Below are 72,089 nucleotides of genomic sequence, written 5' to 3' on the forward strand. Positions count from 1 at the left end.
CGAGAGAGGTTAGGATCCAAATTCAAATCACATATAGCCCACCAAGACTTACGCTCCAACTCAACAGGTAAATGATATGTCTTACCATAAATCAATCGGTATGGTGACATCCCGATTGGCGTTTTAAACGCAGTTCTATAAGCCCATAAGACATCATCTAACTTAAGACTCCAATCTTTCCGTGATTTAGAAACAACTTTAGCTAAGACTTCTTTCAATTCTCTGTTAGAAATCTCAACCTGACCACTAGTTTCGGGATGATACCCCAAACCTCTACGATGTAGGACACCGAATTTAGTCAATAAAGCACTAAGTTGTTTCTCTTTAAAACGCATTCCCCCATCGCTAATGACAACCCTAGGGACACCAAAACGAGGGAAAATAATCTTTTTAAACAGTTTAATCACGGCCTTTGTCGTCATGAATGGGGAGTAGCGATAGCTTCTACCCATTTGGACACATAATCTACAGCTACGAGGATATATTTATTACCTTGACTGCTCGGAAAAGGTCCTTGATAATCAATGCCCCAGACATCAAAAATCTCAACCTCAAGAATGCCTACCTGTGGCATCTCATGTCTCTTGGAAATATTCCCCGATCTTTGATAAGCATCGCACTCAGCAACAAAATTGCGACTATCTGCATGCAAAGTTGGCCAATAGAAACCAGATTGGAGTACCTTAGCCACGATCAGGACGGACCATGGTGACCACCATAGGCAGAAGAGTGGCAAGCTTCTAGGATATCCTTCACCTCCCATTGAGGCACACATCTCCGGATAAGACCGTCTGCGCATTCCTTGAAAATGTAAGGATCATCCCAAAAGTATTGTCTAGCATCATAAGCGAACCGCTTCTTCTGCTGCCATGAAAGCTCAGGTGGTATCCTACCTGTCACAGCAAAGTTAGCAAAATCAGCAAACCACGGAGGTGGATAAGACCCTGAAGTAGTAATAGCTAACAGACTCTCATCAGGAAAAGAATCATTAATAGGTAACGAATCCTCCCTTTCTGTCAGCTGCAGACGAGATAAATGGTCAACCACCACATTCTCTGCTCCTTTCTTATCTCTGATCTCCAAATCAAACTCCTGCAAAAGGAGTATCCACCTCAAAAGCCTCGGCTTTGCATCCTTCTTAAGAAAGAGAGTCTTCAACGCTGCATGGTCAGTGTAAACAACAACCTTAGAACCTAACAAATAAGATCGAAATTTATCTAAGGCAAAAACTACAGCTAAAAACTCCTTCTCAGTGGTATAATAATTTACTTGAGCCTCATCCAGAGTTCGGCTCGCATAGTATATGTCATTCAAAACTTTGTTCTTCCGCTGTCCCAAAACTGCACCGATCGCATAATCGCTGGCATCACACATAATCTCAAATGGGAGATCCCAATCAAGCGGCTGAATGATTGGTGCAGAAACTAGAGCCTCCTTTAACTTGTTAAAAGCTAAAAGGCACTCATCAGTAAACTCAAAGACAGCATCCTTAAGGAGCAATTGTGTAAGTGGTTTAGCAATTTTTGAAAAATCCTTAATGAAACGCCGATAGAAACCAGCGTGACCAAGGAAACTCCTCACTCCTTTAACATTCACGGGAGGAGGCAATTGCTCAATCACCTGCACTTTTGCTTTGTCAACATGTATACCCTTATCAGAAATCAGATGTCCTAACACAACTCCCTCATTGACCATAAACTGACACTTTTCCCAGTTTAAAACAAGATTAACATCAATACAACGCTGCATGACTTTATCAAGATTAGCTAAACAACGATCAAAGTCATTACCATAAACTGAGAAATCATCCATAAATACCTCCATAATGTTCTCTATATAATCGAAAAAATCCCCATCATGCACCTCGAAAGGTAGGCAGGGCGTTACACAATCCGAAGGGCATCTGCGATGCGCAAAAACACCCCGGGACAGGTAAAAGTGGTCTTACTCTGATCATCCGGATGGATAAGGATCTGAAAGAACCCTGAATATCCGTCTAGAAAACAGAAAAATTTGTTAGAGGCAAGTCTTTCAGTCATTTGGTCAACAAAAGGGAGGGGGAAGTGGTCTTTCTTGGTGGCGGCATTCAACTGTCTATAATCAATGCACATCCGCCACCCTGTCACAACTCGTGTCGGTATTAATTCATTTTTCTCATTTTTAACCACGGTAGTCCCTCCTTTTTTTGGAACTACCTGAACTGGGCTAACCCACTTGGAGTTGCCAACTGTATAAATAATACCTGCATCGAGTAGTTTCATCACCTCAGCCATAACAACTTCCTGCATCTTCGGGTTCAACTTGCGTTGACCCTGTCTGTAAGGCTTGTGGCCTTCCTCCAGCTCTATCCTGTGCATACAAACATCAGGGCTGATGCCCTTAATGTCATCCAAAGAGTAACCTAAAGCCTTCCTGTTTTTCTTAAGCACACACATCAAAGCAGACAGCTGGTCATCATTAAGCTTAGCACTAACAATAGCTGGGTACTGCTCCGTATCATCTAGAAAAACATACTTAAGATTAGGAGGAAGTGGCTTACGCTCTGACACCTTTACCTCTACAGCACAGTCAGAATCAGCTTCAATGGTATAGCAAGTGTTTACCAAATTCTCGTTGGCCAGGCTTAAAAGCATCTCATCTTCTTCCTCTGTGAGCTCGTAGCTCTCTATTGAGACTACCAAAGCATCTGGCTCCTCAGCATTCACCGCTCTACTACCCGCACACTCATCTAAACGAGTTAGATCAGCTAAGGGATCCTTGGCTAAGGATTCCCTCCAATTATAATCAACAGCCCTGTCAACAATATCAATGGAATAACACGTATCATCATCAGCAGGTTCAGTGGCCTTACGAGCAAGACTGAACTCAATGGTGTTACCCCCTACTTCTAAGGTTATGATTCCGTGTTTGACATCTATTACAGCCCCAGCTGTATGTAAAAATGGTCTACCTAAAATAATAGGTATCTGACTGTCCTCTGCAATGTCCAAAACAACGAAATCGACAGGAATAAAAAACTTACCCACTCGAACGGGTACATCCTCTAAGACTCCTATAGGTCTCTGAGTCGATCTATTTGCCATCTGAACGGTAATATCGGTCACCTTAAGTCTACCAATATTTAACCTTTCGCAAACAGAATATGGCATGACACTGACACTGGCCCCTAAATCACAAAGGGCCTTTCTAATTTCGTGGTTACCTATAGTACAAGGAATTGAAAAACTACCCGGGTCCTTTAATTTGGGTGGTATATTAATTTGCGAAAGAGCATTGCATTCTTCCACAAAAGCAACATTACCATCATCACGAAAGTTTCTCTTACGATTCAAAATGTCTTTCATAAATTTAGCGTAAGAGGGTACCTGGGTAATTAGATCAGTGAAATGAATTGTTACCTCGAGATTCTTGACCATTTCCAAAAACATACCAAACTTGCGCTCCAGCTTAGTATTCTTTAAACGCTCCGGGTACGGGACTGCAACACTGGCCGTAGGATCAGTAACCTTCGGCTTCCGTAAGTTTAAAACCTCCGTCAAATCATCGATAAGTGTAGAATCATGCAAATGGATTGACGGATTTGCGTCCTGTACTGAAGACCCAGTCGATCGACCATTGGTCTCGGTCGATCGACCACATGTGCTGGGCATGAACAGTTTCTGGTCAGAAATTCCTTCGTCAAGAACCTCAGTCGATCGACTGGTAGGGCTGGTCGATCGACTGGTCACGCTGGGCATGAACAGTTTCTGGTCAGAATTAATTTCGTCAGAAATTCCGGTCGATCGACTGATAGGGCTGGTCGATCGACCGCTGGTACTGGTAATATAGCTCGTTTTCGCACCAGAAATTATTTTTGTCTTTTCATCATTTCCCGAGTCTTCTCTTGGCTTATCGGGACCATCATAAGAAGGGCCACTTCGGAGATTAATGGCATTAATGGTTTCAATTGGCCCCTCGCATTTGCTTGAAGAATTGGTGACTTACTTAGCCTCTAAATTCTCCAGCTGCTTGACAAAATTCTTTGTAGACTCAATCCCAGCTGCTTCTATTTTCGCGACTTGAACCAAAAGAGTTCGGACTTGCTCTCTCAATTCCGCGGTCTCGTCTGAGTTATGGACAGGAATTTCAACTCTTTCCTTGGAAGCTTCAGAGGCCTCAAGCCTCTCGAGACGGGCAGTGATAGAAGTTATTAGTGTCACAACGGCACTCATTTCATCACTTTGCTTTCGCGACTTTCCACGCGAACTTCCAAACTCGGCTCTATGGACTGCCATCTCCTCAATAGTGTTCCAACCTTTATTCTGACCGGTATTATTTAGGAACCTACCATTCGCAGCTGCATCCAGGATGACCTTGTAATCATCATATAAAGCATTATAGAATAAGTTGCAAAGGTACCACTGCTGGAAACCGTGGTGAGGGACAGACCGAACCAAATTCTTGAAACGTCCCCATGCTTCACAAAATTCCACATCATTTCCTTGCTGGAAATTTGTAATTTTACTTCTCAAGGCATCAGTCTTTGCAAGGGGGAAGTATTTTTTGTAGAAGGCTAATGCTAGAGATGTCCAATCTGTGACTCCAGCTGCTACCCTATCAAGGTAGCGGTACCAATCTCGCGCAGAATCCTTCAAGGAGTATAAGAACATCACCCCCTTTACTTCATCCTGAGTCACCCCAGGTGCAGGGTATGGAACAATGATGAGTCCGTGAAAATTTCCATGTGCTTCAAAGGATCCTCGTCCTGTAGACCAGCAAACTGATTTCGCTCCACTAAATCAATATAAGAGGAACGAAACTCGAAGTGACCGGTAGTAGGGGTAGGTAACACGTGCCCCTTTGGAAGGTGCTGCTCCTTTGGCCGAAGATTGTCATATATCGTAGTCATGTTCGCAAAACTGAGAGTACTCAAGTCTTCCTCTCAAAAACCTGTCTTCTAACTGTGCAAAAGCAAAACTAGAAGCAAGAGTAAGCAACGGCCTCAAGGAACCAAGGTTCCTTGAGACAAGAAAAATAAACTAAAAATAAAGCAAACAGAATTACACCGTCTCCCCGGCAACGGCGCCAAAATTTGATACCGTCGTTTTGTATCAAAATTAAATTTATAATCCAAACTAAAACTATAGCTAGTGATAGTAAGGGTCGAACCACAGAGAGACAAGATCAATTATATTTGCTATTTTCAGTCTATAAAAAGTAGCAATTAAGTGGGGGTTTTGAAATTGGTTGACTAATTTGACTAATTGCTAAAATAAGAATTTCTCAACAAGATAAAAAGAAGATCGGGAACTTCGGTTCACCATGGCTAAGGTCAGATCAATAAGGTAGCAGAGGTCCTATAAAACGGTCTCAGGAAATATGAGCAAGCCTTTCGATCAATGCTCAAATTAACCTTACGGTCTTCTAATTCCCAAGAATTTCTCAAAGCTTCCGCTCAAAGGAAATTCCAATCTAATGATAACTTAAATTACTAATCTTTCAATCTAGTAAAAAGGTTTATCAAATAGAAAATAAGATCGATATGGAAGAAAATCATACTAATAAAATAACCCTAATTTATGCCATGGCTCACCTCGTTCCCAATCAATAAAATTAGCTATGCATAATTAAAACTATAACAATTGCAAAATTGAAGGCAAAGAATAAGTTTGACATGATTGAATTGAATTAAAGACAAAAGACAAGAACTGAATTGCTGAAATTAAATTGGTAACAAAAAGAATTGAATTAACAAGAAATTAAAGAAGAAGGAATTTGCATAAAAGCTTACTAATTAAATGATGAACAAAGTAATTGAATTCGGGATTCGTCGTCCCTCTTTCTTGCCTCCCAAAACTAGATATAAGAATAGTTCTTCAATAGTAAAAAGCATAACCTAAAATTGTTGCTGCGTTCTACTGATAAACGATGCCCAAAAGTTAATTACAAATTGGGCTTTTTAAAAGTCTAGCACGAAAAAACAATCTCAGCTCGCAGCCTGGTCGATCGACTGAAGAGCATGGTCGATCGACCAGCCAGTGTAATGCAGTAGCCTCTGCTGAAATCTCACGGTCGATCGACTGAAGAGGTTGGTCGATCGACCAACTACACTGTGCAGAAACACCTTCTTCTCTTCAAAACAACCTCTTCACTCCAATGCACGCATCCCAAGGTGAGTGAGTCCGAACTCCCTTCTTCCAAGCTTCCCTGAAGTTGCCTCCGGGGGACGATTTAGGCTTGATTTAGCTCACTTCCACTCATTCCTAAAATAAATCATAGAAATCGCAAAGTAAACCGTTTCGGGAGAAATAGTAGCTTAAAGCTAACAAATACGCATGGAAATACGTGCCAAAACTGCAAATAAAGTGTATAGAATATGCACGTATCACCAGGTAGAAGGAGTTGTTGGCCATGGTGCATATAGACTGATGACTATGGACGGTCAAATCATACAACACCCCAGCATGCATGCACATACATGGAACGTAGGGATCTCTGCGCTACCAGAATCCTGCAGCGTCCCATTGGTCCTAGAATGACGATAAACTTGCCTAAATTACGCCCATGTTGGCTTTAAACGTGATGAACACACCTTGCGTCATGAACAAGGTTAAGTAGTCCAAAACTGCGGCATACGCCTAAATCAGCCATCAGGCTGACACGACAGCTAGCTTAGTTTGGATCAGCCTCTTGAGGCTGACCAGACTGGTCTAAATCAGCCTCTTAGGTTGACATGGCCACTCCTCCCTACATTGTGGCATATGCCTAAATCAGCCATCAGGCTGAAACGGCAGCTAGCTGAGTCAGAAAGTCAACCTTTTCAGGATGACGAGACTCGCCTAAATCAGCCAGCAGGCTGACACGGCAACCTCCTAAACTAAGGAAACCTAAAAACGAGCACACAAAATATAAGCTGAACTTGCCAGAAATTAAGGCAAGGGACATTCCAAAACATGGCCAAAATATGGCCCCTGAATTCAACCAACACCCTGGCGGAGCAACCAAGACAAAGTTTAAAAACTTACAAGTCTTCCACCTCTGGGCCAGACTGCTAAAAAAGTTCATTAAAAATAAAAATACTTAATTATCGGTCACATTAATGACCTCCACCTCTGACACCTCCTCTCGCTCGACCCCTGTTTCAGTACCGCACACTTTTGCTTGCACAACCGCCATAGCTTCCCGAGCTCCGTCAAGAAGATCATCTGGGACATTCCAAAGATCTCCCCCAACAGTTTGCTCAGCCAATGCAGGAGAATTCACCTCCCCAACTTCAGGCATCAGCGCACTCAGATCAGGTTGGGTGGGGTAGAGCATCTCCAGCTATTTCTCCTTCTCCTCTACAGCCTGCTGGGTGGGAGCCTCCTCAAGAGCAGCACGCATCTCGCTGATTTTTCCCCGCCAGGTAGCATAGGCGACAACATTGGTGGCCAGGGAGATCAACTCACTGATCTTCTCATCAGAACGCTTGAGGGAGTCAGAGAAGGTGCTGCACACCTCCTGAGTGCGGGCCAGCTGATCAGCTCCTTCCTTCAGCTTCTTCTTGGTGACAACAAGCTCAGCCTTCAATTCTACCACGCGTTCCTTCAGATCAGACCACTGCTGCGCCAAGTCGGCAATTGTCCCCTTCAGCTCTTGATTTTTGGCGTTGGTGGCGCGACTGGTGGTCTGCACTATGTTAATCATCTTCCTATTATAGAGTGCAGACTGGAGGGTCTGGGGCAAGAACAGTCAGAAGTCAGCAAGAGAAATCAAAGGGTAAAATAAAAAAACTGGTAGAAGACGAAGATCATTCACCATGAAGGCGTTGTGCACGTCATTCTCAGCCATCTCCTCTGGAGAAAACTGTGAGAACGTCTCCTTTAGAGGAGGGAAGAGCAGCTGGCCGATCTCTGGCCAGTATGGTACCTTGTCCACATTCCCAAAACCTTCTGGGAAGTGAGCAATAGTGCCTCCGCTAGCTGAAGCACGAGGACTGACAGGAGGAGTAGGCGGATGGCGAGATAACAGATCAACCTCTAAGGGCTCATGTACAGCAGAACTGGAATGCGTAGGAGGAGTCTGGAAGGAGGCAACAGGAGCACTCCTATTGGAGGCGGATGCCACGTCAGGTGTAACACTCCGATTTATAAAGGAGCCTCTAGCAAGACATTCCCGAATAGACCGGACTGTTACCATCTCGGTTTCCCGAGGTAGTGAATAACAAATTAAACTCCAAGGCAAATTACATAATTTCTTTAACTTAACCTTTTTACAAAACCTCATTTACATCAAATTACAAAGAACTGACATAAATAAAAGTTAAAGTCTTCTAAATGATGATCTAGCTACTAAGTCTTCTGATCCAGTGTCTCACGCCCATCAAGCTCCCATCCTATCTCATAAACCTGTCAAGTCTGCTCCCCAATATTTGGATCGTCACAGGTGTTTACGAATACACAAGGTCAACCACGAGGTTGAGTAGGGAATACAATAAAACAACAAAATATGATATGCATGCTCCTCCGTCACCTCCACCTCCATCTCAACTCATATCTCATAACCCGGAACGCCCAGCCATACCGATCCCCGGCAGACTATCAATCGACCGTCGTCGATATACCAAATCAGCAATGAGGTTATCCAGCGAGTCTGCAGAACCCGCCTGGGCCTTATCATAACATCACAACGTATCACAACCTCGTCACCACCACACTATCCTCCAACTCCAATGCACATGAAATGCTTAACAGTAAACAATGCAATGCAATATGTATACCATTGAACTGATCAATTGTAAAATCATGCCAGCTACAAAATGTTGTGATAGCATACTCAATACGATCAACTCGATCAATCACAATCCAGTATATGAGTCATAGCATAAAGCAACAACCACGAAATAAGTCAACGTTCACAACTTGGTCATACGAAACACAACAAATCAACACCATTCAACAACAACGATCATAAGTCAAGGGTATTTCCCTACCTTTTCGCAATCCAAGCACGCACAAGCAATCAATTATGATCCTTCACATATCCATCACCTACATAACATAATTATGTATAATTACCACCTACTCAGTCAATTAATCATTCACATAACCTAGACTCATCGTAATTTAATAGAAATATCAACTTAAGGAACAAACACGACTTTCCCTGATTTTCCTGCACATGGCAGACTCGGTATAAAATGAATAACTAATTCAAGAAAATTCGAATTGATGCAAGGCCAATTGAATTGGAACCCCATGAGTCTTAAATACAAATTATATCTAACGTGTTTTTCTCAAATTCCAAACTTATCAAGGGTTTTCAGACTGATTTCCAAAAACTGACAGAAACCATCGCATAAAAAGTATTGATTCATAAAACGAGTTTGACAAATGATTTTTAAGTAAAACCAACGCCTAACTCATCTAAACTCTTTAAATTAAATATATGAAAAAGACCCAGCACCAATTCAATATCTAAATTATGTTTTAGAAGTAATCTTTCAGCCTCTACTGATTCGCGGACTTTTTAGATAGACGTTCACAAATAATTTCTTCAGGAAAAACTACACGGTGAAATGCTACCAATTTGCACAGGCATAAACTAGGCTTGGAATAAACATGAGTCTATTCTTTAACTTTTTTCATCCCACGACTTTAAGACAGGTAAAACACTCAAACAACACAGACCAACGAATCTGTAAATTGCTGTAACTATTCTATTCATTTATCTCATACAATTTATAATCAAAACCCCCAAACCAATTTCTAGGGTTACAAAAATTATTCCACTACTACTATAATTATGCTAATAATTGAATAAAGAGGTAATAGGATAGTCTACTTACGAAATAGGATGAGAATAGGCTGAAAAATCGCCTCGCAATGCCTCACGCGGCTCCCTTCACACACGGCTCCTTCTTCTCTCTTTTCTCATGGTTAAAGTGAATATGGTGATAGGGAGATTAGGGTTTGGTTAGATGAGTTATACATATAGGATAGGTGCTATTAAGACGATACGGGCCTAGCTTAGTTAGATTAATTAAAACCCGAGTCACATAATTACCCGAGTCACAAATACACCACACGACCCAGCTGGTAACTCGGCCTAATATAATATCATATTAAAATACCGGGTATTACATCAGGACTAGCAGAAGGTCTCTTTCTTTTTGCGCTTTGGAGGATGATTTCTAAAGGATCCACTTTTAAGCCTGCAAGCAGATGTAGTCTCAGGCGTCAAGGCAATTAAAACGTTAACAAAAGCTGCAAACTGAAACGATTATGGGAAGCTTACCAGAAGACATGCTGTGAGCTGATTGAAGAGGGTTGGAAGAGGAAGCAGGTGAAAAACCAGGAAGCAGGTCAGGGAACTTTCTCTCAGATTCAGAGATGCTGAACAATTTGCTGCAGGCAGGAATCTTGGCACCAATGCGGGTCAAGTCATAGGGGCCTACACGAGGACGATGAAGTAAGCTAGTAAGCGACGAGATAAATAAATCAGGTGACATGAAGGCTACTTACTCGAAGTTATAACCCATTTCTCGAAGATGTAATCAGCAGGCGGCTGGATGGAGTCCTTCCTCACGAAGAAGAAGTCTTCAAACCATTTCTCATCTCGGGATTTGGACACATGCCTGAAGGGAGCCTCTCCACGGCCCCGGAATGAGAATTGACCCCTACCCAGGGACCTGATGTTGTACATATGGGCTAGATCGCCCAGGGTGATGGAATTACCAGTGTTCTGACCAGCGGCCAGAGAGTAAAGAAGAACCCTCCAGACGGCAGCAGAAATTTGTGCCATGGCGAAATTATTCGTAAAAATGAAATCTTGGATGAGTTTGGGAAAAGGAAAACGGAGGCCATATTTAAACGGGTACAGATAAAAACAAACCCATCCGGGACGAAGGGCATCAACTTTCTTACCCGGTTCAGGGATGGCAATATCCACCCCGTCACCAAGACCAAGCAAGCCCTTGATCGTGGGAATGTCAGCAGAAGTCAAAGCGGAGTCGCAGTCGTGGGGATAAGTGAAGAGTCCCCGGGAAGGAAAGATTGGGTCAGGATTACGGTCAGCGGGTGCAGGGGTTGATGAAGATTGTCGGGTTTTACCCATGATGAAGAAAGAGAAAATGGAAATTAGAGGAGAAAAAGGGAAGAATACCTGGTAAAAGTAACAATGGAGAGCGGAACAGTGAAGCCGGCGAGGTGAGAGAAGAGGAGGGTTGAGGGTTTAGAGAGATTGAGAGTTTTTAGAAATGATTTGGAGTTAATGGAAGTGAAAGGTGGGAGTTGGGGTTATAAAGAAGAGAGAGGGAGTAGGGTGCGAGAAAAGAGGAGGTGGGCGGCTGACGTGATGGAGTTGCATGAAAAGGAGTGTAAACGACGGCTTAGGGTTTTAGCATTCGATTACGTAAATTCCTTGCTCGACACCTCGAAGCGTACTTCGCAAGAAATTTGCGGCAAACTGTTTGGGCTAAAAATAGCACAATAAAGAGAAGGCCCACTTGATAAAATAATGGATTGTGGAAGGAGTGATAAGGAGGAAGATAGCCCGTGATTGAATAAAGCATGGAGAAAGGGAATGGGCCGGCACGCATACGAGAGAAGACTGAAGCCCATCAGAGGAGGCGTCTGGGATTAGGAAAGGGGGAGTCAGGGAGATGTAAGAGAGAATTGAGGGAGACGACCAAACATGGAAAGAGTAATTATGGAAGTTATATTCCCTTTCCATAATCGAGGTAGGACATGTCTAGGGCTCTTACCCTATAAATAGCCAAGGAAGCAATCAAGGAAGGGGATTCATACAGACATTCATACACACATCTGCATTCTCATCAAGATATCAACTCAAACACATCAACACGATACCTTGTGTTAGCAAGACTTGCAGTACGACAATTGTAATCATCCTACCATTCGAGAATAGTGCAATATTTGGCAGGGTACCGTCCCTCCCGCGGTTGTTCCCACATTGGGTTTTCCGCGTCACCAAATCTTACGTGTCAATTTACATTACGTACTTTATTTCCTTATTTATACATCAACATACGAACAATCATTCAATCGTTCAACGAGTAAGACCGCATTGACCCGAATCAACTAATTCGGTAAAAAATACCTAAACATCCATGTCCGGCCCATTTACTTAATTGGACCTGGCTTTTCCAGCCCACGGCCTATTTTTTAGAAAATTTTGTATCCAAACCCGCTGAAAAAAGGGCCGGATGGATCGGGTTATTGGGCAGTATGACCCATGAACAGCTCTGGTTTAAGGGAGTGTTTAACAAAAAAATGGAATCAAAGGTAGTAGTTTGCAAAGGAGTGTATTTATAAGGTAGTGTTCAACAATTGATCCTTTTTATATATAGAGAGTTGTGTTCATTTAAAAAGATATGTCCGGCCTATTATCTATTGGTGAATATTTAACATTCAACTATTTTTCGCTTTAAGGTTTATTTTGTACTTTATAGTGTATATATCTCGCCATGTCAAGTTTGCTTATTTTTATTTGTATTGTTTAGTTACTAGTTGTGATATGAGTAATATATAATTAGAAATTGACTTTCCTCCCCCCGCCCCCCCCTTAATTTACCAAATAAATACTAATTTGTTTTATTATTAATAATATTCGCATTTTATATATGTTTTCAAAATTCCTTGGTTTCTTATCTCAGAATCTTTCTTGAAGACTCACATCATCATTTTTGTCATGTTTTTTTTTTGGGATATTCTACCGTGTACCCCCGTGGTTTTCAGTTTTCTATGTTGTACCCCTCCTTTTTTTATATTATATGCTATACCCCTAAACTCTATACATTAGTCTATACCATGACCTTATTTATTGTCATTGCTAACTTAGTTTCTTAAATGACCTATTAAATCGTCTACTTATCATTTCAATTACTCGATAACCTACTCATTTACTTACTAGTTCACCGAATGACTAATTAGCCCAAGAAATAGTATACGAAACTAATTAAAAGTTCAAAAAATCTCCATTATCGTGTCATGAATCATAACAGATGTCTTTAATAGTAGTTGATACTTATTAAAAGTGATCTCTGATATTTCTTATATAGAATGGTGATACAACATTAATAAGTTAGAATAAATGTCAAAGTACGGTCGTTTGATAATGATAAAGTTAATGGAGAGTTAAACGAGGTTATGATGGAGAAATAAGTAAGAAGTTTAGGGGTATAATGTAGAATTAAAAAAAAAAGAGGGGTACAACATAGAAAACCGAAAAACTTAGGGGTACACCATAGAATTTCTCTTTTTTTTTTCTTGGCAGCGGTAAAGAAAGGTGACTACACTAGGCCCTCATGACACTTTTAGCAAGGTCACGGGCCACCTTATTTAAGCGTCTAGGAATAAAACGAAAACATTAACAATGAAAATGAGGAAAATAAAAGCTGTATGTCGTCCAGGAGTCCTTTAATGAGATGTTGTTCGATTTCAACCCCTGCAAGTTGAAGGATCAATTGAAGACAATCTGACGAGACCTCCAAATGAAGCATTCCATGCTGACGAGCCCAGACCATAATCTCCCGTATGCCCAAGGCCTCGGGTTGCAGATCTGACTCCGCTCTAATCTTCATAACGCAGGAATAAATAATAGTACCTTTATGATCATACGCAACCCACTCAATAGCCGCTTCCTTCAAAGATCGCCATCCCGCATCCACCATAATCGTAGACATGTTGCATGAATCCGCCTTACCGATTACAAATAACGGTTGTCCATAACGAATCTCCCGTGTGACCTCAAAATCTTGATTGTCGCCTATCTCCTCTCGTTCCCCATTTCCCATAGATATGGCTTTTAAGGTAGTGCCCACTGTGTTGTTCCATAGAGGGAAAAACATCTCTGGATGAAATTGTTCCCCTCGAAAAAGAACTCTGTTTCGAACAGCCCACAGGAACCACAAGGTAGCCATAAATTTAACTATCTTAGCTTCCGCATCATCCATTTTTCCAAGGTAACACAGGCAATTGATGACCCATTCCCCAACATCAACATAAGAACAATAAGTCGTGCGAATTCCTAAATCCGAGCAAGCCCAGACCCGCATTGTGATGATACAATCCCGGAATAGATGCTCTCTTGTTTCCATGAACGGTTCCTCAGGCTGACAGAATTTACAGTAAGGGTCCACAAGAATATTCCTCTTGGCGAAGCCACATCCCATGGACAAGGTGTCAGTTAAGATACGCCATATAAGGACCTTCTAAGATTGGGGACATGGTAATTTCCATAATCTTACCCTGCAGAAATTAGCCCCTTTATCACTAATCTGCGTCCGATCCTTTTCACTCCCATTCCTCTCCATGAATCTGTTGGAAGCAATCCCATAGCCACTTTTAACTGAATACTTGCCACTTGTAGTATGCTTCCAATATATAGTATCACTCCTTAGCGATTGGCAAATGGGAATGGCAAGATTTTTATCAACAACATCCTCAGAGAAAAGGAATCTAATCAGGCCGGCCTTCCAATGCCATTGTTCTATGCGTATATCCTTAATGGTCATATCTTTGATAGTGGCATGTTCAAGCAAAAGAACCACCTCAGCACTTGGTTCGGGGAAGTCCCCATTAACCCAACAGGTATTCCAGATATTTAGGGTCGAATCGAAGCCCGGTTTCCAACCTACATTTTGAGAGATCAGCACCAGACCATAAAGTAACTTCCTAACCCCCCAAGACAAGTTACCCTTTCTATTACACAATAGTCCATTCTGCAACACTCTCCTGCCGAAAAGTTTAGTTCGAAAAACTCTGTAGAAAAAGGACGCATCATCTGACACAATCCGCCATGCGTGCTTGGCGAGCAGGGTCTGGTTTAAACATTCCACATTACGCATTCCAAGCCCGCCAGCACTCTTAGGCAAACTAAGGAAATTTCTACTACGCCAGTGAGTAGGTTTCCACGATTTACATCTCGCCCACCAAAAAAGTGACAATAGTGAATTAATCTTAGTTGTCACATTTACCGGCATTTTAAATACCGATAGAAAGTAATTAGAGATATTTGATAAGACGGATGAAATCAAGGTCAGCCTACCAACCGGCGAAAGAAAAATCCTATTCTAGGACGAGATGCGCTTCATGACATTGTCGATAAGACCCTTAAACAAATCACGCTTAGAGCCTTGAAACTCAGTTGGTAGACCAAGGTACTTGCCAATACCTTTGTTATTTCGTATCTTTAAAACTTGCAAACACAACTTAGCTTGACGTAAAGTTGTATTAGGGCTAAGTAAGACTCCCGACTTATTATCATTAATCCTTTGCCCAGAAGCCGCACCGAAGGAATCCAGAATGGCCTTTAAACATTGAACAGAATCCCCGCTATCGTGTAGGAAGAAGACCGCATTATCCGAAAAAAAAAAAACAAATGCGTCAAAGGAGTATTATCTATCTACTTCCTTTTTCTTATAAAATTAAAAAAGAAATATTTAAGCACGAAGGTTTGGTCTTGCAGGCGAGAATGCGAGATAATGCACATAGGAAGGCCAGCTCAAGTTGAAGCCGGGAGATACGTCATGCCATTAAATTTTTGACATCAAGCACTTTTAGACAAATGAAGGAAACGGATCATGAGTAAAATCATAAACTCAAATCTAGCTAATCACCTTTTTTACGAATCTAAATCTATGTCTATGAGCTACACCGTATTTCTTGTGTATATTAAGTATTAACCAATAATTGAGTTATTGAACCAAGTTATTTGTCTTTTATGCTCACAAATTACACGGTAAGACGGTCTCACACTGTTAAACAGACGACACAAGGAGATGGAAGAATTGATTATTATTGAATGATAATGTCAGGTATAGGGATTACATCATATATATACAATACACAAAGATTAGTTACCTTAACAAAGCCTAAATAAGAGGAAACTAATTATATGATATACTAAAATAGGTTAGATAATATACACCTAATATACACGATATTAGGGGAATATCGTTTAACACTCCCCCTCAAGTTGGAGCACTTGGCAAGCTAATGCCCAACTTGGATCGAAGAAAACGGAAAGCTTCTCCTCCCAATGCCTTTGTAAAGATGTCTGCAATCTGATCTTTGCTTCGTATATAAGAGGTAGAAATTGTCTTGTTCACAATGTGATGACGTATGAAATGGCAATCGACCTCGATATGCTTGGTGCAATCATGAAAAACCGGGTTTTTGGCAATGCTCAAAGCCGAGGTATTATCACAAAACAATTCTATTGGCGACTGATGATCAATTCCAAGTGACTTAAGAAAAGATTTGAGCCAAATAACCTCACTAGTTAACGCACCCAATGCTCTGTACTCTGCCTCCGCACTTGACTTGGCAACAGTCGTCTGTTTTCGCGCCTTCCAAAAAATTGGTGAATTCCGCAACTTCACAAAGTATCCGGTCAGTGATCTCCTGGTTAATCGACACCTAGTATGATCGGAATCCGAGTATCCATGCAACATTAAGTCACCGTTTCGTTCTATCACTATTCCTTCCCCCGGACTTCCCTTAATGTATCTTATAACTCTTAAGACGGCATCTAAATGCTCCTTTCTTGGGGCGTGTAAAAATTGCGACAGAATATGTACTACATATACCAAGTCAGGTCTCGTAATGGTCAAGTAAATGAGACGTCCCACTAACCCCCGATATTTCATGGGATCATGCAATAAAGCTCCGTCTGCCAATGCCAATTGGTGATTCGGTTGAATTGGTATATCAACTGGTTTAGCTCCTTCCAATCCCGCCTCTTTAATAATTTCTAAAGCATATTTCCGTTGGCTAAGAAAAAGGACCTTGGAACCGGATGCTACTTCAATGCCCAAAAAATATTTAAGCCTTCCAAGATCCTTAATTCCAAAGCTTCGATCAAGGAAACGTTTGAGACGATTGGTGGCTTCTTCGCTATCACTCACAATTATCATTTCATCCACGTATACCAAAATGCCAATAAAAATTCCGTCTTTATTATAAGTGAAAAGAGAGTAATCAGCCATCGATTGAATGAAACCATACCTCGTTAATGAATCGGTTAATTTGGTAAACCAATTACGCGAGGCTTGTTTGAGCCCATATAATGATTTCAATAGTTTGCAAATCTTGGTCGATCCTCCTTTTTCGAATCCCGGTGGCATTCTTATATACACTTCTTCGTCTAGACTTCCATGAAGGAAAGCATTATTAATATCCAGCTGGGTAATAGACCACCCTTTCGAGACTGCCACTGCTAACAAACAACGGACACTTGTCATTTTGGCTACCGGCGCAAAAGTTTCATGATAGTCCACCCCTTCGATCTGCGTGTACCCTTGTGCTACAAGACGTGCTTTGTACCGCTCTAGTGTCCCATCTGCCTTATACTTCACCTTATAAACCCATCTACACCCAATGGGTCTCTTTCCCTTTGGAAGATCAACAACGGTCCATGTCCCGTTGGCTTCTAGAGCATCGAATTCCTTTGCCATTGCATCCTGCCACTCCTTCACTTTCGAAGCTTCTCCATAATTGCGTGGTTCACGAATCTCGTCCACTTTTGCTAAGAAGTTCCTGTAATTATCAGAAAAATGACTGGTAGTGACATAATTACTCAAAGGATAACGAGTACCTTTCTCTTTGGATGAAGACTTGACGAGTGAGCGTTGGTGGTGGGGTCTATAAGGCGAGTGGATTTGAATATGTAGTCTTTTTGCCAATACGGCTCGAACTTTTGTCGAGCACCACGTCCTTCTGCATTGTCAACCACGGGCTGATCAGTTTCAGGCTGTTCAGTTTCTGAGTGCTCCTCATTACTTTCTGCTCGTGTTTCCCTTTCCTGTACAACATTATCCTCTACATTGTCTCGGACCAAATCGTCCTCTTCGTCTACTGTTTGGATAGTGTCAGGTGTATTTTCATAATTCTCATGCACTTCTTCCACAAAAGGAGTAGCCTCTGCCTCTTTAGTGGTATTAGTCTCATTTATTTTCGTGGTTTCCTCACTTGCATAGGGAAAAACATTTTCATAAAAAAGAACATCTCTCGACTCAAAAATAATCTTTTTCTTTAAGTCGTAAACCTTCCAACCCTTCTTGCTTGCCGGATATCCCACAAAAATACATCTTTTACCACGTTCATTGAATTTGTCTTTCGGCCTATCTTTGTTATGAGCATAACAAATACTACCAAAGACCCTCACATTATCATAGCTAGGCTGTTTTTTATATAGAACTTCAAAAGGAGTCAAACCATCAAGTGATCTAGTAGGTGTTCTATTTATCAAATACGCAGCGGTTAGAACACATTCCCCCAAAAATCAACAGATAAGTTAGCTTGGAATCGTAGGGCACGTGCTTTTTCTAGAATATGTCTATGTTTCCGTTCCACCCTACCATTTTGTTGCGGAGTATCTACTTGACTAGTTCGAAAAATCATACCATGCTCATTGTAATAGTCTTTCATAGTATTGCTTAAAAATTCCATTCCATTGTCACTTTGTACTACCTTAACCTCCTTCCCAAATTGAGTCTTTGTCATTTTGCAAAAATTAATCAATAATTGGCTAACTTCACCTTTATCACGCATTAATCGAACCCAAACAAATCTACTTCGGTCGTCAACAATAGTGAGGAAATAATGTGAACCAGACAAACTTTTCGCATGATAGGGTCCCCAAATATCGCAATGTATTAAAGCGAAAATATCCGTACTTCTCTTGTCACTAGACTTAAAAACCGAACGTGTTTGTTTGGCCCGACAACATGGGTCACAAATATTATTAGAATTCCAAGATAAATTAAAGCCAACTAATTTCGAGAAAAGAGGTAAAATACTGCTAGACGGATGCCCAAGTCTTTTGTGCCACAGCCTAGAATCATTCGTCGTGTTTGCTTGTGCCACCACATGTGCTCGCTCACCCTTGAAATAATAGACCCCATCAATGTGCTCACCTCGTCCAATCTTCATCCTCGTAGATTGGTCCTGTATAACACAATGATAATTGTAGAAGGTCACAACACAGTTATTTTCCGTAATTAATTTGTATCGAGATTAAATCACAAGTCAGGGACGGAACATAAAGAACATCTTTAAGTGTAAAATTATTAGCCAACACCACTTTTCCATGCTCATGTGCTACAATTTGAGAACCGTCTGGTAGGCTGATGGTAGAGGGTCTGCCTCGCCAAATATCAATAAGCAAATCGTGCCGTCCTGTTATGTGATGTGAGCACCCACTATCGAGTAACCAATGGCCATATTGAGTATCATTCATACCTGCATTTTTCTGACCAACACCTGTATTACTAGCCAGAAGGGTGCGCAACTGAAGGATCTCGTCTGGAGTGAAGATTTGTGTCTCATCGCCAGTAATAGTGGCCGCGTTAGCCTGCTGCCTCGAGCCACCCTCGAGAGTTTCTGTCTCTCCTTCCTTAATCACCGGCTTCTTTACGGTACCCTCGATGAAACTTAATTTGTTCTCAGCATCGAGACCGTTCCGTACCGCATCCACCCATAATTGGTAATTATCCCCATCAAAGATTATTTGGGACAGAGATAAGTTTGGGTTTTCACTCGGATGAAGGTACAATGGCGAGGAAGGGGGTATGAACTCGTTTTTGTGATCGGTTTTAGAATGGATTCCGCCTCCATGTGTCATCTTGATGGTTTTCGTGGTGATTTGTATGTGTTTGAAAAAAAAAGAACCAGGATCAAGTTTGCTCAGATACCATGTTAAACAGACGACACAAGGAGATGGAAGAATCCCCCCCTACTACTAAGAGAATAAAAATTCTCTTAGTTTTCCCTCCAAAAAGCATCCAGCTAAATAAGGTAATAAATAAAATTTACTTTCATTACATTATTATCTTTTCAATGAATATATTCTTATAAATAAACTCTAATTTTTAAAATAAATTCATAATTATGATTTTTTCATTAAAATAATATAAAATTGATAGTAAATTATAAAGTATAAGTTGCTAAATTTTTCAGTAATGCAGTAATTATTACTGTAGAGAATATCTTGACACATGCTTATTATTAGCTTCGTGACAAAAAAACATTCATAAAAAAAAATTCAAAACTTAAAGAAATTTTTTTTATTAGTTTTCCATTTCAATTTTTTTGTTTCATATCAAAATACAATGGAGTGAACTGATAAATATTAATGCGGTGCAAATTTTAAAAGTATAAATCTTCCTATATACTAAGAGAATACAACTTCTCTAAAGTTTTCCCTCCAAAAGTGCTCAAACTTATATATGGAAACAAATTAGATTTTCATTTATTAAACTAATTTTCCATTTAAAATAATCTGTACATAAAAACTGTATCTCCTATTATTAATTTCGTGACGAAAAAAGATTTTTTTAATAAATTTGATGTAGTTAAAATATTTTCATAAAAAACACAATTTATGGAATTATTTAATTCTTTTGATTAATTTTAATATTAGTTGTTTTTAATAAAAATTCGCGAGATATAAATCTAAAATCTATAACTAATACACTAAAAATTAAAAGGCCTATATTTACCGCGCATTTGCGCGGGATCTACACTAGTTGATTATTATTGAATGATAATGTCAGGCATAGGGATTACATCATATATATACAATACACAAAGATTAGTTACCTTAACAAAGCCTAAATAAGAGGAAACTAATTATATGATATACTAAAATAGGTTAGATAATATACACCTAATATACACGATATTAGGGGAATATCGTTTAACACACACTATAAGAGGGTCCATTTATATACAGTGAGAGACCATCGCAGGTACAATGAAAGACCATCCCATACAATAGTACTGTTTTATGTTATTGTTGGGTAACCTCGTGGTGGGAACGAAGTAGACAAATGGTGGCAAGAGCCATGGATTCATTTAGATTTTAGGAGCAATAAATTAAATGTTAAATAATGTGCAAATAGCACCTAGTAATAACCTGAAATAAACTCCGGGATTGTAGTTGTTTTTTGCGGAAATGTATAGTTGAGACGAAATTAATGACAGAATTCAACTCATTGTAGAAGCATGAAACTATGAAAGTAATCAATTGGTTGCAATAAACGGCTGAACAGTGAACGTGTATGCACACCATCTTCATATCTTGGTAAAGAAATTAAATTAAAAAGCCCTACTATCTGAGAAGCAACCCATGTTACTTGTACAAGCCTTCTCCTCTCCAAAAGCCTAAGCTCGGATTTTCTAAGCTTCATAACCTGTAGCCAGGTAGTAAAATTACAGGTTGTAAAAAGGTAGATTATGTTGTTTTGGTATTTTTTTATCGAATTAGGTTAAATTAGGTCAATGTGGTCTTATTTGTTGTATGTTGACTGAGTCGTTTATGTTGACGCTAAGTATGGTAAATAAAGATGCAAATAAAGATTGACACAGGAGATTTGGTGACGCGGAAAACCCAATGTGGGAAACGACCGCGGGAAGGGACGTCACCCTTCCAATGATTGCACTAGCTTTTAATTTGAGAATGAGTACAAGGGAGATGGCGCAATAATCTAGCTAGCACAATGTGTTGTGTTTATGTGGTAGTTCTTGAATGAATATCTTTCTCCATCTTCTTGGCTATTTATAGGGTAGAAACCCTAGCCGTGTCCTATTCCTTGTATGGCAAGGAATCTTGATCCCACCGGGCTTAGCTTCTTTCCATAAATGCTGCTTTGTATTCTATTCTCCCTGATCTCCCTGGAATCTCCCTGAAATCTCCCTGATGACTAGGGGTGAGCAAAAATATACGATACGGTTTTATAATACGGATACGATACGATATACGGTTTGAGTTATACGGATTTCCGTATATACGATACGATATACGGTTTGAGTTATACGAATTTCCGTATATACGATACGAAAATCCGTATATATGATACGGTTTTATAGAAACCGTACCGTATCCAGGTCGGGCAAAAACGAAACCATATGTACGGTTTCTGACACGGTTTGAAGTTTTTGTATAAAAAAAATTAAAAAATGCAAAGTTCCTCTTTCAACTCCACTCTTTTAATGTTTTTTAAGACTTTTTTTTACTAACTTATCTCAATAAACAAAAATCAGCCCTTTATAAGAGGTGGTCATGTTAGAGGTGGATTATTAGTCTTGAATAATTATAATGTTTAATTGGGCATTTGTCACCAAACCGTATCCGTATATACGAATTCCGTATATACGATTTTTCCAGGTACCCGAAAACCGTATCGGATCCGTATAGTGATTTTTGCGAATTTTAAAACTGTATACCCGATACGGTTTTCAAAACCGTATCGGGTACACGGTTTTGCTCACCCCTACTGATGACTTACAACACGCGGGCTTCTCTTGGTTGCTTATTTCCTTGGCCCAATTCACCAAATCAGCTCTAATGGACCTAACCCTATGTTGGCCCAACATTCAGAAATTGGCCCAAACAGTTTGCCCCTAATTCTTTGTGAGACACGTTTCGAGGCGTCGAGTAAGGAATTACTAATTTTAAATCCCGCGCCGTCTTTCGCACAACTTCCCAAACACTCATCATTGCCCCTACTCCTTCTCCTCATTTCCCGCACCCTACCTTTCTCTCTTCCTTTATAATCCCAACTACCCACCTACCTTCCTCATTAACTTCAAAATTTAAAACCCTTACTTCTCTCCAAAACCCTTCTTCTTCTCCCTGCTTTCCCGGACTTCCGCCATTTCCACCACAGCTTCGCCTCACCAGGTACTTCTTTCTTTCTTTAATCCTCCTTTCTCCCCTTCTTTAATTATAGGTAAAACTCGTCACACCGCCTCAACCTCTACTCCGGCCGACTTAAACCCCGATCCTATCTTTCCATCCCGCAATCGTTTTGTCTACCCCTATGACTGCAACTCTTCCCTGACCACCGCTGACATCCCCACAATCAAAGAAATGCCGGGGCTCGGCGACGGGATCGATATCGCCATCCCCGAGCCCGACCAAAAGGCGGATGCCATTCGTGCGGGATGGGTTTGCTTTTACCTCTACCCCTTCAGATACGGTCTTCGATTCCCCTTCCCTAAACTTATGCAAGATTTCCTTTGAACCAACAACTTTGCCATGGCCCAAATTTCTGCCAATATTTGGAGGGTTCTCCTCTATTCTTTGTCGGCCAGCCAGAATACGAGCAGTACCATCTGTCTTGGTGAGCTGGCTCACATGTACGAGATCCGGTCTCTGGGGAGGGGCCAGTTCTCGTTCCGCGGCCATGGCGAACCTCCTTTTAGGCATGTGTCGAAGTCGAGGGATGAAAAATGGTTCGAGGAGTTCTTCTACCTGAGGAAGGCCTCCATTTAGCCACCTGCCAATTATATTTTTGAAGACTGGATCATAACCTCGAGTAGGTAGCTCTTCTGGCGCCTGTTCTTGTCTTTCTTATGCTTACTGGCTTACTTTTCATTTCAGTGTAGGCCCCCGCAACTTGACTCATCTGGGTGACCCGACGTCTGCCCGCAACAAGTTGTTTTGTATCTCTCTCTCCGAGAGGAATTCCCTGAGCTGCTACCTGGTTTTTCGCCTGCCTCCTCTTCCAATCCTCAACAATCAGCTCACAGCATGTCTTCTGGTACGTCACCTTACATTGTCATGCTAACTGTTTCACCTTGACATCTCTGATGCCTTACATCTTGCTGTTTTATCTGACACTCCTGACACCTGACGCCTGGCTGATGGTAGGTGCCAAGGTTGACCCTTTTGAGGCTATCCTTCAGAGTGCTAAGAGAAAGGGGGCTGCTGGGAGTCCTAACGTGCCTTCTGCGTCCAAGAGGAGTGCTCCTGCTGCTTCCTTTCAGTCTCCTCCTACCTACTCTAACGCTTTTCGCCCTGAGCCTATGGAAGTCGTTCCTCTGTCCCGTCATCCTCCTACCCCTCCTGCGAGTCATGCTGCCACTGCTAGCGGTGGTATCATTGCCCACTTTCCCGATGGTTTTGGGAATATAGACAAGGTGCCATACTGGCCTGAGATCGACTAGATCCTTTTCCCTTCTCTGGTGAAAGCTTTCACGGAATTCTCCCCTGAAGAGATGGCGGAGAATGATGTGCACAATGCTTTTATGGTGAGTACTCCTCTTCTGCTACCTGTTCTGAATCTTTCCATACCGATTATGCTAACTCTTTCTTTTTGCTAACAGGCTTTCCAGTCAGCTCTTTACAATAGGAAGATGATCAACGTGGTGCAAATCACTAGTCGGGCTACCAATGCCAAGAATCAGGAGCTGTCTGGGACCATTGCTGACTTGGAGCAGCAGCGCTCTGACCTGAGGGAGCGTGTGGTGGAGCTGAAGGCTGAACTAGCTGGCGCTAAGAAGAAGCTGAAAGAGGAGGCTGACCAGTTGGCACACACTCAGGAAGTATGCACCACCTTTTCTGATGCCTTTAAGCGTTCTGACGAAAAGATCGGTGAGCTGATCTCCCTCGCCACCAACATTGTTGCTTACGCCACCTGGCGGGGCAAGATTAGCGGGATGCATGCTGCGCTTGCTGAGCCTCCAACCTTGTAGTCTATAGAGGAGGAAGAGAGGCAACTAGAGACCCTCTACCTTGTTCAGCCTGCTTTGAGCGTGCTGATGCCCGAGGTCAGAGAGGTGAATTCCCCATGCACTGATGGAGCAGACCGCTACCGAGGAAGCTGGCTCCTTCCAGGAGGCTGCTGTTGCTGAGGGAGCTCAAGAGGCTGTTGTGAAATATGGTCCTGTACCTGAAACTGAAGGTCGGCAGGAGAAGGCAGAAGAGGTGCCAGAGAGGGAGGTCATTGATCTGGCCGCTTAGTTAAAAGTTTTTATTTTGAAACTTTCTTTAAATGGTAGTCTGACCCTGGTGCAGACTTGTAAGAATTTTTAGATACTTTGTTTTTGTGTTTTTCTGCCTTGGCGGCGTTTGTTTGAACTCTAGGCCATGCCAGCCTTAGTGGCGTGCTTGGCCGCATTTTGGAATGCCCCTTGCCCAGTTTTGGCAAGTTTTACTCATGTCGTGACTTGTTAATTTTATGCACTTAGCTCAGGTCACTGTTGTGTTAGCCTATTGGCTGATTTTAGTTGGTAGTGGCCGTGTTAACCTAGGAGGTTGATTTAGACCAGTCGTGTCAGCCTGAAAAGGCTGATTTAGACTTAGCTAGCTGCCGTGTCAGTCCAATGACTGATTTAGGCGTATGCCGCGTTCTGGATAGAGGTGGTCGTGTCAACCTGTGAGGCTGATTTAGACCAGTCGTGTCAGCCTGAGAAGGATGATTTAGACTTAGCTAGCTGCTGTGTGAGTCCAATGACTGATTTAGGCATATGCCGCATTCTGACTACTTAACCTTGTTCATGACTCAAGGTGTGTTCATCATGTTTAAAGCCAACAGGGGCGTACCTTAGGCAAGTTTATCGTCATTCTAGGACCAGTGGAACGTTACAGGATTCTGGTAGCTCAGAGATCCCTGAGCTCCATATGTTTGTGCATGCATGCTGGGGCCCCGATTGATTGTGTCGAGTACTCAGTATTGAGAGCTACATTTGGGGGTGGTATCCAGGGTAGCTGGATGAGCTTTAAGCTGTCATCCAGGCTCCCTTTCGTATGTTCCACAAGCCGCCTGGTGAGGGTGCTCCTATTGGAGAATTAAGGTTAGGCATGTTGGAGTGCCATGTGCCTTGTCACCCAGTGTTTACAGTTGACAGTCCTGCTAGCAACACTTTCAATGTACCATAGATGTCAGAGTGCAGAGTGATGTTTTCAAAGAAGCCTAAAAATAGAAAATTCCACCAAAGCGATGTGAAGTACCTAACGCTGGCTCATGGGGTACCAGAGCAATTGTGGTCCCAGGAAGCTACCGACCATACAACTCCAATAGTAGTTTTAATGTTCACAGAAACAAAAGAAAAGAAATGGAACACAATTGGTAGTATGCCTACTACCGTTTTTTTTTTTGTTTTTTTTTTTGGTGTTTTTGGATACAAAACTCTGTACACTAAACTCTACTTGTTATCAAAAGTGATACCTCTTCAGGTGAAGTATGTTCCATGGTTTGTGTAAGATTTGACCGTCCATGGTCATCAATATGTATGCCCCATGGCCAACAACGCCTTCAACCCGGTATGGTCCTTCCCACTTATAGACGAATTCGCCTGCCTTCTGATTTTTGGTGTTTTGGAACACTTCGCGGAGAACCAGGTCTCCTACCTCCAGGAGCCTGATTTTTACGTTCTTGTTGTAACTTCTGGCGACTGACTGCTAGTAGGCAGCCAGACGTATCTTTGCACTTGCTCGCAGCTCATCTATCGTGTCCAGGTTCCTGACTATTTCTGCACTGTTCAGTTCCCCTGTCATACATCCATACCTGTGAGTTGGAACTAGAACTTCTGATGGAATCACTGCTTCCGCGCCAAACACCAGGCTGAAGGGTGTCTGGCCTGTCGCCGTCTTTGGTGTCGTTCTGTCTGACCAAAGCACCAGTGGCAACTCATCTGCCCACTTTCCTCCTAACTCCTGCAATCTCCTTCTTAAGTTGTCCATGATGATTTTATTACTAGACTCAGCTTTCCCGTTGGACTTTGTAGTCCTGGGTGCTGATTTTTTCAGAGAGATGTTACATCTGGCACAGTATCCTTCCGCGTCATTCGAGATGAATTGTGATCCATTGTCATATATGATTTTTGTCGGGATACCAAACCTGCAGATGATATTACGTTTGATAAAAGAAATAACTTGTTTGTCTTTTACCTCCGTGAATGCTTCTGCCTCTATCCATTTAGAAAAATAGTCTGTCATTGCTAGCATCCATAGTCTGTTTCCTGGGGCTCTAGGCAGAGGTCCCATGATGTCCGTTCCCCATGTCATGAATGGCCAAGGGAAATGATAGGATGCAAAGGTTCTGCTGGTTGGTGGATCATTGGTGTTGACCGCTGACAGGCGTCGCATTTCCGGGCGTATTCTGCCGAATCTGCCCTTATTGTGGGCCAGAAGTAGTCTTGTCTGAGGGCTTTGTTTGACAGACTCCTGCCCCCTGCGTGGTTTCCATATTCACCACTATGGAGGGCATGCAATACGGTATGTGCTTCTTGTTTATCCAGGCATCGCAAGTAGGGTCCTGCTAGTGACTTTCTAAAAAGCACATTGTCAATTAGTGTAAATCTGGAGGCTTTCATTTTGAAACCCCTTACCTCCTTTTTGTCATCTGGCAGCTTTCCGTGTCTTAACCATTGTAGGTATGGCGTTCGCCAGTCCCAGTCTTCTGCCTGGCCAGCTGACTGGTCAGCTGTGTTTGATAAAACCGCCGCCCCATCCTGCTGATCTTCTTGTTCTCCTTTATCTGCTTCTTCTAATTTTTGGATTGAGGGTTCCAAGACATGTGCGATGAGGATGTTAGTCAGCTCTGTTGGTTTGAAGGTTGCCCCTAGGGTTGCTAGGGCATCAGCCTCCACATTCTGGTCTCTAGGGACCTGCTTGAGCTTGTAGTTTCTGAATTTTTGTTTAAGCTCCTTTGCCACTTTTAGGTAGGCTATCATTTTTGAATCCCTGGCTACATATTCATCATTCACGTGATTAACTATCAGTAAGGAGTCGCTGAATACCTGCAGGTTTCTGACTCCTAACTCCAGAGCTAGCTGCATTCCTAGTATTAAGGCTTCATACTCTATTTCATTGTTAGTCGCCTTAAATTCACACCGCACTACTTGTGCTATCAAGTCTCCCTGTAGAGATCGCAAGATTAGTCCTACACCTGCCCCCTTTGGTTGGAGGCTCGATCAATGTGCATCTGCCAGACTTCTACCTCCTTGTTCCCTTTGAGGGTTAGAATTTCCTCGTCCGCCAGATTTTGGATAGCTGGGCTGAAATCTGACACGAAATTTGCCAGTGCCTGCGATTTTATCGCCGTTATTGGATCATACCTGATGTCGTACCCACTAAGGTGTACGGACCATTTTGACATTCTGCCCGACAGCTCAGGCTTTCTCATTATATATTTTAGTGGGTAATTGGTCACAACATGTATGGTGTGCGACTCAAAGTAAGGGCGCAGTTTGTAGTACGCAATTACAAGTGCTAGTACCAATTTTTCAAGAGATGTGTACCTGGTCTCTGCCGGCAGAAGAGACTTGCTTACATAGTAAACTGACTTTTTCTCCTTGTCCTGCTCTCTGACTAGGACCGCGCTTACTGCTACTTTTGTGATAGCTAGGTAGAGAAACAATGGTTCTCCCTGTTCTCGCTTCGATAGTAACGGTGGGGTGCTGAGGTAATGTCAGCTCCCTGAATGCCTGCTCATGGTCTGCAGTCCACTCGAATTTCTGGCTCTTCCTCAATATATCGAGAATAGCCTGCACTTATCTGAGGACCTCGAGATGAACCTGCTCAAAGCTGCCACTTTGCCTGCTAGCCTTTGCACATCTTTTGGCTTCTCTGGCGACTCTAGCTGCAATACTGCCTTGATCTGCTCTGTGCTAGCCTCTATTCCTCTTTGAGTTATGATATAGCCTAAGAATTTTCCGGATGAGACTCCAAAGGTGTATTTGGAAGGGTTCAACTTCATTTTATATTCTCTGAGATTGTTGAATGTTTTTGCCAGATGCTGCATGTGATCCTTTGCCTTCTTTGATTTTACCACCATATCGTCAATATACACCTCCATGGTTCTTCCTATCTTGTAATCAACTCTTAATTTAGTCTTAATACAAATCTCAATACTTAATCTTTCCTTAATTTCTCTATTGTTCATCATTTATTTTGGGTAATTAGAAGATCATTTGGGTTTATTGGGAGATTGACAACCTTCCATCAATCATCAAGTACTTCTATTATTCTTTGCATTATTATTTTGGAATCTCCATAGGTATAATTCTCTTAATCCTTGCTTTAATTATTGTTAATCATTTTCATTCATTCATCATGTTTTGCCTTGTTAATGTGATTGACAACCTTGTTAGCATGTTAAACTTGATCATGAGTGAGTAGTTTCCTTAGCTAGGGTTAATGGGCAATTAAGGGAAACCAACATGGGGAATGATTCATGCTTAATCTAATATGTTCATATAATTTATTTGCTTGCTTGTTGTGATTTCAACTTATGTACATGTTATGTTTGATGAAATGCGAGCCTATGAATCCTTGCATTTTTTACCCATCACTTATCTCTTCAATAACGCTCGTAAGACATAAACCAACTCGAGCCTCATTAGACCATGCATCATGTTGAATAGGAAGGATTAAGTCGCCTTGTAGGTGTTGTACAATCTAATCGATTCGGCTCCAGGACCCAAACCTTCTTAGGGATTGTAAGATATACACTAACTCGATCCCATCACAACAATAATTGCTTGCCTATAATTCGAGAACATGTTTGTATGATCAACTCCCATGTATTCCCTTATGTACCCATGATACCCTAGTTCTTTTAATCAATTATTTACATCTTCATTTTATCTACCTTGCTTCATTTTTATTGTTGATTAGTTTTAATTGATCTCCTACCTCAACCCCAAATTGTGACACCCTAAGACACAGTCATTTACAATTGAAAATCCTACATCAATACCCGTCCCTTGGGATCCGACCTTTACTTGCCTCTTTACTAAGAGTAGTAGGTGAAGTTATAAATATTGTTTTGGTTGGGTAACTTTTGACGACGAGTTTAAAAACCCACGACACCAAAAATGGCGCCGTTGCCGGGGACGGTGTTAACTTGATTTGATTTTTATTAATTGTTTTTAGTTGTGTCTTTGTTTATCTTGGGGAAGTCAATCTCCTCAAGGTTGTTCTAATTGTTTTTAAGTTGTTTGATATTTTGCATGTCTAGGAGATCACAAGGTAACTTGTTACCCATTGATCTTGAAATCGAAAGAACTTTGACCAACAATAGAAGACTTGCTAGGAATACTTTGAGAGGTATTGGTGAGATTGTGGACATTCAACAAAATAACAATGAGTTCATCAACCCTTTTTCAAGAGAAGGAGAGGATAACCCAATACAAAACCCGCCACAAAATCAACCCACAATGCCTAAATTGTCATCACATTCCGTACCAACCGAGGAGAACCTACCAAATGGTACTCCTACACCACAACATTTAACCGGCAATTTCATTGCCAAATCCGCATTTATACAATTAGTTGAGAGAAGTCAATTTGGAGGGATGCCTAGTGAAGACCCTCATTCTCATATGGAGACTTTTTGTGACTACTGTGATGCGATTTCTCAAACCGGAGTTACTCAAGACCAAATCCGATGGGTCTTATTTTCTTTTTCTTTGATTGGTTCCGCGAAACAATGGTTGAAGAGCCTAGATAAGGCTACTCTTGGTATTGATTCTTGGAAGAAATTGGCACTTGCTTTCTACAAGAAATTCTATCCTCCGGAGAAGACTAACATGTTGAGAGCCCAAATCACCGGGTTCAAACAAAGGGATGAGGAATCTTTGTATGAAGCATGGGAAAGATTCAAGGACACTTGTCGATCTTGTCCACACCATGGACTTAGCGAGTGGTTCCTTGTACAACAATTTTGGAATGGTCTATATGAAGACTCCCGAAACATTCTCAATATGGGATCAAATGGTATGTTCACTGAGGTAGATGACAATCAAATATGCAACAAAATTGAGGAAATGGCGGTCCATAACTCGCAATATAGTAGACCTCGGAAGGCTACTAGAGGAGGAAAGCATGAAGTGGACTCCATTACTCAATTGGGTGCTCAACTTAGTGCTCATATTGATACCATTAATTTGAAGTTTGAGAAGACCATGGCTAAACTTGAAGAGGCCTCCAAATCACCTAAGCAACATGTTAATGCTATGGTGGCATCATCATCGATTCCAAGTGGAGTATGTGAGAATTGTGAAACTTTGGGACATGACCAAAGTGAATGTTGGGGAACAAGTGAACAAGTGAATGCTTTCCAAGCATACAAAAGTGGCACCCCTTATTCCAACTATTACAATGAGAATACCAAATTCCACCCCAATATTTCATACAAAAGTCAAAATGTTCAAAACCCTCAAGCATACACCCCACCTCCAATGAGAAACCAAGCTCAAAGACCCTTTTACAATCAAAACCAAAGTTATCAAAATCAAGCTCCATACAATCAAACAAATGACCAAGGTTTTGATGTTCAAAAAACGGTCCTCCAAATGCAAAAGAACCAACAAGATTTTTTCACTCAAATGCAAAAGGATAGCCAAGCAAAAGACATCACCATCAACAACATACTAGCTCACACAAAGATGTTGGAAACCCATATGTCTCAATTAGCATCTTCTAGTTCTCAAAGAAAAAAGGGACAATTACCACCTCAAGGTAATCCCCCAAGACATGAGTCGGTGAGTGCCATCCATTTGAGGAGTGGTACAAGGTATGAAGGGCCGAAGAGGCCCATTGATGAAGATGTTGTAAATGCTAGTGACAAGGAAAGAGTTGAAAACTCTAAGAAAGAAGAAGAACCCACCAACATTCAAGAAGTTTCAAAGAAGAAGAATGAAGAGAAGGCTAAGGAAAAAGAGCCTATTGTGATTAGAATTCCATTTCCGAGTCTTCAAGCTAAGCCTAAGTTCGATGAACAACTTGGAAAGTTCATGGAGATTGTGAAGAACTTGGAAGTCTCAATCCCATTCACCGAATTGATTAACCATGTTCCGGCCTATGCGAAATACATGAAAGATATTCTTACAAAGAAGAAATCCATCCAGAAGCTAGATACTATTGCATTCACCAAGGTAAGTGTCCGGGAAGTTCACCTCCAAAACTCAAGGATCCGGGAAGTTTCTCTATTCCATGCACCATCGACGACACTACAATCAACAAAGCTCTATGTGACCTTGGAGCAAGTGTAAGTGTCATGCCATACTCGGTATGCAAAAGGCTAGGAATGGGAGAACTCAAGTGCACTAATATCACACTTCAAATGGCAGATCGGTCAACGAAGACACCTTTAGGGATGTGGGAGGATGTGCCGGTAAGAATTGGCAAGTTCTTCATCCCGGTGGATTTTGTTATTGTTGATATGGAGGAAGACTCCAACATTCCTATCATTTTAGGAAGATCATTCTTACACACCGCGGGAGCGGTGATTGATGTGAAACATGGAGAGCTCACACTTGAAGTGGGAGATGAAACAATCACTTTTAACCTTGACAAGACAATGAGAGCTCCCCGCTTACATGAGCCATGTTTCATGATCGATCATTATAGCCGAGAAAGTGATAGGAAGAAGTTTGCATTTCAATACAAAGGACAAGCTATGGGCAAAGAATCACCATCCATATGGGAGAAGAAAGTGGATAATCTCCAAGATGCTCCATCCAAAGAGCAAGAAAGTTTCAACAAGAATGAGAGCTTGAATAGCTCGCCACCACTCATGACAAGAGAAGAAGAAGGCCTCATTGGCCATAATGACAAGAAAGAAGAGGAGTTGTTCTCATCAACTCATGATACTATTGGTAAGCAAGCTAATGAAGTATGCGGTTTATGGGATGATGAGTTTGAAGGGTTATTCAATCCTTATATTGGTAATGATATGACCCAAGACCAAGGCTTTGGTGATCATGTTAACTCAAGTGACCACAATGAAGAACAACATATGCAAAGGTCTATTGAAGATCTTTATAATGACAATGAACAAGCCTTCAACTACTTCTTCAAGGTGTTGAGCAACATCAACAACACCTTGGCTATGCCTCCTTGACATCTCATACATGAATGAGAGTTTGGCGGAGTCCTCCCTAAATCACCATTTGTAAATATTCTAACCCCTTAAGTTGCATTTTACTTATTGCATTTTTGTCAATTTTTGGATTTACTTTGATCAAGATTATCATTTTGAGAGAAAGTGAGGGAGGGACTTAAAAGTTTCTTGATGTGTAGTGTTTTGATTAGTGTGGGGATAGCACTTGCCTAGGCTATCCAAGCCTTCGTAGTGCCCCCACAATGAAGACCAAAGGAACGAAGACGGAATGACTTGGGTTATGAAGATACCCACGGGTGGAACTGAACCCGTGAGGTACAGGAGCAATCCGAGCGTCTCAAGAAGAAGCCGCTCGTCTTAGGTGAAAATCCGAGCGTCTTGACTAGAATCCGCTCATCCTGGCAGAGCTGAAAAGGAAAAATTTGCACTGGGTATGAATCCGAGCGTCTCCTCAGGAATCCGCTCGTCTCAACCAAAAGACGCTCGTCTCAGTAAAGATCTGCTCATCTTGGTTTTATCAGAATCTGGGATTTCACCCTGACCTTGAATCCGAGCGTCCTCAAAAGAATCCGTTCGTCTCCAGGTAAAATACGCTCGTCTCCTGCTGAAGACGCTCGTCTCAGCACGGGTTACATTTTATAAAGCTGACTGGGCAACAATCCGAGTGTCCCGTGCTGCAGACGCTCGTCTCCCTCTGCTGCAATTCAAAAACACGGGATTAAAACCCCTTTTCCCCATTTCCATTTCCTTCATTCAAAACATAAACACACATTCAAAACCCTCAAAATCCTCAATCCCTCCATCCACAAAAATCAATTTCCTCAACCAAATTCACCCAAATCAATTCCAAACTTCCTCAAAACTCAAACAAATCACTCCTCTATCAACAAAAAGCCATTCAAACATCCAAATCCTCAAAAATTGAATCGATTTTCTAGGGTTAAAGGCAAATTTCGAAAATCCTAAATCGATTTGGGATTCATTGAAGCTTGAGGATACTAGAAGAATTCAAGCAACTCATTGGTTGTTGATATATACAAGGAGAAGAACAATGGCTAGGACCAAAGGTGGAAGCAAGGCACCTACAAAACCAAACCTTTCCAAAAGGCAACAAGCACTTCAAGCTTCAAAGGCTTTGGTAGTTCAATAAGCAAGAATGGAAATTCAAGAAACTCCTATTCCTATGGTGGAAGCTACTACTTCTATCCCAGTTATTGAGCGACTAGAAAAATATCCGGAGGTAAATTTCACATCCGATTCTCATAGGAAAAATTTTATGTCTCTTGCTAAGAAATCGATTTTACCCACCAAGTTTATTTGCCAAGATGCCTTGACCAAATTTGGTGTCCTTGAAAGAACCAAGAATTTCTTTGAGTCTATGGGGTTGCTTACATTGTTTAATATGCAAGAATTAACCTACCCCTCCCTCACCTTGGAATTTCTAAGTTCATTGAAAGTTACAAAGGTGGAGAATCGAACGAACATTGAATTCCGCCTTGAGAATGTGGATAGGAAGATTTCCTTTAATGAGTTTGGCAAAGTTTTCGGTCTTGATAATGACTCGACTTATGTGAAGAAACCTTCAACAAAATATGATCCCGCCCCTTTGTGGAAAGCTATTACCGGGAGGAAATTCGAGTCCTTCCATGAATGTCGTGCTCTTTATGTTCATCACCCGGGCATAAGGGTGTGGCACAAGGGTTTGGGAAATACTCTTATTGCTAGGAAGGGGACTAATCACTTCACCGAATTACATTTCATCTATCTCGAGTCAACCTTGAATGTCGATAAGAAGTTCACCAAGAAATATAATATCCTTCAACTTTTAATCGAAAGGTGGCTTAATATCGATCATGGCAAGGAAGGCACGGCCTTTATAGTAAATGGGGGATTGGTAACGTGGTTGGAAAAGTACTTCAACCGGAATTTCAACAAAGATGACACTTATAAGCCGGTTAAGGGAGGCCACCTCATTGATCTAGCCACTATGGTTCACAAATTCCATTGGGTCAAGAACGACAATCTTGACAACAAATTTGAGTGGCTTACAAAAGATGCCAAGTCCTTCATTCTACCGAATAAAATTTGCCGACTAAATGTCCGAAGCCCGCACTATCTTCTCCCACTCTCCAAGGAAGCCGAGTCCATAATGCAACACTATAGGGAGGCCATTTCTTAGCCCTCCTCCTCTATTATCACACCACCCTACCCGTTCACCTACCATGAATTACGACCCGAAAATGTTACGGTGGGGAATGATTACTTGACTCTTTTGATGCAAGAAATGCATAAGCAAGCCCATGAAGACCGAGTCAATGCATATAGAGCTCAATATCCGCCCCTCTTACACCTAGCTAGGCAAGGACTTCTTGACCCATCATGTCTTTTACCTAGTTGGGAGGATAGGGAAGTTTTCTTTCCTAATGCTCCTAGGGATGCTAGCATGGGTGATGAGGAGGTTGTTGTTGAGAGTGGCGATGAAGAAGAAGAAGGTGAAGAAGAAGAGGGAAGTGAGGAAGAAGAAAGCTCAAGTGATAGTGGTGAAGCCTCTGGGTCTATGGAGGTAGATGATGACAATGAAGCTAATGAGGATGATGATGATGATGATGGAGATGGTAGTGATGTCGCTATGAGCGACGATTGAGGATTAGACAAGCTTTTGGAGGATACCACTACCCATTGTGAGTTTCCTACCCCTCCTTTTAGCTTTGTCTTTATAACATTTTTAATTTATTCTTGATCATGAGTTCGAGTCCTAGCACCACATAGAGGACTCCCACCTCGGTCCAATTGAGGTGTCTTTTATTGTTCCCACATAAAAAAATCCAAAATGACAATTTTAGATTCATGCATAGCATTTTTGTGCATAAACTCCCCCATTTTTGACATTAGAAATAGTGTCTCACTTGGTTTGAGGAAGTTCAAGCATATGCATTGGGAGTTAGTTTAAATTATGCTCTCCAACCAAACAAAAATTCATGCATCATATAGCATAGCTTAGCTTGCATTCACTTTTGTATATATATCATATAGTTTGCATTTAGCTTAGGAATCATGCATTTTCATATAGCTTGTATAATTTCCTATCGTATTGGCCATTGAGGACAATGCCCATACTAGTGTGGGGATGGGAAATTCTAACATGACTTATAAAACAAAAATGATAAAAATTGATTTTTTTTGAAAAATACAAAAACATGTCCTTATTTCATAAAAACATAAAAACCATAAAAAATTGAGAAATGCAAAAACCCAAAAACATGTTCATTCCTTTTTAGTATAGAATTGTATATATTGTATATACTTTTTTGTTTGCTTGTTTGTTTATCCTTTTTCACATTGATCGACTATGCCACATCCGAGACATGAGGATATTGAAGACCGCATGGTATGATCTTTCCAATCTTCTTTTTCCTCTTTATGTTAATGACTATGTAGCTTTATTTTGATTGATGCTGTCTAAACAATGTGATTATAGGATTGCATTTAGATTATTTGGCATACTAGTTGGTAGAAGCATATGCATTAGGATGTATAAATGTTAGTTGCATCATGGCATATGGTTGCATTTAGGAAAAATTTTGTGAAAGCATCTATTTGGGAAACTTGACAAGTATATATAGGCCCTTGTAGATACTTTTTATTCTTGAGACTTTGCTTGTTAGAATACTTGTAAAACACCCTAGGATGTGTCATGCTAGTATCCTTTGACCCATGGATTAAGGCCTAGTCAAGAGTACATTGTGGTGTGATAACTCCTTGGCTACCGTTTATTCCAAGGTGACCCTTGAAACCATGCAACCATCATCCATGTTCTACCACATTTTGTCATCAAAAAGGGTGGTCGGTCCACTTTGAGCTTAGATTTTGGTTACTTGTCGTTAGGAGCACCTAGACCAAAACAATATTTATAACTTCACAAACAACTCTACTACTAGTAAAGAGGCAAGTAAAGGTCGGATCCCAAGGGACGGGTATTGATGTAGGATTTTCGATTGCAAGTAGTGGTGTCTATGGGTGTCAATATTTGGGTTGAGATGAGAAGATCAGTAAACTAAATAACAATAAAAGTAAACAAGCAAGATGACTAAAATGAGATGTAAACAATTGATTAAAAGCACTAGGGTGTCATGGGGTCATAAGGGATTCATGGGAATTGATCATACCAACATATTCTCAAATTATAAGCAAGCAATTATTGTTGTGATAGGACCGAGTTGGTTTATATCTTACAATTCTAGGAAGGTTTGGGTCCCGGAGCCGAATCGATTAGATTGTACAACACCTACAAGTCGACTTAATCCTCCCTACTCAACTATATGCATGGTCTAATGAGACTCGAGTTGGTTTATGTCTTACAAGTCTCATTGAAAAGGTAAGTGATGGGTAAAAAATGCAAGGATTCATAGGCTCGCATTTCATAAAACATAACATGTGCATAAGTTGAGATCACAACAAGCAAGCAAATAAATTATGAAAACATATTAAATTAAGCATGAATCATCCCCCATGTTGGTTTCCCCTAATTACCCATTAACCCTAGTTAAGGAAACTACTCACTCATTATCAAGTTTAACATGTTAACAAGGTTATCAATCATATTAACAAAGCAAAACATGATGAATAAATGAAGATGATTAACAATAATTAAAAAGGGATTAAGAGAATTATACCTAATGACGATTCCAAAATAATAATGCAAAGAATAATAGAAGTAATTGATGATTGATGGAAGGTTGTCAATCTCCCAATAAACCCAAATAATCTTCAATTACCCAAAATAAAAGATGAACAAAAGAGAAATTAAGGAAATGAGATTTGTATTAATATTTGATTAGAAGTTGATTACAAGATTAAGGAGAGATTAGAATAATATAAACTACACTAAAGATTGATAAGAAGAGCATGATAATCTAATTAGACTAATGGGGTATTTATAGTGGGGACTAGGTGCACAAATTAGGGTTACTAAGGGCTTAAATGACGATTAAGTCCTTGAGGAATCGCTCCTCTCAAGAAAAGATGCGGGTCTCCTTTTAGCTAGTCTTCAAAAAATATGCGCATTTTCAATAGAAGTAAGAAGAGGACGTGTCCCTCTGGAGCACAATCCGAGCGTCCAAGGGTCGGGATGGGCAGATTGGGGAGCGGCTGGACGAGCGGCTGGGTGGCTTGGACGAGCGTCCTGGGAAGCTGCTGAACGGGCGTCCCAATGGTTGGGACGAGCGGATTCTTTGTCAGCTTCCATTTCTTCTTTTCTTCTTCTCTTCTTCCAACAATCCTCCGGAATATTGTCGGGGATGCAAGGATCTTCTTCATCATTGCCCATCTACTACATTATGTACAAAGGCCTTCTAGTCTTGTCTTCTCTTTGATGCTTGGTCATTAGATTCGATCAATTTAGCTGTATTTTGCCATGAAAATGCAAGGTTTGCACTCCTCTCCTACCAAGGAAACAAAACCTCAAAGAATATGCAAAACAAAGGACTAAAGATAGTGAATGACCCAAATATGCACTAAAAAGCATAGGAACGAGGCTAATTCGGGGACTAAATATGCTCAAATATTGATCACATCAAAGGGAATGGGCACAAAAATTGTTCAAATTTGAGTTCAAGAAGTACAAAGAAAAGAAAAAGTTTGCAATTGCATCAAAAGAAAAGAGGAGTAACAAAAATGAAAACTCCTATGCTTCAAATACAAGCACCCTCACTACAAATGGGGTAGCTTTGAAAATGTTCAAAAGAAAATGCAAGAAAAAGTTGAAATTGTCAAGTGTTGAAATGCCAAGCATCAAACAAAATGGCAAAAAGAAAGTGTTCTCAAATGTCAAATGCCACAAGAAATTGGGGGGAATAACAACAACAAAAAGCAAACTCCCGTATGAAACTCAAATACTATCGATCCCTTTTCCATCGAATCCACTTTTGTGCATGGTAGAGAGGGGACGACCCTTCTTCTTGTCTAGGCAAGAAAGGGAATTCCGCGATCCTCCAGTGTTTTTAACACCATAAGGAGCATACTCTTGACGAAAGCATTTACCAATTGACGACAAAGGTACCCTAGCTTGACACAACTTGGAGGTGATTTATTGGTATCCTTCTAGGCTTAGTAGTTTGAAGAAACCGTATCTATGATGGAATGTGTACCCTTAGATTGCTTCCCTTGTATATAATTTCCGTCACTTAGATGAGGAACGTGGCTATTCATTTTTGTAGATGAATCAATTACTTGATTTGTGTGCTTTAATGATTGGATGTATCGCCATTTTGGCAAGCCCCACCTTGCCTTGCAAGAAGTCATCCTACCTCATGGTTGTCTTGTTGTGAGTTGAAGGGGCAGAGTGAGACCCGCTAATTGTCTCACATCGGCTATATTAGTAGGTTAGTTTGAATAAGGGTCCTAGTTTTTGTCACCTCTTTACTCGGGACGAGCAAAGGTCCGGTTTGGGGATGTTTGATGTGACTCATATTTGAGCACATTTAGTCCCCTAATTAGCCTCGTTCCTATGCTTTATAGTGCATAATTGGGTCATTTACTATCTTTAGTTCCCCATTTTGCATATTCCTTGAGGTTTTGTTTCCTTGGTAGGAGAGGAGTGCAAACCTTGCATTTACATGGCAAAATGGAGCTAAATTGATCGCATCTAATGACCAAGCATCAAAGGGAAGATAATACTAGAAGGCCTATGTAGATAATAAAGTGAAACGGGTAATGACGAAAGGATCCTTGCATCCCCGGATTGATCCTCGCGGATTATGAAGGAAGAAAAGAAGAAATGTTGTCTGCCAAGGGATCCGAGCGGATCACAGAGGATCCGAGCATCTCCCCACCACCATCCGAGCGTCCCGTGACCAAGACGCTCGTCCTGAAGCGAGAAGATCCAAGCGTCTCCCTTGACAATCCCCTCGGATCGTACCCCAGAGAGCCCGTGCCTGTTTTCAAGCCGCTCGGATCATGGCAAGACTAGCAAAACGGAGATGCTCATTTCCTTCGAGAGGAGCATTTCCTCAACTTTTCTTAAGGACTTAATAGTCATTTAAGCCCTTAGTAACCCTAATTTATGTACCTAATCTTTAGTATAAATACCCCATTGTACTGCTTAGATTAGCATGCTCTCTTAATCATCTAGTAATCAAGTTCTAATCAATTAGTAATCATTCCTTAATCTTATAATCAACTCTTAATTTAGTCTTAATAACAATCTCAATACTTAGTGTTTCCTTAATTTCTCTATTATTCATCATTTATTTTGGGTAATTAGAAGATCATTTGGGTTTATTGGGAGATTGACAACCTTCCATCAATCATCAAATACTTCTATTATTCTTTGCATTATTATTTTGGAATCTCCATAGGTATAATTCTCTTAATCCTTGCTTTAATTATTGTTAATCATTTTCATTCATTCATCATGTTTTGCCTTGTTAATGTGATTGACAACCTTGTTAGCATGTTAAACTTGATCATGAGTGAGTAGTTTCCTTAGCTAGGGTTAATGGGCAATTAGGGGAAACCAACATGGGGAATGATTCATGCTTAAACTAATATGTTCACATAATTTATTTGCTTGCTTGTTGTGATTTCAACTTATGCACATGTTATGTTTGATGAAATGCGAGCCTATGAATCCTTGCATTTTTTACCCATCACTTATCTCTTCAATAAGGCTCGTAAGACATAAACCAACTCGAGCCTCATTAGACCATGCATCATGTTGAATAGGAAGGATTAAGTCGACCCGACTTGTAGGTGTTGTACAATCTAATCGATTCGGCTCCGGGACCCAAACCTTCTTAGGGATTGTAAGATATACACTAACTCGATCCCATCACAACAATAATTGCTTGCCTATAATTCGAGAACATGTTTGTATGATCAACTCCCATGTATTCCCCTATGTACCCATGATACCCTAGTGCTTTTAATCAATTGTTTACATCTTCATTTTATCTACCTTGCTTCATTTTTATTGTTGATTAGTTTTAGTTGATCTCTTACCTCAACCCCAAATTGTGACACCCTAAGACACGACCATTTACAATTGAAAATCCTACATCAATACCCGTCCCTTGGGATCCGACCTTTACTTGCCTCTTTACTAAGAGTAGTTGGTGAAGTTATAAATATTGTTTTGGTTGGGTATTTTTTGACGACGAGTTTAAAAACCCACGACACCAGGTCTCCAGTGCATCCTGCCCTTATTAGCACAGTTCTCTCTAGGTGCAGCTTGTCCAGGTTGATCTGATCCAGCTCCTCAGCTGGAGTCTCAATGTATTCATGCTGGATGTGCTGCTACTGTAATTGCTATGCTGGAGGGCTGGGTGTGCACTTTAATGCCTTCTTATAGCAACTTCTGTCTTCCTCCTGGTCTCCTCGTACTGTCTCTACTCCCCACGATGTGGGGAACTTCACACACCGATGATACGTTAAGGGGACCACCTTCATTAGATGCAACCATGGTCTTCCAAGAATAACATTGTAGGTAGATGGTCCATCTATGACCAAGTATCTTACTTGCTTGTTGAATCCTTCTATATAGGTTGGGATCACAATCTCTCCTAGCGAGTTAGCTGTCTCTCCACTGAATCCTACCAGCGGGATGGTTTTCTTCTGCAAGTCTTTCTCGCTGAACCCCATATTTTCTATGGTCTTTAGCATGATTAGGTCGACCGAGCTGCCAGTATCTACCAGAACCTTTCTAACCGTGCAATTGGCTATTGACAGTGTTATGATAAGTGCGTCATGATGCTCCTGGCTGTCGTGTATATCCTCCTCATCGAAAGTGACAGCAGGGAGATTGCTGTGGGAAATTTTGCAGGAAGTCTCTGGTCTATCTCCCTTGGTTTCAGTAGCGCGTCTCTTGGCTGCTGAGTATGTTAATCCGCTTAAGTCTGAGCCGCCTGTTATCACGTTTATTATTTTGGTGCAGGTAGGTGGTGCTGCGGCCTTCATGGAGCCTACCTTATCCTACTGCTTGCCCCCCACGTGGTAATAGAAGGCTCAGCTCCCCTGTTCATATAGGCGCTTGATCTCCCTATGCAAAGTATAGCAATCTTCCGTGTTATGTCCGATGTCACGATGGAACTCACATTTTTTCTTGCTGTTGTTTCGCCAGGACTGTTCTTCTACTGGTGGCCTAGGCCACCTTACCCTGTCTTCTATCTCCCTGAGTGCTTTTAGGATCTCTCCGACGCCAGTTGTGAATCCATATTCTGCCAGTGTGGGGAGTTTCTGATTCTCTTCTCTGTTGTCGATTCTGTTGACTCCCCTACCATATGGTCTATATCTTTCCTCCTTCTTTCCGGTAGACTGCTTTCTACTTGACTTCTCTACGGCCGACGTGCTGGATACAGTTGGCGTACTTGGTATATTGGCTCTAGCCAGGATATCTTCTTCCAGTCTGATTGCAGCTGCTGCCTTTTCTTGTACCACTTCGAAGCTGTGACAAGGGTGCATAGTCAGCTGCTTGTATAGGTCTGACTCATGGTGCAACCCCCTTGTGAATGCTTCCACTGCTGTTGACACGTCACACACCCGTACTGCCACCTTCTCATTATTGAACCTAGTGTTGTATTCTCCAATGGTCTAGTTGGCGCCTTGAACAATCTGGTATAAGTTGCTAGCGTGCTTTTGTGGCTTCTGGCTGCTTGCAAATTGCTGAGTAAATACGTTCACCAGGTCAGCAAATGTGGATATCGATCTGTTAGGTAGACTCACGAGCCATCGTAGTGCCGGTCCTGACAGTGTGGACCCAAACCCCTTACACATGCAGGCTTCTTTTACATGCCCAACAGCCGCTACTGTCATCATTCTTTGCTTGTACTAGCTCACGTGATCAAAGGGATCTGTTGTGCCATCAAAGAGAGTCATGTTTGGATTTGTGAATCCCTTTGGCATGGCGACAACTGATATTGCGTTTACGAATGGTGAGTCAGCATAACTGTCAGGCGCTGCTTTCTCAAGTGGAGGTGACATTCCTGGGACCCTGCTCAGCATCTCTCTCAGCTCCAAATACTGCCTGTTGATTAAGTTTTCTGAGTCCTGGTTGCGTCTGTCTACCGCCTGCTGACTCTGGATGCTGCTTCCTGTCCTGAGTTCCACAGGGTTCTGATGCGGCGTGTTATCTAATGGGGCTGATGTCACGAGCGTCCCCTAGTGCCAGCTTACTTGCGGACTGCCCGCGGATCCTGCGCCAGGTATCTGGTTAGTTATGACAAAGTTATTGACTGGAATGTTACCTGGTACCACATCTGGGCGGCTGGCAGGCTACCAGATGTCCGGCGTGAGATGTCCTATTCCTTGTGGGACTATCCTTTCTCCCGTCGATACTGCTGCTAGATCTTATCTTGTTACTAGCTCGGCTGGAATCTGCCGCGGTCGACTCCTGCTGCCTGATTCCCCCTGTGTGAGATCCACTATTGGAGCCTGATCTTCACCCTCCGCGCTTGCTGGTGTGCTTGATTGCTATCTCGGAATATCTATCTGTGCCCAGAGCTCCCTGTTCCTCCTTTTTGCTTCAGCTTCCGCCTTCCTTTGATCTTCACGCATGCTCTCCATCACCTTTTGCAGATTTTCCATGCCACTAAGTAAGGTTTATGTTGGACTTGGTGGTGGAGTGAGATTTGAGTTTCCAGGTCCCTTGTATGATTTGGAGTGAGCCGCCACAGCAGGAGTTCTGGGAGGCAGAGTGACTTTCGTCGCAGATGTGGTTTTTGGAGTGTGTCCAGGTGCTTGAGTTTGAGCCATTGATGCTGGATTATGGATAGGATTTGGCGGTATCAGCGGCTGACCACTCCCTGACACGGCTGATGATGTTTGTTTGTCCATCCTGTATCTGAGTGACTAACGATGATGACCACAATGCCCCACGGTGGGCGCCAAACTGTTTTGGTATTTTTCTACCGAATTAGGTTAAATTAGGTCAATGTGGTCTTATTCGTTGTATGTTGACTGAGTTGTTTATGTTGACGCTAAGTATGGTAAATAAAGATGCAAATAAAGATTGACACAGGAGATTTGGTGATGCGGAAAACCAAATGTGGGAAACGACCGCGGGAAGGGGTGACACCCTTCCAGTGATTGCACTAGCTTTTAATATGAGAATGAGTACAAGGAAGATGGCGCAATAATCTAGCTAGCACAATGTGTTGTGTTTATGTGGTAGTTCTTGAATGAATATCTTTCTCCATCTTCTTGGCTATTTATAGGGTAGAAACCCTAGCCGTGTCCTATTCCTTGTATGGCAAGGAATCTTGGTCCCACCGGGCTTCTTTCCATAAATGCTGCTTTGTATTCTATTCTCCCTGATTTCCCTGGAATCTCCCTGAAATCTCCCTGATGACTTACAACACGCGGGCTTCTCTTGGTTGCTTATTTCCTTGGCCCAATTCACCAAATCAGCTCTAATGGACCTAACCCTATGTTGGCCCAATATTCAGAAATTGGCCCAAACATATGTCCATCTTATTTTTAGTGAAAATTAAATTTCGTGGGGTCTATATATATGGTGTGGATTACTACCGAGTGTTATCGGCTGTGGACACTTTAATTTATATATACCATTACTTTTCTACAAAAAAAATGTAATTAGAGGATATTTATAACAGACGTGCTAAGAACAATTGAATAGCACAGAACAGTACGACCTTTCTCATTCATTCAAACGATATATTTATACATGATAGATAGCTAGGGTTAGGGTAACCTCTTACCCAAGACATACGATGTACCATAACATAATATAATATGATATGGGCCTCTGTTACCCCCTCTCAAGAGGGAGCATACAGATTACAAATGCCCATCTTGCCTAATAGATACGTAAACTGAGCGACGCCAAGATACTTGGCGAGGATATTAACCAATTGATCAGTAGTGCGAACGTAGGAAGGTGCAATGAGTGCATCTCTGATAGCATCACGGACAAAATGACAATCAATCTCAATGTGCTTAGTCCTCTCATGAAAGATGGGGTTGTGAGCAAGACTTAAGGTGGATTGATTATCACACGAGACAGATACGGGGGTAGGTGATCAACACCCAGACAACGTAACAGACCAACAAGCCACTTGATTTCACAAGTGAGAGCGGCTAAGGAGCGATACTCCGCTTCTGTGGATGACAGAGATACAGTGGGCTGCTTCTTCGTTTTCCAGAACACAAGGGAAGAGCCCAGGAAGACAAGCCAGCCCGTAAGAGAACATCGCGAGTCCGGACATGTGGCCCAATCAGAGTCGGACTAACCGGACAGGAGCAAAGTAGCATCAGCCCGTAAGAGCAGGCCCTAACCAGGCGGACCCTTTAAATAGCGAACAACACGAAGGGCAGCGTCCCAGTGACAGTCATAAGGCGTGTGCATAAACTGGGACAAAATGTGAACGACATACGTGAGATCAGGACGGGTCACAGCTAAGTAAACAAGCCGACCCACAATACGATGATAGCGTTCGGGGTCGGGAAGCATGATCGGTTCGTTTCGTGTTCACAAATAGAAGGTGTGGTCGTTGGGTCACGTCCGAATCAAAACACAATTTATAGCTTCACAAACAACTTCACAATTAGTAAAGAGGCAAGTAAAGGTCGAATCCCAAGGGACGGGTATTGAAATGAGATTTCTATTGAAACTAGTGGTGTCTTAGGGGTGTCACAATTTGGGTTGATGTAGAAGGTCACTAACTAAAATAGCAATGAAAATAAATAAGCAAGATGAATTAAAAGGGGTGTAAACAATTGATAAAAAGCACTAGGGTGTCATGGGATCATAGGGGAATCATGGGAATTGATCATACAAACATGTTCTCAAATTATAAGCAAGCAATTATTGTTGTGATGGATTGAGTTGGGTTATATCTTACAATCCTTGGAAAGTTTGGGTCCCGGAGCCGAATCGATTAGATTGTACAACACCTACAAGTCGACTTAATCTTCCCTACTCAACAACATGCATGGTCTAATGAGACTCGAGTTGGGTTATGTCTTACAAGTCTCATTGAAAAGATAGAAGATGGTGGTAAATGCAAGGATTCATAGGCTTAGCATTTCATCAAATATAACATGTGCATGAGTTGAGATCAAAACAAGCAAGCAAATAAAGCATGAAAGCATATTAATTTAAGCATGAATCATTCCCCATGTTGGTTTCCCCTAATCACCCATTAACCCTAGCTAAGAGACTACTCACTCATTATCATGTTGATCATGCTAGCAAGGTTGTCAATCATACCAACAAAATGAAACATGATGAATAAATGAAAGTAATTAACAATAATTAAAAAGGGATTAAGAGAATTATACCAACTAATGATTCCAATAATAAAGCAAAGATAAAAGAAGTACTTGATGCTTGATTGAGAGGTTGTCAATCTCCCAATAATAACCCAAATAATCTTCAATTACCCAAAATAAAGGATGAACAAAAGAGAGATTAAGGAAATAAAACTTGTATTAGAACTTGATTAATTGTTGATTACAAAACTAAAGAGAGATTTGATTGATATTAACTACTTTAAATATTGATAAGAAGAACATGCTCTTCTAATTAGACTAATGGGGTATTTATAGTGGAAATTAGGGGGATGCATTAGGGTTAACTAAGGGCTAAACTAGTAATTACACTTTTTAGATTGAGCAGGGAGGAGCCGGTATTTTCCGAAGGAAGGGCTTCTTTCTTTGTAGCTTGGAGAAGAGGAAATCGCGCTGTAGAGGAATCCGGGCGGATTAGGGTCGGGACGGGCGGATTCTGGCGATAGAACCCTAGCGGATTAGAGAGAATCCGGGCGGATTGTGGTGATGGAATCCGAGCGTCTTGGTGGAAAACCGCACGGATTGTGCAGGTGGAGGACGGCCGGATTGTGGTCAATCCGCACGGATTGTGCCTCAGCAAGACTTCTTCTTCTTTTCTTCCCTTTTCTTCATAAATTCCTTGGGGATTTCCTTAGGGACTCAAGGATCCTTTCTCAACATTGCTCATCTACTATCATAGTACAAAGGCCTTCTAATCTTGTCTCTCCTTGATGCTTGGTCATTGAATTCGATCAATTTAGTCTCGTTTTGCCATGAAAATGCAAGATTCTTACTCCTTTCCTACCAAGGGATCAAAATCTCAAAAAATATGCAAAACAAAGAACTAAAGATAATAAATGACCCAAATATGCACTAAAAAGCATGGGAACAAGGCTAATTCGGGGGCTAAATATGCGCTAATTATGGTCACATCAAATATCCCCAAACCGAACCTTTGCTCGTCCCGAGTAAAGAGGTGACAAAGACTAGGACCATTATTTAAACTAACCTAATAACATAGCCGATATGAGACAATTAGCGGGTCTCACTCTGGCCCTTCAACTCACAACAAGACAACCATGAGGTAGGATGCCTTCTTGCAAGGCAAGGTGGGTCTTGCCAAAATGGCGACACATCCAAACATTAAGCACACAAAATCACATAATGGATGCATCTACAAAATAATAGCCACTTTCTCATCAAGTGGCGGAGGCACTAAAGAGGAACAAATTTAAGAGCATGTAATCCTTCACAAATACTAGTTCAACAAATTACTAAGGCTAAGAGGATGGCACTAAATCACCTCCAAATGGTGTTAAACTAGACTACTTTGGTCCTCAATTTCCAAATGCTTTCGTCAAGAGCGATCGGATGGTGGTGGAATGATGATCCCTATGATGCTAGTAGCATATGACATGACAAGTCTCGAATTCTTTACAAAAGTAAAGGTCATGGATCGTCCCAAGCTCGACAAAGTGGCTTGACAAAAAGGCTTTTTGGGAATGAAATGCTCAAATCTTTATACACAACGGGTGGATATGACTAGTATTCAAAATTGTCCTCATTTCAACTTTCATATTTCAAAAATTTAAGATGGGGTTTGTCCCTTCCGGGCTAGTGTCCTTTGCTTTCGCCAATCGCTTATTAGGCAACCGGTTAACCTCTAGACAATAGCTTTTCGGGGTGATAGTCACTCTGTCTCTGGGCGGCCGAATTCACAACCGTGTGGGGGCCCAATTCAATGGATCCCGCACCAAAGCACATCGAAGTGGTACGCCTCCATCAAAACAATTTAAATTTCTCAACATTCAACAATTCATAACATTTGAGGTTTCCTTGGCATTAAATTACTTCCACATGACAAAATTCCTTGAAATGAGCACTTCAAGCTTATTGATAGAAAATATTTTTGGGTTGCCTTACCACAAGGTCAAACAAGGTCACCTAGACAAGTTAACCAAGTCCACATCGCATCACGGGGTTGGATAGGTGACTCACATGCAAACCCTTGACTAGGCTTTGGGTCATGGGTCAAAAGATACTAGTATGACACTATCTAGGGTGTTTTACAACCATTCTAGTAGACAAAGTCTTAAGTTGAACAAGTATTTGTAATGGCTTAGTTGCTCTTGTCAAAGTTCCTAATTAGGCATTTTCAAAACATTTCTAACATGCAACTATATGCTATGATGCAACTAATATAAACATCCTAATGCAAGTGATTCTATCAACTAATATGACATATAAACTAAATGCAAGTCCTAAGTTCACATTGTTATACCACATCAATCAAAATAAAGCCACATAGTCATTAACATAAAGAGGAAAAAAGAGATTGGAAAGATCATACCATGCGGTCTTCAATATCCTCATGTTTGGGATGTGGCGTAGTCGATCAATGTGAACAAGGATAGAACAAACACAATATATACAAGACAATATATACAAAAGGAAATAAACATATTTTTGGGTTTTCAATTTTTCAAATTTTTATGATTTTCGAAATTTTTCAATTTTTTTGGATTTTTTGAATAAGAGTTATTTGTTAGATTTCCCATCCCCACACTAATATGGGCATTGTCCTCAATGGCCAAAATGATGGAAATTATGCAAAGATGATGCATGATTTCTATACTAAATGCAATCTACACTAAGCTACACTACATGATGCATGGTTTTTGTTATGACGGAGAGGATAATTTAGATTACCTCCCGTTGTGTATGCGTTAACTTCCCCAAACCAAGTTAGACACTATTGCTAATGTCCAAGGATGAGCGTAGTTCATGCACACACTATGCAATGCATGAAACTAATTTGTCATTTTGGATTTTGAAAATGGGAACAATAAAATGAGAACACCTCAATGGTACCGAGGTGTGAGTCCTCTATGGTGCTAGGACTACTCCAACAATGATCAAGAAAATAATTAAAAACAAAGAGAGAAATAGACAAATCATGAGAGGGTAGGAGCCTCCAAGGCTTGCTAATCTTCCATCATATCATCATCATCACCACTTTCCTCATTAGAAGTGGTCTCATTGCCACTTCCCTCTTCATTTGCTTCTTCACTTTCTTCTTCATCTTGTTCACCATCCTTTTCTCCTTCTTGTTTACTTGCTTCTTCACCAATGTTATCATCAACTTCTTCATTACCAACAACCTCATTGTCACCCGAAATGACCCTAGATGCACCCGAAAATAGGACTTCTCTATCCGCCCAACTAGGCAAAGGACATGATGGATCAAGTAGTCCTTGCCTAGCTAAGTGTAGGAGGGGTGGATATTGAGCCAAGTAAGCATTTTTCCGATCCTCAAAGGCTTGCTTGTGCATTGCTTGCATGAGAAGAGTCACATAATCATTTCTAGCTTCAACTCCTTCCGGCTTGAACTCTTGATACTCAAAGGGGTAAGGTGGTATGACAATGGAAGAGGAGGGCATTTCAAGTTCACCCTTTTGTTGTTGGATAATATACTCGGCCTCTTTAGAAAGGGGAAGTAGATAATTGGTCCGGTGGACGCTTAGACGACAAATCTTTGAAGGCAAAGTGAACGATCTAGCTTCACTAGTGAGCCATCCATACTTGGTGTCAAGAGGGTTATGGGCAACCCACTTGTATTTGTGTATCATAGTATGCAAATCAACAAGATGACCACCCTCCTTTGCTTTATACTTGTTATCCTTGTTGAAATTAGGATCAAAGTACTTAGCTAGGATAGTGACTAGGCCGCCATTGACAATAACGGTAGTGCCCTTCTTCCCACAATCAATGTTGAGCCATCTATCTACCAAAAGCCTCAAAGAGTGGAAAGGCTTGGTGTGCACTCTTCCAATGTTCAAAGCCGATTCAAGAAGAATAAAATCAAGTTTGGTGAAATGGTTGGTATCTTTCCTTGCAATAATGGTGTTTCCTATGACCTTGTGCCATACTCTTATGCCCGGATGGTGGACTAAAAGAGCATGAATCGCATGAAAGTCCTCAAATTTCCTTCCGGAAATTGCCTCCCAAAGAGGGTCGGGGTCATACTTTCCATAATTCTTGAAATAACTCGGTTCATCACTAAGACCCAAAATTTCACCCAATTCTCTAAAGGAAATGCGTCTACTAACATTAGCTAGACGAAACTCGAGATTCTCCCTAGTCTCAACTTTGGTGACTTTCAAAGAACTCAAAAATTCCAAGGTAAGGGAGGGGTATGCCAATTCCTTTGTTTCAAACAATTTCTTCAACCCCATTGCTTTGAAAAAGGCTCTAGTTTGCTCAAGGACACCTAATTTATCTAAGGTATCTTCACAAATAAATTTGGTGGATTGGAGTGATTTCCTAGCAAACTTGGCAAAAGTATCTCTATGGGTTTGGGAAATAAAAGTTACCTCCGGATAATGGAAAAGTTGATCGATTTCCGGAGTAGAAGATGTTGTTGCTCCCATGGAAGGTTGTTGTTGTTGTTGTTGCACTTCCAAGTTTGGTGTTGCTACCACCATAGCTAATGCTTTCTTTGCTTGAAGAGCCTTTTGCCTTTGTGAAAGTGTCTTTGGTGCCTTTGTTGCCTTTGTTGCTCCCTAAGTCCTTGCCATTGATGAATTAACCAAGAAAAGAATTAAAAATCTTCAATTTGTTGTATGCCCAAATCGATTTAAAGGTGAAAGGCCTTGCCTTTATGAATTAAAAAATCGACTCAAAGGTTGAAGATTTTGTGCTTGGTTTTGATATTTATTGGAAAAGGAGTGATTGATTTGTTGTTGAAAGGATGTTTTGATTTGATTTTGGTGAATGTAGTTGAGGAATTTTGTTTTTGTGATGGAGAGGATGAGGGTTTTGATGTTTTGAAGTAGTGTTATGAATGAATGAATGAATGAATGAATGAAGGTGGGAGGGATTTTATAAAGACCAAAAAATTCAAACTGCAGGGGCAATCCGTGCGGTTTCTGCCCAATACGGGCGGATTCTGCACTTTCTGGATTTGATAAAACTCGCCTAAAGACGGGCGTATTCAAGAGAAGACGCTCGGATTTGCTTGATACGGGGACGGGCGGATTCTCCAGAAGACGGACGGATTTCAGTCCAGGGAAATTTTTCTTGTTTTCCTCAGCAGAGAAGACGGGCGTCTTCTTTCCAAGACGGACGGATTTTCAGAGACGGGCGGATTGCTGTTCAGGACGCCCGGATTCTCTTACAGTCAAAAATCTTTCAAAATTTCAGCTTATAAGGACGTGCGTCTTCAACCCAGTACGCTCGGATTGCATGAAGACGGGCGGATTCTCTTCAATCCGCTCGGATTCTACCCCTTTGTACCCGGATTCAGTTCTACCCGTGTACAATGCATATCCCTTATCATCCTTCCATTCTTCTTCATGTCTCGTGTTCGTCATTGTGGGGGCGTTACTAGGCAAGGATAGCCTAGGCAATTGTCATCCCCACACTAAGGTAAATCACTACACATCAATTGAAATTGTTAGTCCCTCCCTCACTTCTCTCAAACATGACAATTATCTTGATCAAAGTAAATAAAATAAATCCAAAGATGACAAAAATGCAATACAAGAATTGAAATGCGAGTTAGGGAGTTAGAAGTATTTACAAACGGTGGTTTAGGGAGGACTCCACCAAACTCTCATTCTTGATGAGATGTCAAGGGGGCATGTTCAAGGTGTTGTTGATGTTGCTCAACACCTTGAAGAAATAATCAAAAGCTTGTTCATTATCGTTATAAAGCTCTTCAATAGACCTTTGCCCTTGTTGTCGGTCTTGATCTATGGCATTATACATGTAGGGATTAAAAATCCCTTCAAATTCGTCGTCCCAAAGACCACAAACTTCATTAAGTTGATCATTGAAAATTTCTTGATTTGATGGGGACTACTCTCCCAATTTCTTCTCTTGGCCAATGAGGCCATCCTCTTCTTATTTGCTTGATTTTGATGAGCCTTGCAAGCTCTCCTTGTCACAATTCACTTGCTCTTTGAATGGAGCATCTTCAATTTTCTTCTTCCATTGGAGTTCCGACTTCTTCCTCTCATCCTTTCGGCTATAATGATCAATCATGAAACACGGTTCATGCAAACGAGGAGCTCTCATAGTCTTGTCAAGATTAAAGGTTATGCTTTCATCTCCCACTTCTAGAGTGAGCTCACCATGTTTCACATCAATCACCGCACCCGCGGTGTGTAGGAAAGGTCTTCCTAGAATGATTGGAATGTTGGAATCTTCCTCCATATCAACAATGGCAAAGTCCACCGGGATGAAAAACTTCCCAATTAAATGACGGGGACATCTTCCCATATCCCTAATGGTGTCTTCGTCGATCTATCGACCATTTGGAGTGTGATATTGGTGCATTTAAGCTCTCCCATCCCCAACCTTTTACTCACCGAGTACGACATGACACTCACACTAGCCCCTAGATCACATAAGGCTTTGTTGATCGTTGTGTCGCCAATGGTACACGGTATTGAGAAGCTTCCCGGATCCTTTAGTTTTGGAGGTGAACTCCCTTGAAGTATTGCACTACTCACCTTAGTGAAGCCGATAGTCTCAAGTTTCCGGATCGACTTCTTCTTTGTGAGGATATCTTTCATGTATTTCGCATAGGCCGGCACGTGATTTATTAATTCCGTGAAAGGAATCGAGACTTCCAAATTCTTCACAATTTCCATGAACTTTCCAAGTTGGTCGTCAAATTTGGGCTTGGCTTGACGACTTGGAAAAGGAAGTCTAATCACAATGGGCTCCTTCTCCTTGACCTTGTCTTCATTTTTCTTTGAACTTTCTTCCTTTGATGATTCTCCATCTTAGGAGTTTTGCACAATTTCTTCCTTATCACTAGCTTCCACAACTTCATCCTCAACTTGCTTCTTCGGTGCTTCATACCTTGTACCACTTCTCAAGTGAATGGCACTAACCGTTTCATGTCTTGGGGGATTACTTTGAGGTGGTAATTGCCCCTTTTGTCTTTGTGAGCTTGAAGATGCTAGTTGAGTCAATTGGGTTTCCAACATCTTGGTGTGAGCTAGGATGTTGTTGATGGTGGTTTCCTTTGCTTGGCTATCTTTTTTCATTTGAGTGAAAAACTCTTGTTGATTCTTTTGCATTTGGAGGACCGCTTTTTGGACATCAAAACCTTGGTCATTTTGGTGATTGTATGGATTTTGATTTTGGTAACCTTGGTTTTGATTGTAAAAGGGTCTTTGATTTTGGTTTCTCATGGGTGGTGGAGTGTATGTTGTTTGAGTGTTTTGAACATTTTGGCTTTTGTATGAGAGATTTGGATGGAATTTGGTGTTTTCATTGTAATAATTGGAATAAGGGGTACCACTCTTGTATGCTTGGAAAGCATTCACTTGTTCATTTGTTCCCCTACATTCACTTTGGTCATGTCCCAAAGTTCCACAATTCTCACATATCCCACTTGGGATTGATGAGGATGCCGTCATGGCATTAACATGATGCTTTGGTGATTTTGAGACTTCTTCAAGTCTAGCCATAGCTTTTTCAAACTTCAAATTGATTGTGTCAATATGAGCACTAAGTTGAGCACCCAATTGAGTAACGGAGTCCACTTCATGCTTTCCTCCTCTAGTACCCTTGCGAGGTCTACTATATTGTGAGTTATGGACCGCCATTTCCTCAATCTTGTTCCATGTTTGATTGTCATCAACTTCGGTGAACATTCCATTTGATCCCATGTTGAGAATGTTCCTTGAATCTTCATATAAACCATTCCAAAATTGTTGTACCAAGAATCATTCGCTAAGTCTATGGTGAGGACATGAGCGACAAATTCCCTTGAACCGCTCCCAAGCTTCATACAAAGATTCTTCATCCCTTTGCTTAAAACCCGTAATTTGAGCTCTTAGCATGTTAGTCTTTTCCGGTGGGTAGAATTTTTTGTAGAAAGCTAGAGCCAACTTCTTCCAAGAATCTATTCCGAGAGTGGCCTTATCAAGGCCCTTCAACCATTGTTTCGCGGTGCCGATTAGAGAAAAAGGAAATAAGACCCATCTAATTTGGTCTTGAGTCACACCGGTTTGAGAGATTGCATCACAATAGTCGCAAAAGGTTTCCATATGAGAATGAGGGTCTTCACTAGGCATCCCCCCAAATTGGCTCCTTTCGACTAATTGGATAAAGGCGGATTTGGCAATAAAATTTCCGGTTAGATGTTGTGGTGTAGGAGTACCATTGGGTAGGTTCTCCTCGGTGGGTACGGAGTGTGATGAGAATTTAGGCATTGTAGGTTGATTTTGTGGGGTATCGTGTAATGGGTTCTTCTCTCCTTCTATTGCGAAAGGGTTGATGAACTCAATAGTTGGTTGAATAACTTCACTAATACCTCTCAAATTCCTCCTAGCAAGTCTCCTATTGTTCGTCAAGGTTCTTTCAATTTCACGGTCAAAAGGTAACAAATCACCTTGTGACCTTCTAGACATGCAAAATATCAAACAACTTGAAAGCCATTAGAACAAACCTTGAGGAGTTTTACTTCCCCAAGGCGAAGAAAAGACACAACTAATAACAATATAAAGAAATCTAAATCAAGTAAACACCGTCCCCGGCAACGGCGCCATTTTTGATCGGTCCGTTTCGTGTTCACAAATAGAAGGTGTGGTCGTTGGGTCACGTCTGAATCAAAACACAATTTATAGCTTCACAAACAACTTCACAATTAGTAAAGAGGCAAGTAAAGGTCGGATCCCAAGGGACGGGTATTGAAATGAGATTTCTATTGAAACTAGTGGTGTCTTAGGGGTGTCACAATTTGGGTTGATGTAGAAGGTCACTAACTAAAATAGCAATGAAAATAAACAAGCAAGATGAATTAAAAGGGGTGTAAAGAATTGATAAAAAGCACTAGGGTGTCATGGGATCATAGGGGAATCATGGGAATTGATCATACAAACATGTTCTCAAATTATAAGCAAGCAATTATTGTTGTGATGGATTGAGTTGGGTTATATCTTACAATCCTTGGAAAGTTTGGGTCCCGGAGCCGAATCGATTAGATTGTACAACACCTACAAGTCGACTTAATCTTCCCTACTCAACAACATGCATGGTCTAATGAGACTCGAGTTGGGTTATGTCTTACAAGTCTCATTGAAAAGATAGAAGATGGTGGTAAATGCAAGGATTCATAGGCTTAGCATTTCATCAAATATAACATGTGCATGAGTTGAGATCAAAACAACCAAGCAAATAAAGCATGAAAGCATAGTAATTTAAGCATGAATCATTCCCCATGTTGGTTTCCCCTAATCACCCATTAACCCTAGCTAAGAGACTACTCACTCATTATCATGTTGATCATGCTAGCAAGGTTGTCAATCATACCAACAAAATGAAACATGATGAATAAATGAAAGTAATTAACAATAATTAAAAAGGGATTAAGAGAAATATACCTACTAATGATTCCAATAATAAAGCAAAGATAAAAGAAGTACTTGATGCTTGATTGAGAGGTTGTCAATCTCCCAATAATAACCCAAATAATCTTCAATTACCCAAAATAAAGGATGAACAAAAGAGAGATTAAGGAAATAAAACTTGTATTAGAACTTGATTAATTGTTGATTACAAAACTAAAGAGAGATTTGATTGATATTAACTACTCTAAATATTGATAAGAAGAACATGCTCTTCTAATTAGACTAATGGGGTATTTATAGTGGAAATTAGGGGGATGCATTAGGGTTAAATAAGGGCTAAACTAGTAATTACACTTTTTAGATTGAGCAGGGAGGAGCCGGTATTTTCCGAAGGAAGGGCTTCTTTCTTTGTAGCTTGGAGAAGTGGAAATCGCGCTGTAGAGGAATCCGGGCGGATTAGGGTCGGGACGGGCGGATTCTGGCGATAGAACCCGAGCGGATTAGAGAGAATCCGGCCGGATTGTGGTGATGGAATCCGAGCGTCTTGGTGGAAAACCGCACGGATTGTGCAGGTGGAGGACGGCCGAATTGTGGTCAATCCGCACGGATTGTGCCTCAGCAAGACTTCTTCTTCTTTTCTTCCCTTTTCTTCATAAATTCCTTGGGGATTTCCTTGGGGACTCAAGGATCCTTTCTCAACATTGCTCATCTACTATCATATGTACAAAGGCCTTCTAATCTTGTCTCTCCTTGATGCTTGGTCATTGAATTCGATCAATTTAGTCTCGTTTAGCCATGAAAATGCAAGATTCTTACTCCTTTCCTACCAAGGGATCAAAATCTCAAAGAATATGCAAAACAAAGAACTAAAGATAATAAATGACCCAAATATGCACTAAAAAGCATGGGAACAAGGCTAATTCGGGGGCTAAATATGCGCTAATTATGGTCACATCAAAGCATCAGACTGTGAAGGCAACCAAGGCGGTGATTCTGCTCCATGGGTGTGGACACCGGCTTGCAGCCCAAGAATCAAACTTCAGAAATAATATCCAAAGCCTATTTCCGTTGACAGAGGTAATTACAAACGGAATTACGAACCACTTCCAGCCCCATAAAATACTTCAAGTCACCCAGATCTTTCATATGAAAACAGGAGTGAAGGTAGGTCTTAAATATGGAAATGGCTGTAACATCATTGCCCGAAATGACCAAGTCATCCACATAAATAAGAATACTCAAACGAAGATTACAATTTGTGTATGTAAACAAAGAGTAATCGGACTGACTCTGAACAAAGCCGTATTGCTTGAGTGCAACACCAAGTTTAGAAAACCAGCAGCGAGGAGCCTGTTTCAGGCCATATAACGACTTCCTTAAATGACAAACCATAACTGGCTGAGGTGATGAGAAACCAGGAGGTAAGCGGATGTACACCTCCTCTTCCAAGTCGCCATGTAAAAAGGCATTGTGAACATCCATTTGATGCAAAGACCAATTCTTGGCCGCGACAACAGCTAGAAAATTACGAACAGTAGTCATTTTGGTGACGGGAGCAAAAGTCTCGTCATAATCAACACCCTCAGTTTGATGATTGTCAAACACCACCAAACGGGCTTTCAATCGCTCGACCGTGGAGTCCGACTTATACTTTATTTTGTAAAGCCACTTACTCCCAAGGGCTTTCTTACCAGGAGGAAGGTGCTCTAAGGTCCATGTTTCATTAGCGATCAAGGCATGAATTTCGGAGTCCATGGCGTTGCGCCACCCTTCACTCTTCACGGCTTCCTGAAAGGACCATGGTTCGGTATGGGCAGTGATAACTGCTAGAAAAATACGGTAATCGGCAGTAAACTTTTCACAAGTAACAAATTGATCGGGTAAGGCATACCTGAGCGAGATGGTGAAACACGAATATGAGTGACAACAGACGGACTACTACCAGGTAACTTTGTTTCAACAACATAATCTCGAAGATTGGTGAAGGGGATCCTAAGGCGATGACCACGACCAAGCGCGGCAGGCTCGACAGCCGTGTCACCGGTGGTGGAAATAGCGGGTATGGAACTGGGGTTTGGACAGACTTCAACCGAGGTGGAAGAAGTCGGATTGGGGTTTGGGCTGTCATCAGTTGTGGGAGTCAGACCCTCACCCGAGACAGTAGGTGTGATATAATCCCAGTCAATATATAGATCGTCAGTAACGGAGGGGGAGACCGGATCAGCAACTGGCTGAGAGGACATGTCAAGAAAAGGAAAACGATCTTCATAAAACATCACGTCCCGAGATACAAAAAACTCCTCTGTATCGAGGTCATAGAGATACCACCCTTTCTTACCGGATGGATATCCAATAAACACACACTTGTGACTGCGACTGGCAAACTTTTCCCCTGTGGCACACTGATTATGAGCGAAGCACAAGGAGCCAAAAACACGCAAGCTAGCAAACGGTGGCGGAGTATTGAATAAAATCTCATATGGCTTGATTCCGCCCAACAAGACAGAGGGAGTACGATTAATAGTATAAGCAGCAGCCATGACACATTCACCCCAAAATCGTATAGGAAGACCCGCTTGGAAACGTAGAGCACGAGCCACATTCAAAATATGTTAATGTTTACGTTCAACACGCCTATTTGCTGAGGAGTGCCAACACACGAAGAGTGAAATACAATACCCTTTTCAGTAAAATATGGTTTCAATGAATTAAACTCCGTGCCGTTATCACTACGAACAATTTTAATAAGAGCAGAAAATTGACGGAATATCATGGCAATAAAATGCATAAACTTGGCATAAAGTTCAGTTTTATTGGACAATAGATAAATCCAAACAGCACCAGAACAATCGTTCACAATCGTTAAAAAATATCGAGCACCACATGAAGCTAGATGATCATACGAGCCCCATAAATCACAATGTACCAATTCAAACAGACGGTCACTTTTATTATTACTTAAAGGAAAATTGTTACGAACATGTTTCGCACAATGATAGACCTCACAGGGCGATGTCAATGTGTCTTTGCTAGTACTTAAAAAAGGAAGTAAATGAACTACTTTATTGGATGGGTGACCCAATCGATTGTGCCATAATGAAAAAGATCCCCCTACTGAAACTGCACTTGTGACGATTTGCTTCTCTTGCCTTAGGTAGTATAGTCCGTCATGTCGATCACTGAGTCCAATCACCGCTCCCGTTCTCAGGTCCTGAATAGTACACAAATTGGCATTAGTAACAACTTCATAGTTCGACGCATCACATAATTGCGAGATTGAAATTAAATTACAACGTAATTGAGGGACAAATAGAACGGAATTTAAGACAAAAACTGAAGATAGGACCACACGTCCTTCTTGGGACGCGGAAACACGGGTACCATCAGGAAGGCCAATTTCACGAGTAGCAACCATGTGAACATCAATAAGGGCAGACAAATCACCGGTCACGTGATGCGAGCAACCGGTGACAAGAAGCCACTTACCCGAGAAGTTATGCGTGGAAACCCTATAGACAGTTACGGGGTCGGATGACTCACCACTATCAGCGAAAGTGTGTACAACATGTGTACTCCCAGGCTTCGACGCACCATTATTTGATCCATTTTCAGCACGGCTATTCATCCCCCTGCCACCATCACGACCGCGGCCACTCCGGCCACCACTGTGACCCCCCCCCCCCCCACCGAGAAGGGTCACCCTTGTTCGGCTTATTTATACCTTTTAGTTCATACCACAAGTCCGACAATTCTTCCATAAGATCGAAACACATGCTTCGATCATGTCCTTTACGATTGCAATTATTACACACGAGAGCCTGCCTTTTCGTACGAGTCAGTGTAGAGGAAGGGCGAGGTGGAGGAGGCAGGTTCATACGAACGGCAAGACTAGCAAGCTCAGTTGCTATTTCTTTAGTTTGATCAATACCCCAGACACGTTCTTCTTGGGCAATTAGATGGAAAGCACGATTAATAGTAGGTAAAAGGCTTTGAGATAAAAGAACAGACCGTAAGGACCCATTGGGTTTAGGGAGTAACCCGAGCAAGAACTGATGGAGATGGTCTGACTCACGCCGAGCAAGATGCTGCTTGCCGACATCACTACCACACGAACAACAAATAATAGGCTCGTGCTTGTCGAGTTCGTCCCATAATTGACTTAATTTTCCGTAATAAACGACGACTGTCATATCTTCAGTTTGACGACAATCATGAAGACTTGCTTTAATTTGTTGTATACGCGGACCATCGATAACGTTAAAGCGTTCATGTAGATCATCCCACATACGTTTAACATTATCATATTTAGACAGCAGGGAACGTACCTCAGAATCGATAGTATTGTTCAACCATGAGACAAGCATACTCTGGATCGTTTTCCAATATTCCTTAGTACACGGTGGTTTGGGCTTGGTGTAGGTGCCGTCAACAAATCCAAACTTTCGTCGAGCACGGAGTGCGTGGCCAACATCATACACCCATCCATCGAAATTGGTGAGTTTGAGACGGATGGACGTCATATTGTCACCAGGCTTGTCCTGGGGACCAATAAAAAACGGATAGGAAGGGTCGATTTTGTCGACTGTGGTGGTTGAGATAGCGTCGCCAGAAATGGCGGAAACGGAATTAGGATTTATGATTTTAATTTTGAAATTTTTGAGAGGCTCGATACCATGCTAAGAACAATTGAATAGCACAGAACAGTACGACCTTTCTCATTCATTCAAACGATATATTTATACATGATAGAGAGCTAGGGTTAGGGTAACCCCTTACCCAAGACATACGATATACCATAACATAATATAATACGATATGGGCCTCTGTTAAGACGTTAAACTAAATACCGTTTAAATTTCTAGATATTAAATAAATTTTGTGGGAGGTATATATATATGAAGGAAGAAAACTTGTTATCGATTGTGGCCGAGACCTTTTTTTTTCTTTTTTTTTTTTTTTTTTTTTTTTTGGAAAAGTAGTGCATTAATATAAATAAAGAAGAAATTCATACAACATACAATCAAGGCGGGGGATCGGGCTGAGCGAAGATTCTACCGAAACAAGATCATTCGCATAAAGACGCATTACAAAAGGAGGAACAAAGCTACAAATAAAAGACCCATTGTGCAACGCGATTCGTGGATCGCTTCTCAAAAATAATCTTGACATGAGGAGAAGCTCTTAGACGTTAGTAAGGGACCACAAGGAGCATAATTTCCGAGGAGAGCATTAAGGACAATATTGGAAGCGGAGCTCACAATAAAATTACCCGGAGTAACCCTAAACAAAAGACCTTCCCTGATCGCAAGAACCTCGCTAATGAAGGGGTTAAGAGCAAGGACCCGACTAGACCAACCCAAGAACTACACACCCGAATCAGAGTAAGAGACACATGCAAGACTAGCAGAGGAAAAGGTGGTACAGAAAGCTATATCAACATTGATCTTAGACCAATTCCGCGGAGGAGGGGCCCAACACAATGTGTAAAATGTAGTAGGGGTAACGGGGGAGGGAGAGTTGCTAAAGGGGGTCTTGTGACTAAGCTAGGCACATGTCCAAGATGAAGCGAGGGAGGAGGTAGTGGAGATCCATTTGGAGTCAGTAGGAGGGCAAAGGCTAGAAAAAATAAAATTGTTTCGCCTAAACCAAAGGTGGAAAGTAAAGAATGAGAAAAGAGTAACCCACCACAAACTAGGAGAGGTGCAATTCTAGTGGATCCACTGTTTAATAGGGAGAGAGAAGAAGGAGGGGGTATAATGAACATGGCCCAAACGCTAAGGGCATGTGGGAATTTGGGCAATCACGGAGGATATGGATGACCGATTCCTCAATAGGACGGACTGAGGCAAGAGGTACAATGAGGGGAAGAGAGAATCAATCTTTTATGTAGGGTGAGGTTATACGGGTGTTGATGATAGGACACGTATTTATTTATCGACACCGCTCATAATTGGATTCTGTTTCGTGATGCGAGACGGGTATTATTTGATGGTTTTATAATTTAAATAAAATTTAAATTATTCATTTTTTTATTTTGAAATAAATGAAGTTTATTTCAACGGTTTACATATTTTCGAGTTCATTTAAATTTTTAAAGCTTTTATTTATAATTTATCTGAAAAATAAATTATTTTAAAGATTTTATTTTTATGAAATTTGTGATGATTTATGATTTATTGTTTTATTTAATTTGAAAAATTGGATTTTAAATTGATATTTGAGCCCTATTTTTGGAACGATTGTGAGCTCGTTTGAGTAAGTTTTTGGGCTCGATTTTGAAGAGGAGTTCAGCCCATTACTTTGCCCCTACAGTCTAGTGTTTGAATCCTCTTACCCACACCTTTCCCCTTCCCTTTTCCTTGGCCAAACCCACGTGAAACAGGCCCCAAGACCACCCTCGTTAACCTGTTTTTTCCAGCCCATTCTCGACACCAAGCACCACCCAACCCGACTCCCTTTTAACCCAACTCTCACCTCACACCTAGCCCATATACTAACCCCTTAGCATGCCCCTAACCCAAGTCCTAACCCAACACAAATGACCCTAACCCACGCCCTATTTTGCGCGCAAACAGTAAGGTACGTTCCCCATGTTTTCGAAGCTCCAAGCTTGCTCCTTTAAAACTCAAATCCTTTCCCACATTCCCTAGCTTAATCCCCAAGTAATAGATATATTTTTTTCCATCCAAACAGCTCACGAAATCTCTCCGAAACCAAAAAAATATCTCTTCCAAATCCTTTCCAAAACTGCCCCTCAATCTCTTTCCAACTCCATATTCCATCTCTATACATTTACTCCATCTCATACACAGCCAATAACCGAGCCCTACAAACCCTAAAGCTTCTCCATCTCTATTTCCTATATAAACACCCTTCACTTCAGAAGTGAGACAAACGAATTCTCTCAAAACCCTAAGCATTTGCCTCTGAAACCTCACGTTACCAATTATCCCTAGTCTCCTCTCATACCCAGAAATCAAGCATAAAGTCCAAACATAGAATTAGACGAACGTTAGAGCATTGTTTTGCTCTCATTTTCGTGTTCTTCCGAGTTCTAGACAACCACTATTCTCGTCCATTTCTCTTTGTTTTCCTTTCGTTTTTGCTTATGTTTTTCGTGTTAATCTGAAAATTAGGAATCTCACGATTCCTAAACATCTTTTAAAAATCAAAACCGTTGACAAACAAAGTCGTAATCACGTTTTGAAATCTGTCGCACGAAGTGCATTTTACTCGTGAAAATTGTTTGTTTTTTCGAGTTTGTTCAATTGTTTTGAAATCAATTTTGTTTGCAAATCGTCGAAGACGCGCCTTTTAGCAACACTTACATACAGGATCCTGAGTCATGTCCAAATCTACATTTAAGTTAAAGGTGCAAAATAATCCCGCCATCCTTTCCTTTCTTTTTCTCGTTTTTTTCCGGTTTTTGAGCATGTTGGTTTTCATTTGTTCATTTTATTTAATATCGTATTGTTAATCCTGTGTGATAATGATGTCAATGTTGAATTTATTTGCTATTTAGGATTAGCATGTTTATTTCATTTGAATCACATGTTTAGTTCGATATTTTCAGTGTACGATGTATCTATGTTTGGTTGTGTCATAGCCATTGTTAATTCGTAACTTGGCCTAAGTAAATTTGTAGAATGCATGTTTAAATGAATTAGACAATATTTAGGTCACACATGAACTTTCACATAGGATGTTTAAATGAATTTCCTTAAAGAACTTAATGAATTCACCTTTTCTTATGACGATTTCTCGCTAGTTAAAAAGTGCTTGCTTAACATCTGTTTTGTGACACTCGATGGCTAGATTAGTCAGTTGACCACCCATGTTGGCCGTGTGTTTGGCTGTGTGTTTTGGGCCGCGTGTTCTACCTCGACATTTGTGCCGATTTCTAACCCGTTTTATCGCATTTGTTTTGTTTAATTATTGCAATTATGTCAATTGTTATTATATTTAGTCATCGTAATTAAGCTCTTAATTAATGTAATCATTTTAGGCTTGATGTAATTTATGCTTAAGGGTCAAGTCTGTCTCTTTAGTTTATGTCAAAAACTTTACTTTAGCTAGCTAAATCGACGCATTTAACCAATTAAATCGAAGTGAGTGCGTGAAACGAGGAGAGACTCAAGGAAGATGTCCATGTAAGCCTTGAGTTCCCCCTTTGGCACGGTTTTCAAGGCCCTTTGTGAGGTGTGTCGTTTATGTATCTAGTGAGTCGGTTTTTTATCTAGCAATTGTAACTAGATCGAGTTGTATATTTAATTCAATTGTTTACAAGTCGAGTCAACGAGAATCATGTGGGTTGTAATAGGTAGTGCTCCAATTGCTTTCCTCTCCCTAAGCCATGTCGTGAATGCTTGCTTAGTATTATTTTAAATCGATCTTACATGCTAGAACAACTTGGACAAAGTAGTTTAAATTGCATTAAACGATTAGAAACCGAACCCATATGTTAGGATTAAAAAGCGTTTTTGCGCTTTCATATAACGATCGTAATGTTATGCAATTAGCCATCGTACTCCTTAGTAGAGGCCGTTATTGCAACGGGCGTGGGTGAGTGTTTTATTAATGATTTTCCCATCACGTACATTCACACCGAATCCAAACTCTTTTCAAAATGGTTTCCAAATTTCCTTAAATTTGGTGGCGACTCCAACCGTTTTTCAAAACCCCGTGGATACCGATTTTCCACATCCACAACGGGAGTTTGTACCACAAGGAGAGCCAAAGAATGAATTTAATGGGGGGGGGGGGTTTGGGTGGGAAAATCCCATAGCCAGCAAAGGTCAATGGAAGGGGAGGAGGGAGAAGGAGTAATATTAGCTAAAATAGACTCATAGGAAGGACCTAAAGATAATTTATTCTTAGTAGCGAAAGAGGAGGTAAGGATGTTCTTGGAAGGAACAGAATGGAGGGGAATGGAAATTGATGGGGCACGCCGAGTCGACCCGACATGCATGCCAATCGACGGGTTAAACGGGTCCAAATGACCGCTATGTCAAACGTGATGTACACTTCCTCCCTCAAATAAATATCTTCCCTTGAATTCTTTCCAAGGGAAGACACTTACATAGAGGCAAAATATCCTTGTAAGGAAAGACAACGACATTTAGTTAATCAATCACAACAAGAAATCCGTTCTCTCTCTAGAAGTAAGACTACCTAAAGCATCTAAGAGAGGGACCAGGATCGAGCCTCACGCCAAAGGTCCCGGCTATACATATGAGGACCCTGTGTGTTACGTGTGCAGGTAAAGCTTGAGGCAGAGGGACACCATCTCATCCAACATCTGAAAGGAGCGCGTTGACCCGACCCTAGCTTAGGAAATGCTTACTTGATTATTTTCAACCCGAAACAATTTGGCTCCGTCTGTGGGAAGCTTTACATAAAAGTCCTACAAGAATCACCCTAAGAATGCCTCTATCAGAAAACAGTGGAGAAGGACATTCCAAGCGTGTTAAGTACTCTCACAACCTAGCACTACCAAGATCTCCGTCAACCCTATCTGCCACTCAGCTACAGGTCCAAACGGTGATGCATGGTGCCACCACCCTTCGTGACACTGACATCCGCCTCAATGGGATAGCGACTCACGATGACGTACCAACACCACCCAAGGCCACGACTAATTTGTAGAATTCAGTAGCCCAATTAATATCCTAGAGGGGGGGGGGGGGTGAATAGAGTATGCACTCTTTTTCAGTTAATATGCAAACGTGGTATACTTTGATTTTTGCAACTTATGAATTAAGTACAAATATGTCGAGTATATTGATGATCTTTGAAAAGCAAAACGTGAAAGCAATAAAATACGAAAAAGATAAATAACAGACGAGTTTCTAACGTGGTTCAGCCCAATTGAAAAGCCTACACCTACCCCTTTTTATTAATTGTTTATCACGAGCGCCTAATCCGTTCTAGCGTACAATAAACAACCAATCCCCACGATTAACCCTAATCGTGGTAATGAATGATATTAAGCCTTCGGTATTTGAGAGATGTAAAGCTCTCAATAGTGAATGATGTTAAGCCTTCATGATGTAGGATGTTAAGCCTACGGTGCGTAAGGTGTTAAACTTATATTACAAGTGTTTCAATTTCATTGATATAATCAACTCTAAAACAATACAATTCAATTGTCCAGAAGAAGATTGTAAAACTAAGAAATTTTAAAATATAAATTTTTGACACGAAAAGTACTTATTTTAATGACTTGATTTGTGAAAATAATTTTGCAAAAATAAACGTTAAGAGCAAGCAGAAATGCAACGGAAATGTTTTTTTTGCAAAGATAGATTTAATCAAGTTGAAATTATTTGAAGTCGTGTATGTTTTAGATTTAGAAACGTGTGTATATATATATATATATATATATATATATATATATATATATATATATATATATATATATATATATATATATATATATATATATATATATATATATATATATATATGGAGGCACACACGAGTAAACAACATAAATCTTTCGAATTAGGGTTTCTCGTATGCTTGCCTTGATCCACACTCCAAATTTAAAATTCTTCATAAAATATTAAAGATAAACATTTCTAAAATATTTTGGCCAAAAATAAGTTTAGAAATGATTTAAATAAAATTTATATTCTATGAAAGAGTAACCGAAAAAGATCTTATAATTATCTTAGCAATTCGGTTAAGAATCTTATGGAAAGTAAAATGATTTCCAAGATTTAAAAGATATAAAATATCTGGACAAGATAAGAATTCCTTGTTTAGATAGAAATCACATCGTGGTCTATCTTTTGCTCAAAGATTCTATAATATCTTGTAAACAAGATACAACAAAATCTTTCTTCAAAAGATATACAAAGTTAGATTTCAATCCAACTTAAAACTCATATGTAATACCGAGATAGTATAGTTTTGAAATAAACAAAATGAGATAGAAAGAGTTTTTTTAGAAAACAATTAAAGACTCAAACTACTGCAGACTTGAGGATACGGTCTCCTCAACCTAGGATACCGTTCCTTCAGTTTCAGGCAGAATTTTTCAACACTTGAGGTAACCGTTCCCTCAGCTTAGGACACCGTTCCCTCAAGTGAGGTTTGAGATTGTGCATAATTCTAAGATCCTCTTTTACAAAACATGTCCTTAACCTACTTCTAGGACTCCGTGATGACTTTGTAGATATGTCCTTGATTTCAATCATCATCTTATGCGCTTTATTTGAGTCAACCTTGAGTACCTAAATAATATGCATATTATACAACATACCAAGCTCATGAAAGCATAAACAAAATAACTTAGAAATAAAAACGATAACTTGACATGCTTCAAAACTTAATAAGACCTAGTGTCAACATAATCAACAAAAAACTCTGAGCCCAAACTTGTTAGATACAGTGATCAAGGCTTTATAACAAGCCCAGGTTGTCCTCTCAACCCCTCCACGAAGGGAGAACGTTGAGAAAAGTCAAAACCGCATCACTCCCAGACAGTTATTCAATGATAGAACTCCAATAGAAGTGGAGAGTAGCAAGCATCACGAGGAGATGCGCACTCACACAGTGCAGAAGTCGACCACATCATCATACGGTGATCACACTCCCCCAAGGAGTGCTTCCAAGAGAAGCAAACTGAGCGAGAAAACTAAATATGTATTTTCTCGCTTGACTGAGAAAGGCGAGAGGAAGATAACCACACGACAACCCAGGAGTGATCACCGAAAGTGAGTCATCCTCCCACGCTAAACCCACTAGATTGAAAAATCCTAAGGAATAAAGTCCCCTAGATCAAGATGCCAACAGTCTAGTTTGACGGAACGACGGATCCAGGCGACGACCTAGCAGCATACGAGAGTCACATGGAGATGTGGGATGCAGATGACGCTTTGTGGTGTAAAGTCTTTCCGGTGACCCTGGTTAGGCTTGGACAGTCCTGGTTCAGAGGATGGCCGGATGGATCGATCAAATCCTACGAAGACATAGGCCAACACTCAATAGGAGCCGCGAAAGGACGATGGTAGAGCTGCTTACACTCAATCTCTTGAATGGATAACGAATCAAGGACTACATCCATCGCTTTGACTTAGAAAGTCATCATGTCAAAGGCCTCGCCAACGTAATGGCCATCTTCGCCCTAACTCATGGATTTGTTGGAGCCGTGTCCTCCAGTTAGTGCGGATAACGTTATTGCACATACACTTGTACGGACAAGTGGGAGCTTGTTGGGGCTGGTGTCCTCTACAGTTAGTGCAATAACATTTAAATCTCTAAAAGGATCAAAGAGTATACTTTTGTATTATTATCAGTTGGTCCACGTTTATCAATAACGGTTGGCTTGCTAGATAAGTTTGACGTTATTGTCATACTGATGGCGGTGATCAACTGGTCCCTAAAAGTCACACCTATAGGATACGTTTGAGATATGTGACGGTATGAAAATACAGTCATGTTGATGCCTAATATGACTAATCAGTTAGTCGGAGTTATTGACTAATAATTAGTCAAACGCGATGTGAGATAATTATTTAATACGGATTAAATAATAATGGCTAAGACGAATTAAGCGGTTAATTCGTAAATTGAATATAAACGATTATATTTAATTAATGTATATTGAATTAATTAATTATACAACATTGTCATTGTCGGACAAGTATTAATATATCGACTGAGTCATGTTACTAGTTGATATTTTAATAACCGATAACCGATGACGATTTATAATAAAAACCCGTCATATACATTTTAGCATTTTGAGTCGGACCACGAGCCAAAAATAAGGAGGAAGTGGAAAGCCCACTCCCTCCTCCATGTACACTGTTTGGCCGAACCAAACAAAAGGAGAGGCTCCCTCTCCTTTTGCGCTAATCATCTCATTTGCAACGTAATTAGGGTTTCGGGGCAATTTTCTCTGAAATTCTAGATCTCACATCGAAAAACCTCACAACAACTCTCTCAATATTGCAAGTCAATTAGAGAGTATTTCTAGCACAAGGGGCATAGTCTCAGACGGTCTTGGGTGCAACGATTAGGAGGAAATCTACATTAATTTCTGTCTTAGGCCGAATTCACAAGGACCCGAGGTTGATTCTTGTTCTTTAGCGTTTCTCTATTGTTTTTCGTTTATGACCATAAATCGCATGTTAAACTTACGTTATAGTCCTAAAGTTTAAGGGTTTTATACGGATATTACCCCACAGGATTGCGAGACGGAGCCCTAGAGAGTAAAATCCTCCAAAATCCACCAAAGAGTCTCATAGAGGCTTGGAAGATGGCTGATGGATACATCAGAGAGGAGGACTATGAGAAACGTTTCGCGCCGGTTAACACTTACCTAGTGCGAGGAAAGACCTCGATCAAGGCATCACCTTTTTGACAGTCGAAGAAAGGCTCATCCCCTGCTCATATGAGGGGCAGAAGGAGCGCCAAAGAAAGATTGGGACCAAAAAAGTAAGCTAGAGATCATTTTCCACGATTCTAACATCACACCCCACTAAATAGGAGGATTTCAGAAGTGTACTAATACCCGTCGTTGTGAGTACCAAAGATAAAATTTATATTTCCTATTAAGACTAACCTAGGCTAGTGGTAACAGGGTCGAACCACAAGGAGGCAGATGTAAATTTTAGTTGATTTATATTCAGTCTGAGGTAACTATTGTGGGGGTTGAATTGAATTGGTCTACAGCTAATAGTGAATAAAGACAATAAAGACAATAAACGATTTAAACAGATAAAAGAAGGGTACTAGGATGATCGGTTCATTATAGCTTCGGCGGCAGCAAACTAAGTCGGTCTGAATCAAACACAGGTAAGGCGGGAAATAAAGAGGTCCTCTCGGTCCACTCTTAACAAATAGCATCTTTCGATCTCGCTATAGGTCCCTAATGTCACTAATACTAACTTTCGTCCTGAAAAGTGATTAATGGTCTAAACTATATCTATCTTTCGATCTTAGCACAGTTTAGTCGATTTAATTGATGGTCAAATAACTTTCCCTATCTTTCGATCTAATGGGTCGGTCATAAATTAGGTGTCTAACTGGTCGCATGCATTCGATCCGTTAAAAACAACATTAAAATAATTAAAACGAATATAAAACCCTACGAGGTCAGTCGATCGACCTACAATGTCAGTCGATCGACCAACACGCGAGACAGTCCGTGTGTAATCTATTGCCGCCTATGCCATAAGTCTCCTACATCCTAGCACTATAGAATTAGCTACTCATGCTAAGGGTAGAAACAACAACATAAACGATAAAGCTAACTATTGAATTCATGCTAAAAACAGTAAAATAAACAATTAACATAAACAATGATAACAGTTGCAGGAAACTAGCTAGCAATTCTAAACTATTGATAAAATAAGGATGAACTATAATTAGGGCAGAAGAATACCTAATTGCAGAGGAAAGATTAGTTATTAAGAACCGAAAATCCAATGCTCAACAATCCCAAACCCTAACTATCAAGAACCGTATGCGAAAAACTTAGTCTAAATTACTGAATAAAACTTTTAATGAAAACTGAATAATAACTTGATGATGATTGAATGTTTCTAGGTTACGTTATATAGCAACTAACGTAACCTTATTTCCTAAACCTAGCATAACTTTGGGCTTCAAGATTCACGGTCTTTTAATTCTCGTCTGGAATAGCAGCCTAGTCGATCGACTAAGGTAGGTGGTCGATCGACTGAATAGCAATGAACAGTGGCTTCTGGAACCCGAACATTGGTCGATCGACTGAAGGTGATGGTCGATCGACTACTTGAGCTGCTACTTGACTTCTTGAAACTCGTGGACTTGTCTTTTGGGCCTTGGATTGCGCGTTAAGCTCGTTCCTTAAGTGATTCCTTTACTTCATTTACAATGCAGATTACTCGGGGACGGATTTGGCTTGATTTCCCGTTGAATTCTTCACATTTCTGCAATAATGTACAAAATACGGAAGTAGACTGAAATAGGGAGAAATGCAGCATAAACTACAAGAATGAGCTCGAAATGCGTAAAATGGGATGTAAAACATCATATAAAAGACACGCATCAAACTTCCCCAAACCAAACCCTTGCTTGTCCCCAAGCAAGAACTAGACTCGATCCTAAAACCTAATGGAACGAGTTCAATCTCGAGCGAATTGTCAACTCAAAAAGCCTAAACCAATTTAATGCATAACCAACAATCAATTAGTAATGCGAATCATGCAAACGAATTATAAAGTCGTTAAAGATCACAATCAATCTGAGAGACTTATCAAATTGGACTCTCACGGGTCGCTCAAATCACTCAATAAGTACAGGTGAATATATGTAAGATAGAAAGAATTAATTTTGTAGTGACTCTCACCTAACTACGACCTATGAAGACATGCCAGCAATAGAATATGAAAATGATCTCTATGACCGTACATATGCATTCCAACCAAACAGATGACCAATGACACATGCCGAGGTAAATATGGGATATGTGAGGTATGGGTAAGAAGAGGCAAAACATTTTGTGGAAAAGTGGAGGTACAGGTGACCAAGCTAGTACCAAAACGGAACCAAATGGCAACATCCAACTTCTTGCTCATAATCAAACGAAACGGTGCTATAGCAAGCACAAAACTCACAATCTCCAAACTAACAAATCAATAAACTCCCCATAGGATATAAATGAAACATGGGAGCAAAAATCGCCAAAAGATAAGGATTAAATTATGCGAATTGACTTCTTCCTCGAATCTCCGTCGATCGACCAAAAGGGGCAGTCGATCGACTGCTATGAACAGTGCAGAACCTCTTTTTCTTTCTTTTTCGAATCATTTTTTTCATTTCTTTCTTTTTTTTTTCTTTTGTTTCTTTCTTTCCTTTTTTTTTTCATTTTCCAATCATCATCTCAACAGAGCAAATGCCACCAAAAACGAGTAACAATCCCAAGAACACAGACTACTAGCTTGACAAAGGTAGGCTAAGTGTAGGATGTAGTAAACGGGACAAAAAGGCTATTTTTGGCAGTGTGGAGCTTATGGGCAAAATGAATAAAGGAAACCTCTTCCACATGTGTCAACTAACCACAAACCGAATGCATACAGGTATTAAGTAGATTAAATTCATATTTATGCAAATTAAGGACACATGTCTCATAAGGAGTACTACTCACATTCCTAAATAAACCGGTCATAGATGTCACCAGTTATAGGCTCTAAACCTCAGAATGTATGATGTAGTTTGCCAATTTTCTAAGTCAAATCTCAAGTTCAGCATGAATGTAACGAAAACTCGTAGATATGCATTCACGATTCTACTAATAACATGTTAATCTAGCAAGGCTCAGGCAAAACAGGTGCAAATGCAAAATCATCATAGAAATACTACCGTTCCGACTCGACCTAAATGCTAAAATAAACGTGCATTTTATGGGAATTTTTTGAAATTTTTCAATTTTTTTGATTTTTGATGTATATGAAGAAGTAAACAACAACGCAAGACATAATGTAAACGTGAATGCAAGCAAATGATATGCGACGCAAAACCCTTCCCCAAACCAAATCGCACAATGTCCCCATTGTGCAAAATCATGTAATGAAGAAAAGAGAAATGGGAATTTGCGAGAAAATAAATAAGCAAGACACAAAGGAAAGATATGGAACTCACAAGACTTTAAGCACAGGAAAAGGAAACCTCCCCAAACCAGCGTGAGCTAGGAGGTTTCGAGCTAACATGATGCTACTAACAAGAGTGCCTGAAAGACAGAAAATACCACGCATAAGACTGAGAAAACAATTTTGAAGCGGTAAAATTGTGCGTAAATGAGAAAACAGAAGAAATAAGTAATATAACGG

General features: G+C 40.8%; 1 protein-coding gene and 3 non-coding genes across 4 annotated transcripts; 2 read left to right on the plus strand and 2 right to left on the minus strand.

The window, feature by feature from the left end:
• Positions 1-4,407: 4,407 nt before the first annotated feature.
• Positions 4,408-4,516, plus strand: LOC141622474 (small nucleolar RNA R71). The gene has a single exon (XR_012532978.1). It is a non-coding gene; the product is annotated as a small nucleolar RNA R71 (small nucleolar RNA).
• Positions 4,517-25,592: 21,076 nt separating this feature from the next.
• LOC141647860 (uncharacterized) lies at positions 25,593-28,567 on the minus strand. The gene is made up of 5 exons (XM_074456223.1): positions 28,287-28,567; positions 28,011-28,169; positions 27,710-27,827; positions 26,933-27,629; positions 25,593-25,681 (listed from the first exon to the last, which is right to left on the minus strand). The coding sequence occupies exons 1-5, from the start codon at positions 28,565-28,567 to the stop codon at positions 25,593-25,595; spliced, it is 1,344 nt and encodes a 447-aa protein (XP_074312324.1).
• Positions 28,568-30,302: 1,735 nt separating this feature from the next.
• Positions 30,303-30,409, minus strand: LOC141620259 (small nucleolar RNA R71). The gene has a single exon (XR_012531921.1). It is a non-coding gene; the product is annotated as a small nucleolar RNA R71 (small nucleolar RNA).
• Positions 30,410-53,650: 23,241 nt separating this feature from the next.
• LOC141624703 (small nucleolar RNA R71) lies at positions 53,651-53,757 on the plus strand. Its single transcript, XR_012534513.1, has one exon. It is a non-coding gene; the product is annotated as a small nucleolar RNA R71 (small nucleolar RNA).
• The last annotated feature ends 18,332 nt before the right edge of the window (positions 53,758-72,089 follow it).

This window comes from Silene latifolia, chromosome 1, assembly GCF_048544455.1.
Source record: "Silene latifolia isolate original U9 population chromosome 1, ASM4854445v1, whole genome shotgun sequence".
NCBI lineage: Eukaryota > Viridiplantae > Streptophyta > Magnoliopsida > Caryophyllales > Caryophyllaceae > Silene > Silene latifolia.

Excerpts from the sequence above, each read along its gene's own strand:
- LOC141647860 (XM_074456223.1), bottom strand. The coding sequence starts at position 28,567 with ATGGAGGTGTATATTGACGATATGGTGGTAAAATCAAAGAAGGCAAAG. Across the intron at positions 27,828-28,010 it reads CTTCTGCCGGCAGAGACCAG|GTATGATCCAATAACGGCGA; the intron begins GTACACATCTCT and ends GTACGACATCAG. Across the intron at positions 25,682-26,932 it reads AAACCACGCAGGGGGCAGGA|GCTTCTTTGAAAACATCACT; the intron begins GTCTGTCAAACA and ends TTCTATTTTTAG.